The 70,883-nt window shown below is 31.0% G+C and overlaps 7 protein-coding genes across 13 annotated transcripts; 1 reads left to right on the forward strand and 6 right to left on the reverse strand.

Annotated features, from left to right (window-relative positions):
• Nucleotides 1-9,469: 9,469 nt before the first annotated feature.
• On the reverse strand, nucleotides 9,470-12,901 carry LOC133783176 (E3 ubiquitin-protein ligase PRT1). 3 transcript variants are annotated; one of them, XM_062222731.1, is made up of 8 exons: nucleotides 12,712-12,901; nucleotides 12,396-12,424; nucleotides 12,058-12,237; nucleotides 11,368-11,802; nucleotides 11,057-11,263; nucleotides 10,681-10,778; nucleotides 10,046-10,462; nucleotides 9,470-9,935 (listed from the first exon to the last, which is right to left on the reverse strand). In XM_062222731.1, exons 1-7 carry the CDS (start codon nucleotides 12,780-12,782, stop codon nucleotides 10,088-10,090), a joined length of 1,395 nt encoding a protein of 464 aa, XP_062078715.1. In that variant the 5' UTR covers nucleotides 12,783-12,901; the 3' UTR covers nucleotides 9,470-9,935; nucleotides 10,046-10,087. The 3 variants fall into 3 exon arrangements, with proteins under 3 accessions (XP_062078715.1, XP_062078709.1, XP_062078720.1); XM_062222725.1 differs by having other exon boundaries at nucleotides 9,470-10,462; XM_062222736.1 differs by having other exon boundaries at nucleotides 9,470-10,462; nucleotides 12,058-12,158; nucleotides 12,712-12,890.
• A 4,501-nt stretch (nucleotides 12,902-17,402) lies between these two features.
• Nucleotides 17,403-20,024, forward strand: LOC133783207 (uncharacterized). Its single transcript, XM_062222758.1, has 5 exons — nucleotides 17,403-17,567; nucleotides 18,122-18,194; nucleotides 18,301-18,398; nucleotides 18,540-18,856; nucleotides 19,462-20,024. The coding sequence occupies exons 2-5, from the start codon at nucleotides 18,186-18,188 to the stop codon at nucleotides 19,875-19,877; spliced, it is 840 nt and encodes a 279-aa protein (XP_062078742.1). The 5' UTR covers nucleotides 17,403-17,567; nucleotides 18,122-18,185; the 3' UTR covers nucleotides 19,878-20,024.
• A 557-nt stretch (nucleotides 20,025-20,581) lies between these two features.
• Nucleotides 20,582-23,532, reverse strand: LOC133783193 (thiamine-repressible mitochondrial transport protein THI74). 2 transcript variants are annotated; one of them, XM_062222742.1, is made up of 4 exons: nucleotides 23,410-23,532; nucleotides 22,415-23,103; nucleotides 21,885-22,311; nucleotides 20,582-20,981 (listed from the first exon to the last, which is right to left on the reverse strand). In XM_062222742.1, the coding sequence occupies exons 2-4, from the start codon at nucleotides 22,976-22,978 to the stop codon at nucleotides 20,674-20,676; spliced, it is 1,299 nt and encodes a 432-aa protein (XP_062078726.1). In that variant the 5' UTR covers nucleotides 22,979-23,103; nucleotides 23,410-23,532; the 3' UTR covers nucleotides 20,582-20,673. The 2 variants fall into 2 exon arrangements, with proteins under 2 accessions (XP_062078726.1, XP_062078733.1); XM_062222749.1 differs by having other exon boundaries at nucleotides 23,441-23,527.
• Nucleotides 23,533-35,457: 11,925 nt separating this feature from the next.
• On the reverse strand, nucleotides 35,458-40,099 carry LOC133783217 (probable serine/threonine-protein kinase PBL25). The gene is made up of 6 exons (XM_062222766.1): nucleotides 39,701-40,099; nucleotides 39,109-39,341; nucleotides 38,538-38,727; nucleotides 37,524-37,915; nucleotides 35,941-36,208; nucleotides 35,458-35,871 (listed from the first exon to the last, which is right to left on the reverse strand). Exons 1-6 carry the CDS (start codon nucleotides 39,834-39,836, stop codon nucleotides 35,762-35,764), a joined length of 1,329 nt encoding a protein of 442 aa, XP_062078750.1. The 5' UTR covers nucleotides 39,837-40,099; the 3' UTR covers nucleotides 35,458-35,761.
• Nucleotides 40,100-42,033: 1,934 nt separating this feature from the next.
• LOC133783227 (basic blue protein-like) lies at nucleotides 42,034-44,494 on the reverse strand. The gene is made up of 2 exons (XM_062222776.1): nucleotides 44,231-44,494; nucleotides 42,034-42,444 (listed from the first exon to the last, which is right to left on the reverse strand). Exons 1-2 carry the CDS (start codon nucleotides 44,433-44,435, stop codon nucleotides 42,242-42,244), a joined length of 408 nt encoding a protein of 135 aa, XP_062078760.1. The 5' UTR covers nucleotides 44,436-44,494; the 3' UTR covers nucleotides 42,034-42,241.
• A 1,939-nt stretch (nucleotides 44,495-46,433) lies between these two features.
• Nucleotides 46,434-52,645, reverse strand: LOC133783236 (uncharacterized). Of its 4 annotated transcripts, none has more exons than XM_062222793.1 (17): nucleotides 52,450-52,645; nucleotides 52,219-52,339; nucleotides 51,954-52,042; nucleotides 51,493-51,652; nucleotides 51,186-51,324; nucleotides 50,937-51,030; nucleotides 50,600-50,737; nucleotides 49,868-49,953; nucleotides 49,384-49,497; nucleotides 49,048-49,271; nucleotides 48,613-48,671; nucleotides 48,350-48,535; nucleotides 48,102-48,225; nucleotides 47,835-47,893; nucleotides 47,375-47,520; nucleotides 47,096-47,257; nucleotides 46,434-46,993 (listed from the first exon to the last, which is right to left on the reverse strand). In XM_062222793.1, exons 1-17 carry the CDS (start codon nucleotides 52,508-52,510, stop codon nucleotides 46,688-46,690), a joined length of 2,268 nt encoding a protein of 755 aa, XP_062078777.1. In that variant the 5' UTR covers nucleotides 52,511-52,645; the 3' UTR covers nucleotides 46,434-46,687. The 4 variants fall into 4 exon arrangements, with proteins under 4 accessions (XP_062078777.1, XP_062078771.1, XP_062078785.1 ...); XM_062222787.1 differs by having other exon boundaries at nucleotides 49,868-49,968; XM_062222801.1 differs by having other exon boundaries at nucleotides 49,868-49,968; nucleotides 52,260-52,339; nucleotides 52,450-52,586.
• A 7,051-nt stretch (nucleotides 52,646-59,696) lies between these two features.
• LOC133783261 (CLAVATA3/ESR (CLE)-related protein 44) lies at nucleotides 59,697-60,592 on the reverse strand. Its single transcript, XM_062222821.1, has one exon. The coding sequence runs from the start codon at nucleotides 60,433-60,435 to the stop codon at nucleotides 59,995-59,997; it is 441 nt and encodes a 146-aa protein (XP_062078805.1). The 5' UTR covers nucleotides 60,436-60,592; the 3' UTR covers nucleotides 59,697-59,994.
• Between the last annotated feature and the right edge of the window lie 10,291 nt (nucleotides 60,593-70,883).

A 70,883-nucleotide genomic window follows, 5' to 3' on the forward strand; every position in this document is an offset into this window, starting at 1 on the left:
TATTGAATACCCTATAACAATGTTCTTTCATGCATATTAATATTAATTTGGAACATTTAAGTCCAAGAAATTTAATTTATCATTTACAAATACCTTTCTAACTGTGTACACATGTGATAAATATACAATGAAATACTTGAAAAAATAATAATAATTGAACATTTGAGTCAAAAACACTTAATATTTCAATACAATCCAACAATCATACTTATATTTAAAGTTTATATCAAGTACTCTTATTAATACCATACTTTTTATGTTAGGTAACCATTTGGTATTTTGTATTTTTGTAAAGTATTATTCTGATACCTTATGTTTACAATAATACTGATTTGGTATTATGTATTTTGAAATCGTATATATTTGGTACCCTAAAATGAAATTTAATTAATAAAATTTTACCAATTTAATCAAAGTGCTTTCAATTATATGAGTTCTAAATTCAAATTTAATTATTTAATTACACATAATTGATGACAGTTTGGTCATATGTACAAAATTTTATTTATTAAATTTGAGTCTAGGGTACAAAATATGTATGAATTTAAAATATCACCGTATCATAAAAGCACTATTGAAAAAAGAGGGTACAAAAATGATACTTTGTAAAAACAGATAATATTAAACGATTAAATTCTCTACTTTTTATTACTAGTAGTCACATTATCACAAAGATTAAAGTAGATAATTTTATTAAGAGTAACGATATGCGCACTTAAAATATACATTCAAACATTATACACATTGATGTGACAGTTTAGCATAGCTAATTACATTTATAAAAGTAGATAATTTTATTAAGAGTAACGATATGTGCACTTAAAATATACATTCAAACATTATACACATTGATGTGACAGTTTAGCATAGCCAATTACATTTATAAAAACAGGGACCCACTGTTTTAAAAAGCAGTGACATGTTATTGTGTGTAATATTCGAGTGCATATTTCGGGTACATATATTATTACTCTTTTATTAAATAAATAATTATATGAAAAATATGTTGAAAAAAAAAAGAAAGAAATTGTGGCATAATAGGTGTTGTTAGGTGATTGAGGTGTGTGTGAGAGAGAGAAATTATCCAAAGCAGCACTGAATAGAAGAGTAAGAGAGTGGAGCAGAGATCAAAACAAAAGGAATAGACATATCCAAAAACATGTAGCAGAGAACCCACAGAAAGAAAAGAACTATTTCTTAAATAATTGACCATTTTCTCTTTTAATTGATGAGACTCGCAGTATCATAAAATTTGGGTCTTTTTAGCAATTTTATTTTATTTTATAAAAATAATAATAATAATAATAATGACGATGGAGGAAAAAGAAGAGCAGCTCTCAACCAAATCATTACCACTTTTCACTTCTCAGCTGCCTTGAAATGCTCAAACCCTTATTTAGAACATCTCCAACTATAAATTTCACATTAAAATTTAGAAAAAAAAATAATTTAATTAATTTTACATTCTTCACAATATTTATAAATGTGTCGTTTCAACGCTCTAAATTCTAATAAACTAAAAAATGGTATGTTAGGATATTTGTTACTAGAGATGCACATTTTTTTTTATCGGGATAAGACCTCGTGAGGACACGCCTCTAATAGGATGTGGAATCTCCGTTAAAATGGGGAACGAGACAGGGATAGAGAGAATTTTTAATTCCTGAATGTTAAGTAGGGCGGGGACAGAGATAACATTTCCCGCCCCGACGAGATCCCGTTTAATTTTTTATATATTTTATATGTATTTTATATATTTCTTTATGTGTTTTTTGTAATATAGTAATAATTTTTTTAATATTTTAAATTTTATTTAGGATAATATTTAATATTTTAAATAATAAATTTTGTGCAATATTTTAATTTACATATAATTTACGAATTTTATTTTAAAATTTATTTTTTAAATAAATGGGTTCCCCGTAGAGATTCTCCGCTCTAACAGGGGATTCTCCACCTCGTCTCCAGCGGGGAATAAGCGGGGATGGGGCAGGGACGATGATTAAAAATATAAATAGAGACGGGGACGGGGGGAGCACTTCCTGCCAATTCCCCGCCCCGTGTGCATCACTAGTTGTTACATATCCTAATAATTACACTATTATTTAAAATACAAGATGTATTAGATATTAAGTTGTAATTAATCATGACTTACTAATATTATGCTTGGTAAAATGTTTAGTAATTATGTAGTAAAATGATATTATGTAATAAATACTATTTAAAATTGATAGTATTTAAGTAATTACATAGTGTAATTACACTTAATTCTCATGGAGCTGTGAGAATTAGATAGAGTAATTGTGATCCCTCAATTACCTCTAATTACATAATTACATAGTCAGACAAACACGTCAATTCGAGTAATTACTCTGAATTACACTCAATTCCAATTCTAAGGTAACTTTTCAAATACCCGAGATGGGTGAAAATAAGAACTTTTGCTGAAGTAATTTTGGAAAATCACCTATGTCTAAAATTTTGAACAATTGTCTAAAATTTTCAATTAGCAATCTAAAAATTTTGGCCAAGTATTTAAATTTTTTAATCAGTTATCTAAATTTTTCAACTAAAATAATATACCAAAAATTAATTCTTTATATATTTTTTATTGTCCAAATTAGTCAATGTTTTGTACCAAATCTAACATAATTTTTAGTATTTACTAAATTTGGAAGACTTTCTAGAACACATTAGAGTAACATTTTTTTTTAATTATGCTAGAATATAGTACTTTAATTTTATGGCACCACATTAAAAATGCTCTTATTTATTTATTATAAATATTGAGTTTGCAACTCCTTTAATCAAGAAGCCCTCTTAATTTGACAAAACCATAAACCCTTAATTTTTTTTGTAATTTAAAAATATATATTTCCCAATTTTAGGGCTTTTTGGTGATAAAAAACAAAACAAATAAAATAAAATAAAATAGAAAAAGTGAGTGAGTGAGTTTGTTTAATTAAGCACAATAATCAATGCCGTTACATCAAGCTCAATTAATTCCTATGAACAGTACAGTACAATTCTAAGGGAATCTTTTTGTGATTTTTTATTTTTTTGTTGCAAAATTTCCCGCCAAAATTTGGTGGCACACTCACTCCCTTGGTTTGATTGATTAACCTCAGCTACCAACTAACCACACCCCTATGCCCTATTCTATTGGATGAACACACCCTACTTACTATACACCCCACTTCATCCTATTATTTTGCCTTTTGTATACTAAAATAAAATCACTTTCTTTCTCATTCATTGTAAATGATTTATTGGATGTAACCCACCCTTCTTACTGTACACCCCACTTCATCTTATTATTTCCTTTTGTATACTAAAATCACTTTCTCATTCATTGTAAATGATGATTTATTTTTAATAATATTCTAAATAATATTTCCACATGACTCCTTTTTGTTAGGTAAACTATTTAAATATAATATTTTTTCAATAATGTTATGTGCAAAACTAGGGATGTAAACGGGGCGGCGCGGGTTTGGGGCGGCGCGGGTTTGAGGATAGCTCTCCTGTCCCCGCCTTGTTTCGGGGTCGGTGCCCCATCAGGTACCTATTTAATAAAAATATTTAATTGTTTTTATGAGATTGATAAAATAAATTAAAATAATTAATACTTTTTAATATAAAGTAATTAAAAAATAATAAATTATACCATTAATAAATATATATTTTTGTATAAATTATTATATTATATATTTTTAATAATATTTACATAAAAAATATAAACTACAATGTAAACGGGGCTGGTTTGGGACGGGGGTCATGTTCCCCGTCCCCGCCCCATTAGAGGCGGGTCCCCACGAGGATCCTACCCCGCGGGTTAAATTGATATCCTTATGCAAAACATTACTGCAATTCAGTCCCGTATGAACTGGCTCGTCAGTTGGTAATATTTTGGTTTATAATTTTTGTTCACGTATCACTATTCGTATTTTTTTCCTTCCCCAATTTATATATATACTTATGTTGCACATCAATTTATTTAATTTTAATATGATTTTGAATTAATGTGATATATAATTTATAAGAAAAATTATAAAGGGTGCTTCTTTAATCCTCTTATATGGACAAGCTAATTTTTTCTTTTTTTTACAAATTAAACTAAACTTTTTCAAATAAGTTCAAGGTAACAAAGAATCCTCACTAGTAGGGGAAAAAAACAAATCATAATCAACTAATTATTTGTTTAAGCTCTTAAGAAATTTTCTTAACACTCTTGAAAGGTGTTTTAGGTTTAAGAAATCTTCATTTTTTTTTTGTGTTAGATCAGACGAAGCATAAATAGTGCACCCAGAATAAAAGATTTTTTTTCTCCAAAAAAACTCATCGTCTAATCTAATGACATGTTAAGTCAATTCATGAGTTTGTAATATTAAACTTGCAACCAAACATGAGGAAGAAATGTCTCCAAAATTTAGACAATAAAATTTAATATTAGAATAAATAAATAAAAAACTCATATAGTTTAAGCCAAATTCATCATTAAAAGAGCATGTGATTATATTTGAAAGACAAATACGATACTAATACCACAAATTAATAAAGATAAGTAACTTTTTCCAAAGGGATCCCTAAGTAAAAGATAAATAAAATAAATATATTGGATTATTACTAATTCCTCCGGTTATAAAATAAAATTAATATACCATTGTAATTTAATGTATTAAAATGAGATATCATTAAGAAAAGTATCATTTTGCAAAATGACATTTTTTTAAAAGTTATTTTACACTCTAGCTTAGTTTTAATAATTTTTTGCAAAATGACTTCTTATAATTTAGACAACTAGTCGAAAATTTATACAGGTAGTTGAAAAATTCAAATAGCCGGTCAAAAATTTTAAACATCTGGTCGAAATATTTAGATAACTGGTCAAATTTTAGACCGAGTCAATTTTGCAAAAAATTATGAAAAGTAGACCAGAGTGCAATCACTTAAAAAATATCATTTTCACAAATTTATTTTAAGAAAATCAATAAATTTGTAGACTAACCGTTTGTGCAGAACAGATGTATATTTGTGAATAATAAAGTAAATTATCTCAATCATGGCTTTAAAAGTAAATTACGTAAATTAAAAGAGGCCTGAAGAAATAGAGATAATAATAATAAAGAATAATAATCTTTTAAGGTAAAATTGAAAGATAAACAAGAATAAAAAGTCAATTAATATATAGGTCTTAAATTAACATTAAAAACAAAATTATTCTTCTATCAAACTTATTAGGAAAGAATGACAATAATAAATTACCACATGGATAATAATAATTTGTAAAAGAAAATAAATAATAAATTCTTATACTTAAATACCATCGAATGAATAATAATAACCGAAAACTAACATTAAATTAGAATATAAGAACGAGAATCTCAATAAATTATCTTACTTATTACAAGTTAGTTTTTTTTTTAATCTGAAAAAGTAAAATTTTAAAATGAATTATTTTAAATGAACTTCAGATAAAAACAAAAATTTATCTCAAACGAATCATCTAAATTGAGTGGATTTTAAATTCTTTTTTATTATAAACTCGTGAAACACGCACATAATCAAATAAAAATGACAATTTAAGACAAAAATCTTAAGCACAATCACATTACCTTATTTAATTTGTCTTTATTATAAATTTTTTGAACTTCTTTATCAATTTGTCCTTAAATATAATATTTAATAGTTCTAGTAAAATTATTCTAAATTTCGAAGACAAAATTTTATCTTAGTTTGTGTGCTATTTATTTATTTATTTATGCTATTGTTATTTTCAAATATATTATCATAGGATAATTACATAGTATGACACTTTTTGTTTTTTGCAATGCATTTTTTTTTTACCTTTATTAGATTATTTTACCTTTCTATATATCAAACTTAAATTTTCTCTCTCTCAAGTTTATGATAATAATAATAATTATTATTATGGAAAATATATATAGAAAATTATTTTAGAGATTTTTTTAAGTGTACTGGAAAAATGTACACATTATTTAAAAGGTTCCTTGACAAAATGACATATTTTTTAAAGTTATTTTGCTCTTTAATCTAATTTTAATAATTTTTTGTAAAATAATCTCTCATAATTTAGACAAGTTATTAAAAAATTCAAACAGATGACAGAAAATATTAGATAAATAATTAAATTTTAGACAAAAAAGATTTTGTAAAAAATTATTAAAAATAAATCAGATTATAAAATCAATTAAAAAAAAGTTATTTTCATAAATTTTTCTAATTTAAATAATATTACTTTATTATGGTGGTATTATTTATAATTTAGAGGAGTAAAAAGATCCGTACAAGAGCCAAACTCAGACAACCAATCATGACTGGGCTTACTCAGTTTTCTAGAATTTATCAAACCGTATACAATTCTTTTTTCACGTCCTCCCGCGTTTTTTTAATAAAATATTATTTTTTAACTCGATCACTGATTCGCGCGTAGCTTCACGCTTCTTAAGCATTGGAATTTGGTGGAAAGTGTTGCTGAGCCAACGGTCTTCGAGACAAACCTACACGCGCGGCGAGAGTAGTGCGTTTCTCTAGCCGTTTTTTTTTTTAAAAAAAAAATTAAAGAAAATAATACTTTTTTCAATTGCTTTATTTATTTATTTATTTTTTGGAAATGGAAATATTTGTACAGAGACTACATAACGAAACGGATCATATTTTCTTATTGTTTTGAATATTTTTTTTGGTTGATAAAAAAAAAAATGTGTTTTTTTATTTTTATTTTTTGGCTAGAGAATAATGTTTTTTCTCATCCAAAATAGTTAAGTTTTAGTTATTAAAAATGAGAGAATTGATTTTATAATCGATTAGGGTGTCATTGGTATCTAATTTAGAATCGTCAAAATACATGATTGGTAGTCTGTATTTGAAAATTAAATCCAAATAAGAATTCAAATTTTATGAAGTAAAGTAGAAAACAACAAAACCATGTTTTCTACATTTTCACAAATTCAGTTTTTTAAAACTTAAAAACAGCTTACAGACATAGAATTAATTGTATTTTCACAAACATGTTTTTAGTCACTAATTTCATATTTTCATGTCAAAATCTCACTTTTTAAAAATACAATTTTCTAATCACGAACCAATCAGACTCTAAGTAATTCTGTTCCCAATCCCACTTTTGTTTCACTCTTTGGTAGTTCTATTCTATTCACACCAATTAATCCTTATTAGAAATACTACAAAAATGTGATAATCAAGGGCTAAGTACAAATTACACACAATCACAACTCTACTTACCAAATGAATCTTGATAAAATATCAAAACTCAGATTATGTGACAAAATTAGAAGATAGTTAATAATCATTCAAACCATATTGGTCATTCAAAATTAGAAGACATAGTACAAAGATAGTTAATGATCTTCACAAGGCAGGTCCAAAGAAACTAGGAGCTCTAGGAAATTTACACATTATTATTATTAATAGTTTTCTTTTTGTTGAGTTTTTCTTGATGAGAGATTTTTTGGACCTTTAGTTTAGGCTTTGGGCCCTTAGTCTTGGGCCTAATCCACCTATATTGAGGCCTGCCCCTTAAAATCTTTATGTAGAAATTAGATTTAGTAGCCACTTTTAGGTAAATATTTTATTTTTTATCTACAATTATTAAGTTTTAGTATAATACCCACTATTTCAATTAATATACCTATTATACCCCTATAATATGTAGATACTGTTTTTAGAAGAGAACCATGTGGTCAAGGGTATTTTTGGAATTGTCTGTGATAAAAATTGGTAGAACTAAACTAAAAATATTTATGAGGTAATTTTAGTTAAGAACTCATTAAACTGACTAATTTTCAACTTATCCCTATCTTTATGTCCTTAAGCCATCTCTTAATAATACCTAAAAGAAAATATCATATGCAATTAGGTCATTAGAGCTTGCAATTTGTGTAATCGTGTCGTGTTCATATTAACACGATAATAATATGATATGATTAAGTTAAACACGAAGTTGATACAGTCATCAAACATGTCAAAAATACAAACTTAAACACGACACAATAATATAATTATAACATCATTAATGAGTCATGATACAACACGAAATTGACATAATTATAATTATATAAAATATTATGAAACCGATGATAATTATTCAAGTTATCGTGTTGACACAATTATGACACGATATGATTATTAAATGTGTCATCCAAACTTATTTATTTTGTATAATTTTCGAGTCGTATCATCGTGTCGTGTCGAAAATTACCAACCCTAACTGCAACAGAACTAATATATCTTGGTAAATTAAACTAGAAAATATATATTATTACAATCTTAATTTATGAAAAATAATAATAATAACAAAGATCCCTAACAACAAAAATCAATATAAGCCTCTCACATTATATTTTTGCTAGCTTCGATAATAATATCATATAACTTTATTGGTAACGAGTCCTCCATCCCCTTTTATATGAAGAAATGAGGGAACCTGCTTAAAGGGGCATTCAAGCAATTAATTATACTTTTTAACTCTATTTACAATTTTCATATTTTTTGATAAGTCCAACTAAAGTTAAGTCATTATAAATATTTAATATTTGTTATTTTTTTTACTCAATAAAAAATATAAATACATTAATTTAATATTTTTTTAAAATGGAAACTAGTATTTCTTTTATTATTTAAAGTATTTTTTATGTGGAAAATAATTAATATAAGATAATTGATTTCTTAATTTTGTATAATATATAATTTAAATATTTATATTATTTTCCTAAATATATCTCATTTTTAAAAATAAATTAGTATCCCAAATTAAAAGTATATTTTATCATAATATTTATCTAAAAAATTATCTCTTCAAATATCTATATACATATAAAACTTGAATTAAAGGTATTTTTATAACTTACAACTAATTTATTATAACTGCAAACACAATAAATATATCTTGGTTACCACAAATTAAGTAAACAATAAACAATTTATTATAACTTCCATAATGGTCAATTTGATTATAAATTATTCTAACTACAAATCATTCTACAAGTAAAAACATATAAAAATAAGAACTTGTGATAAAATCATCATTATTGCTGAAATAACCATAATAGTGTACTAATTAGTACAAAATACAAAAGTGCATTGTAATATTAGTGTTGATTTTGTTATGAAATTAAATAAGATATTGAAAAAACTAATAACTTAATCTCATTAAAAAAACTAAAACCACCTTCATGGAACTTATTTTGTTGTTGACTCATTTATCTATTATTTTTATGTTTTTTCTCTAAAATATTTTAACTCGCCATCCAAACATTTAGAAGAGTGATCAAGTATTTCAAGCCAAACTTAAACATCATCGTGCTCAAAAACTACTTCTCAATCAATATACAATGCAAAGAAGTATAATCTTAGAAAGTGTTTGATATGAGATTTGAATTTGTGAGAGTAGAGTTAGATGAGTTTAGATTAAGTAAAAGTGAAACTAAAATATTTAAAGAGGTTAAAATTACTCATAAATCAAGCTAAAAAATAGAATCCACGTAGAAACACAAACCCCAAACCGTTAAAAATAAATTTAACAAACATGAGTTAGATTTGACATTCTCATTCTCATTCTCATCAAACCAAACACCCCCGACGATGGTTCAACACCTTGGTAAGTGATGAAGACGATGCACTTATTAATTATTCGCCTAAGGCCCTAAAATGATGGTAATAACTACAAAGGAATGATATAATATAAATATAAAACAAGCAAATATATAATTTTTGAGCACTTTTTTTATACACCAATGGCATGACAAGCACAGCTCTCTACCATATCGAAGTGTGGAGTTATCGAAGCTCTAGGCTGTGTCCATATTATGGAGACCTGGAATCCAAGCCAACTGCATTCTTCTCAATCACAAGGCAGATCGAAGAAGCTGGGGTTTGAACATGAATTCCATAAAAGCCTTTGGAAACAACCCAAACAATTGCAAAAATATGAGAAAATTAATATGTACAGTGTCTTGTGGCCTCATTATATCGGCCATGTACAGCAAGCAACCTTGAGTGCTCTCACCTTGATGAGCAAATGATCATTGGCTCTGTTCAGATTTTGAATTCAAGCAGTGGATCCCGAGTTGGCTCGATCATCCTCCTCACCACTACCAGAGGAAGCAGGGGCATGAGCAGCCGAACTGAATTCTGCATTCTCATGAGCATCACCAGAGAGAGAGTGAGGAGTAGAGTCATCTTCCGAAATTTCTGGAGAATAGTTACCGAAGACTAGATGGGTAGATCCATATATAGCCATAGGTATTCGAAGAGTGTTTGCTGGTTTTGCTGGTATATTCTCAAACTTGTGATCTGGGGTGTGCTGCTGATTGAACCGTCCGGGAAGCTTGGAAGTAGTATTGTAGCAACCACTGCATAGGTCGAATCCTATTTTCTCCAAACAATCTTTGCATCTATACCTCTCCCCAATTATTGGATACATCTGTAAGTACAAACTCATATATTACCATTGGCAGAAAACTCAAACTTGTAGAGTATGAATATTACAACTTATCTAAAAATACAAAAATTGTAAAAATTTGAAGCAAGTAATATAGAACACTAAATCTATCAGTCTTTCATAATGCACGTTTCACAATTAAAAATTTATATAACAGATGAGTGAAATAAATGTCTTGATGAGGGGAGGGAGAAAATTACCCCACAATAATCACAGCCAACACCAAAATGAGCATTATATACACGAGGGTCACGCCACCATTGAACATTTCCTGCTTTTTTACTACCTTCTTTCAAATCTGAAAGCGAGCACCATAAGTTATCACTATGTCTAAAATGTGAAGTGAAATAGGATTTGCATCATAATTCACCAAGTGAGAAGTGCTCAAAAATGTACTTGTGATCATAATTTTCTCAAAAATAAAGCTGACCTCAGCTAAATTAGAAATTGATGGCTATAAAAAAATTTAAGTCTGCATATCCTCAAATTATAATATCTTGATGTTGTATGTATCTAAACATCAATATTAACTAATCATCAAAAGGCAATGAATAGACCATAACATTTCAGACGTACTTGGAATCATGCTTGGATCCTTAAAGTTGATTTTTTTGAGCTGTGCAGCATCTCTCCTAAATGCATATTCTCTGGGAAAGCACTGCTCCAGAAACTGATTAAGCTCCAAACAAACATTCAGAAACCCCTTTGGATGCAAACTTTGACACACTTGACATGTAATCATCTTGTCACAAGATTCTACTACAAGACAACTCTCACAATGTACTGTGCCAATACAAAGTTGGAGGTTAGATAACTGGTTATGAATAAAGTATTCCAAATTTTACGGAAGAAAAAAAAAAGATAGCTCATTTAAATGGAGTCAGTACCATGACCACAGTTAAGAACCATGGGACGAAAAAGCAGCTGTTTGCATGTAGCACATAGCACATCCTCCACTGTAACTTGCTTGAAATTCCCATTATGCTGCTCTTTAGGGATATTCATTTCATTGCCAGTCCCAGTGCCAGCCATCTTACGATTTTCATCAGGGTCTTTCTCAGGTATAATCAAACATTTGTCCGGAACTTGAAACCTGGACACTAACTGCTTTTTATCTCCACAGGACTCGTCCTGAACAGGCCCAGTAAATTGTTTGAAATCCCCATCATGACGAACCTGATATCTGGAATCTAACTGCTTTATATTAGGACAGGATTCCTCGCATGCAGAGTTTTCAATACAATGAAGATCTTGCTCAGTTGAAGTGTTACAAGCATTGCCATCCAGCTGAGGTGAGAAATAACCATTTTTCTTCTCCTCTTCTGCAGTATGGAAAATGAACATTATCAATAACCATAAAAGATCTTGAAAGGACCCGTTTATAAGCAAACGGAACAAACTTGAACATATCAAATGCTGAATTCCACAACCATCTTTAATCAGTTCTTGTTCTTGTTCTTGAGAGAAGTAAGTTTATCTCAGACATAAAAACAATTTTACACAATACATTAAACAATTCAAAAGTTCTGATGTTTTTAAATGTAATTCTCTACCAAGTAAACACTTATTATTCTCACCTAAAGTTTGCAATTCCCTTTTCTTATAGGCAAGGGGATACATCTTCTGAAGCAAACGGTGAAGCAATTGGCAGATGGTTGGAAAATGGGTGTACGGATTTCTACATATTGGACAATGTGATTCTCTATAACCATCCATGGAGTGATGCACGCACCAAAAACATGATATGTGACCACAAGCTGAAACCAAAAAAATAAACCCAAACCCAAACCCAAACCCAAACCCAAAATACTCTCATATGTAAAAACACAAGGAACTCCATTAAAATTAACAACTCTAATAAAATTCACATCCTTATACTTTATAAACAGCTAAAGTAGATAAAAGAGTGACTTACAAAGCACTATAGGCTTGTATAGAAGATCCCTGCACCATCAAACAGTGTAGTATTATAACTTAAATTCAAACAAAATTGTTAAAACCCTTTCAAGAACAAACAAAAAAAATTCTTTTATAAGGAAAGAACTACGATTAATCTTAATCGTAATCAATTGTTGACAGAAATTTCAAATTCGGCTCCAGCTAGGTTCATCATCAAAAATCTCTTTTCAGCAATAGTAAATATAAGGGCCTAATCAAACAACGAAATCGGAATGCATTTACACACGTATAAATATAAATGTATATATTCTGAAAGTGAATGGTCAACTTACAAACAAACGCAGCATACAAAGGAATCAGAGATCTCCTCGGATTCAACAAACCCCAAGGTCTGATCCGCCATTGAAGAAATTACAGATGAACGAAACCCTAAATTGTAAAAAGCAGAAAAATGGTAGATTCTGGATTTTGTAGAGTGGGCAAGCAAGGCGTTTGAGAAGGATGAATTATATTCTATCAGCTCTCTATAGATGGAAATTTTCCGTACGCATGGCCCGGGTGGACCCGCCCAATAAATATTAAGGAATGTCTCGTAAATAAATCACCGACTTGACGCGATAGATTAGTTTAATTAATCACATTTATTAAAATTGAGAATCACTATTTTAAAAAGTACTATTACATGACTGAGTATGTGTAGTGCTTTAGTGCAGATTTTGGGTGTACATATCATTATTCTTACCAATAAAAGTAATGATATGTACACCTAAACATTACACACAGTTACATAACAGACTAGTTTGACCAATCATATTTATTAAAACTGAGACCCACTATTTAAAAAAATAATTTTACTCAACTATGTACAAAAAAAGTACAAGTGAAAAACTTCAATACAGCGCTACCATTAAAGCTACACATTCAGTTATAAGTACAACACAACATTAAAAAATAAAAATAAAATATCCGTACTATAAGAAGCAAAATTAAATGATGTGAAGAGATTTCAATCCCAACGGCTGACTACCGTATATATTGATATACCAAAATTTCGATAATAAATAAGTAGTCTCGAAATATAAGCTCGTAAAGAGTAAATTCAGGATTGCCAAGTGTTAGCATTATTTTTTTACCAATTGTCACTCGGTTACAAAGCTGTCATCAGCGTTCGAACATGAATTGCAGGTCCAAAAGCATTAACCTTCTCCGATGGATGAACTCGACAGAATGATCAAGTGAAGAGGAGGTGACAACTGGAATGGTGAGCTCGAGGCTGTGAGTAATCTGTAAAACGTGTTAAAGCAGTGTTCAAGCTCAATGACGCATTAAACATGAGCACGGAAAACTATTAGAAAATTCTTATTTCTTTTAGATTAGTTAAGACCATGGGTTAAATATGCATTTAAGTTGTATTATTGTTATTATTATTATTATTTAAATATTAATTTGAATTTAAATGTGTTGTAACTTCCTAAATTTGTGGGAAGATATTATTGTAACGAAGTTTATAAATAGTGACACATTTTAACATTCGGTTTATGTTTAGCCATGGACGGAGACAACCAAGAATAAACGAAAGTACAAGCTTTAGATGCTTTGGAAACCTTCGAATTCTTAAGAGTATAATATAGGAAAGATTAATATATACACTGATTAGTAAATATCTGAATTTATAAACCCAACACAATCATAAGTGATCGTGATCTGAACTAAAGCATTAGTGCACATGGTAAATTTGTATTTGTATTCTGTATATTTTCTACTCAATTTAATAATATTTGCAGCCTCCCATGAACGTAAGCAAATTGTCGAATCATATAAGTGTGTGTATTTTGTTTTTACTGATTTGATATATTCTTATTAAGGGTGTGCACGGTGTGGTTTGGGCGGTTTCAATAATTTTTAATACATCACGCTATAAGTGCAGTGTAGTAGCTAGAACACACCGTGCAGTGTGATTTCGTTGTACCAAATCATTTTTTGTGGTGTAGTTTGGATGGTTTACTACGGTATAAGTGTGCTAAAAAATATGTGTGAAATAGAGATGTGATAGGGAGGAGGCACAAATGAGATGAGAGAGGAATGAGTTGTTATCGTGTATGATGTGTTAGAGAATAAGGTTATACCTTAATTTATGTGAGCTCCTAGTTTTAGATTGGGTTACTAAAAAATTGTATATATGTAAAGTTTAATTTTTTTTAACATATTTGTAAGTATACGGTGCGGTGTGGTGCAAACCGAAATTTCACACTACCAAACCGCGCACCGCACCGCACGGTTTAGCTAAGATACAAACCATACTGAACCATTCCACTTTTGTAGTGTGGTGCGGTCGGTCGCCGCGATTTGCCAGTTTAGATGCTCACCCCTAATTCTTATACCAATTTTGAGGTATGAAATCTCTATTTACACGTTAGTTATTGGTCACCTAGTGTCTGTTTAAGTATTTGCACACATTGATATTGCATTTGTTGCGTGTGTTGGATAAATACTTAAGTGATCCTAAATTAATTCATTGAAATGCAGTTAAGAAAGTCATGATGTATTATTTGATACCAAAAATTACATATTGTCGTGGTAAAGCAATCAACGACCCTAAGGTTCCAAGATTCACCTGCAAAACAAACCAATAACAAATATACACAGAAAAATGTACTAAAACACAAACACTTAGAGAACAAAAATAAGAAAATGGAAGAAAAAGAATCACACAAAGAGATTTATACTGGTTCAGCCTTAAAATAAGGCCTACATCCACTCTGAGCACTTCTCTCCACTATAATGAATCAATGTTACAATACAAAAACAACCCTTCTTCCTCTCCAAAGGTTCTTGAACACTCTGTACAACTCAAAATATGAGCACTTAGTTTACACCACAGTAAACTCTTACACACTCAACAATGTACAAAGAAAATTAACCATTGTTCTCTCTTTTCAAAACCTCTCAAAACCTTTTATTTTCTTGTGTCTTCAACTAATAAAACTCCTGGATATATATAGCTGCAACTCCAGTTCTTTCACGTGCTGAAAGAAAAATCAGTTCTGTTTTAACTGACTAAAATTCTGTTGTAACTGACTAGGCTTAAAAGAGTAACAGAAGAGATAAAATATTTAATGATCTCTTAATAACAACACGTCATATGCCAGTTATATTAGGATTACTCCAACACATATTAACTTATCGACAAATAAAGCACTCTTATATAGTTGGATTTAGAAATGTCGATTATTATGCATGCTGAATTAATGGCAAAAGATCTACTCATCGAGAAGAGAACCATTTAAGGTACCATCAAATTCTATCGAATCTATCAAAATCATACCCTAAACCAGATTTCAAACATTGACAAACTGAAAAATTTCATCGATTCTAATTGAAACTAAATGATGTTGTAAAAAATTGAATGAATAAGAAATTGATGCGTAAAATGATAATGATTTAGTAAATCACTTTGATTAAATTTGAGAATATATGAATATTGTGTGATTTATTCTAATTGATTTTGGTAAATCACTTTGGTCAAAATTGAGATATCAGTATATTGTGTGATTAATTCTGATTGATTTTCAGAAATTCACTTTGAGTAACTGCTGATATTACCAGAATAAGTGTGATTAATTCTGATTGATTTTCATAAATTAATATTCCAGATTTGTTAGATATTTGAACATTAATGCACTTGATTCTAACACATTTTCAACTCTTGATCAGTCCCATAAAATGAGGCTTCTCTTCTCATTCTATGACACATAGATACAGAGTATCACACACTTAGTCTCTTTCTCTCTTCAGTTTTTCTAGTGATATACGAAAGATTTGTTTCAAGTTTGCCTAAGCAGACGCAGTGGTGTTTTTGTCATGCTTGATAGCTGTTTGTATCTTGGAAAGTGGTTGCTCATGAATCTTCTAGCACCGTTTAAGAAAAGCGCGTTTTGCGTGCCTCAATTTTGGTTTATTATTTATATTTACATTTTTTAATTATATATATTAATATATATTTCATTCTTTTCTATTGTATAATTTCTAACAAATGGATCATATAGTTATTTAGAATATTTAAAAAATTTAAATAATTTATACAGTTAAACACGTTATTTTTTACGGGCATAAAAAATAATCACGAGTGCAACATACTATTTAAACTTTGTTTTTTGCTAAAAATTTGGAGATACTCTAAATAGCTGAAATATACATGATCATATATATATTTTTTTTCAAAAATCATCCAACACCAACAAAAAATAGGATGTGCATTTTATAATTTCCCAACAAATCTTTACATTAATTTTAACAAGGGTTTATACATTTTTAAACCTTGTGTTTTTACCTCATTATTTGTTTGGATTATGTGTTTTGACAAATTATTTTTTGAACCCTGTGTTTTGTAAAATTGTTCAAATAGGTCCCGAAACTTGATTTTGATGAACAAAAAATTGAATATAACAACACAGTTCTTAGGCATAATAATTGTATTTTTGTTCTTAGTTGTTAGTTTGATAAATTATTTGTGATTTTAGTTCAAAAAAAACTTTGATCAAGAATTTAAATGTCTATTTGAACTATTTTAGAAAATTAATCAAAATACAAAGTCCAAATAAATAATAAAATAAAACACATGGTCTAAAAATATATAAAACCATTTAACTTAGCCAAGCATCCTAACCAAAAAACAAGAGTTAATAAAACTAACAATAATATTATTATGTGCATTAACATATTACAACATCTCATGTGATATTGTTTTTTAAATAATTAATCTTGTTTTAAATAAATTTGATTGGTGATAAAAGAACACGTGACTTCTGTAATATGTTGGTTTATAATTATGACACATGCGGTTATCTTTTACCAAGCGAAAATCCAAGTGACCAAGTCTCCGTTAACGTTAACGGAGTATTACTAAATTAAATTAATGACGAGGTTTTTTTGTTGTTCCAAATATCTAGGACACGTGTCATGAAATGATTGGTTAGTAAGTTCTAGAAGGTCATAGAAGTTGCTTGGAAAATATGAGAATCCAAGCTCCCGCGTCTCTGGGCGGGCGGTCGTAGAGAATCTGAGGCTCATTTTAACCCAACTATAAAACCGGGTCATCTTTCCCTACTTTTTCTTGATCTCCAAACTTTGCATTTTCTTGCGCTCTAATTTTCCGAGAAAATTATAATCTTCGCCGATTAGGTTTAAGGTAAGATCTTTATTGATTCGGTTTTTTAATACATACAGGTGCTCTTGTTTTCTCTCGTTTTGCTTTTGTGTTTATTTATATATTTTTTCTTCTTTGTATAAGTTCTAGATCATTATTTTTTGGTGGATTTATTTGAAATCTGATAGTCTATGCTTTGAATTTGTGTAATTTTTTCTATTTAATTTCACGGTTGTTTGAGTATGTATTCTTTTATATTGGGTTTCGGCTGTTTTAAAACTTTTATGTATTTGTTTGTTTTTGGTTGCGGTTGAGAGATTTCTTCGATTATCAACGAAATTTTTATAATGTGGGTCTTGAATTTGTATTTTGCTTTGTGTATTTGCACTTACATTACGTCTAGGGTTATGCGAACATGAACAAAATTTGTACTTTGACTTCTGAAAGTAGATGATTTTGGCGCTCATTTTGATAATTTTTTTGTCTGATGTAATGTGGGTCTATTTAGTCTGATTAATTCATGTTGGAACCATGTATCGTTTGAGTTCTTTTTTATGAAATCATATGCTAATTGATTTCGTGAACTTTTATGTCAGCTAATTTGGGGGACCTTTTTCGAGTCATTTCTGAACTTCTGAGTTTCTGGACATTGAATTTGAAATGGCTGAGGTATGGAACTTAACTATTAGTACGTATGGTAATTTTCCTTCTAAAACTATATTCTGGGTTGTCTTAAAACGTGCAAACCTTAGACATCTTGACTTATTTGTTGCAGGACGGATACAAAGTTACTCTTAACGTGTATGACCTTAGCCAAGGATTAGCTCGGCAACTTTCCACCTCATTCTTGGGGAAAGCCATCGAGGGCATTTGGTGAGTTCTTCTTGGCAAGTTAGGACATAAAATGCTGTTATTTGCTTAATATAGATGCTTGTCGCTACAGTAGGGAATTATTGGACAAATTTGTTTCTCTGTATACAGAATGCCGGAATTTAAAGTTTATTATTTTGGCAGGCACACTGGAGTTGTGGTTTATGGCAATGAGTATTACTTTGGTGGAGGTATTCAACATTCTCCTGCTGGATCGACCCCATATGGAACACCCTTACGAAGGGTAGATTTGGGTGTCACACATGTGCCCAAAGATGTATTCGAAACTTATTTGCAAGAGATTAGTCCCCGTTACACGGCCGAAACCTACAGTTTACTAACTCACAATTGCAACAACTTTAGCAATGAGGTTGCTCAATTTTTGGTAGGTAATACTATTCCAGAGTATATTCTGCAGCTTCCAAACGAAGTCATGAGCAGCCCAATGGGTGCACTAATATGTAAGTGTAATTGTGGTATTTCTATGTCTATTTCTGTTATTCTATGTTGTTTTTATTTTGGTTTATGATGCGTGAGATAATAATCTAGGATAGCAGCTTTTTTTTTTTAGGACAACAAATGATTCTGTTGTTTCAGTTGATTTTGGAGTAATTCATAGTAGTGCAACCAAACTCTAATGCTGTTAACACATGATAAGCACTTAAGTTCTAAAAAACAAAATTCACTTACTGTAAGATTACTAATATGGTGTTAAAAACAAACTGGTAGTTGAATGATTAACTAGATTTTCATGGTTTTACTTTTTGGTATCCTTTCCTTTTTGACGTTGTCTTTTCCATGTGGAGTTCACTAGTCACATGGTTATTGTAGCTTCCTTCTTAGTGTTGGAAATAATTAGTATCAATACTAGTGCATAAGATTGGGAAAAAAGAGGCTGTTGTACTTATCAGTACTTTCATAAAGGAACTTCCATTGAGTGGAAGATTATATTTCTTTATTCTCCCATGTGGACAAAGTTTTCATTCTAATCGATACTACAGAAGTGGAATCCTATTAGCTCTATAGTTCTTCATTTGATTTGTTGTGTCTTTATCTTTTGTTGCAGTGCCCATGATACAGAATCTGGAAACGACAATGAGAGCTGGTGCCGTCCCTCAAGTTCCACAATTTAGGCCTGCTACCCAACCAGCTGTTAGCACAGCAAGATCATCAAGTGATAAACCTAAACCATCGACAGGAGGAAAAAAGTCGGAAGGGAGTAAAGAGAAGTTAAACTCTGAAGGTAAGTCGAAAACCTCGGAGAAAGTTGAGGTGAAATCAGGATCGCAGCAGGGTCCTGCAAGCAATGGGGTGGTGGACGTTCTTGGAGATGCACGAAGCAAGGTGCAAGAGGAGATCACCGCCGAGTTTGCTGCAATTATGGCAACCGGTACCTTGCGTGCGAGTGAAGCTGCAGCTCTCGCAACCAAAAGAGTGATGCAGAAACATGGCCATTTGAATTCGGCGATATCACAAAACTAAACATTCATGGAAAAACAATTCTTTTGTTGGAGTGGTTTTCATTTATGGGTTAGGTAAACGCTCCAAAATTTATTGAACAACAAATGTTACTATGATTTTTATGCTCAATGGATTTTCCACCTGGGGACATGTTTTCCCAGTGTTAAACCTTGACCACTTTAAGGTTACTGTGTGATACAATTGTGATGCCTATATAACTGAACTGGACACAAACGGCTGCAAAATCTGAGCCCCACTTTCGTCCCTGGACTTTTAGGTCAATCTTATGGTGTGTATTCTGGTTCACTTAAGTTTAATGTATTGTCTTTTTAGAAAATATAAAGCTTTCTGAAGAGAGTATAATATATTAATTTAAATGATTTTAACATCCTAATATTTTTGATCGGAAGGAAAATGGGGATAAATACAAATGAAATGAAGGAAAATGACGAGTTAATATTTTGCTAAACAAGAAATTCCTTTCCCCTATGTAGCCTCTTCCTTTCCACTTCTTCTATCAATTTCTTCTTTTTCCACAAGGTATATATAAGTAAATATTTTGACTATAATTTCAGGATATTTTTTCATCTTAAAATAGATATAGCTCAAAAATGGGAAAACACCCTTCTTTTTTCCATGACAAGACAATTTTCACTTCACTTTTCTCTCTTTATCGCATTGAATGAAAGAGTTGTAGTGGCAGAGCAGAGAGAGCAAAAAAAAGATGAACTAAATAAATACATTGAAACAATATATTTAAGAGATGATTCTCTAAAATGGGCAGGTATGGTAGGTATATTATAACTTGCAAAACATATCAAGAAACAACCACTTGGTCTGGGTTGACATCATGCTCAGTTAAAGTAGATCTTTTACATTCTAGTTCTTCTACATTGGTTTCATTTGATCTGCAAAAGACTTCAGATGGAATATTTATGCCGGCAAAGCCAACTGTGACAGCCAGAGCACCAAGATAATCCATAAGATGAGGGGCATTGCCCGTCAGTGAATCAACAATTGCAGCCATTGGCACCTGAATTGTGAGACCTGCTGTTGCCACTGTGGTGGTAGTCAGAATAACTGCCTTCGCCCATAAATAATCGCTCAGCACATTATCCAACAGACCTAAACATGATCACAGTTCATAATTAGTACAGGTTTATAAGAACAGATTTGAGGGGACCCCCCAATTGTTTTTTTCAATGCATGGTGTAATCTTTACACATTAATACACTGCATTTATTTTCAATTAGTTATGAGTGGAATCTTATCTTTTTTAACATGTTACAACCAGCATTTGATTTACAATAATAACGAGCCAAACTAAAAAATCCCAGTAAAGATCTGATTTCAAATTAGATAAAAAAAAACTACTATCTTAAAAGGGCGTGTAAAAGTGTTCTGCATTGAAAGGAAGATAAGGAAACATTATCTACTAACATAGTAGTTTCCAAGAGGCAATAAAACTTTCTATACCCAACAAGCTATATTAAAAAAAGAACTCGACAATGCATAGAATATCTATAACACTGTTATGATTACATCAAATGGGTGTGCGGTGAGCATAGCTGAAAATAAACTTTAAGTGGGGAAACCATAGTAATTAGAACTAAGCACTTGTTGTAATAATCAATAAAAGCCATTTCAAAGAAAACTTTGGTATGTATAAGATGTCCAACTCAAGTGATTAGGTATGTGTTGTGTATAAGTTGTCTGAGTTCAAATACCAACAAGACTAATTTAACAAATGGTTAGCTACTAACGGTTACTTCTATTAAAATAAAAAAACTTCGGCAATAAAATTTGGTATTATTCGAATGAAGTGACACTCTAAATTTATAAATAAAACCCAAATTATAACCAACGATCATGCTAGCAGAGGAAAATAACGTCTCCAGCATACACCAGCAGACAAAATAAGGATATGGTCGTTAAATAGCTTGAGCTATCTCAATGTTCAAGAATCTGATTTAAAGGGAAAGAAACTGTAAGTAATAACAAATGAATGTGGCAAAGTAAGGGACATACCTTTACCAATGATTAAACCAAACTGCTTCCGAGTTAGCATACTAAAGGGCTCAAGCTTGGTGAAGTTAAGTATAAGTGCGACTGGAAAGAAGATAATGAGGTTGAATAGTCCTAAAAATCCCAGGAACTGTGCCATACTTGGATGACCACTTTTTTCATCATTTTCATCATCAGGTAACTTCTTACGGATGAGGGTGATATACACAGCATACAACCCAGCGGAGGCAAGAGCAAATATGTCCCCAAGGAGAGGGTTTGAAGCAATATCACTTGAACCAGTTTGTGAGTCACCAAGACTAACAATTATCGTTCCTCCCATGCAAAGAAGAACGCTAATAAGCTTCACCCATGTAAACGTTTCACCCAAAAATGCAAGCGAGACTAAAAATGTAAAAAGGCTTGATGCACTGCTTAAAATGGTGTTAGACTGCATAAAGGAATGAGGCACATATTACAAAAATGATTACCAAAAAAAAGGCAGAAGCAGACTATTCATTATTAGAAATGACACAAAGTTCAGAGATGCTTACAGTAACCGTGGTATACTTCAATGAAAAATTAAAGGTGAGTTGGGCAAGAAACCAAAAGGGGCATATCAAAAGACTAACTCTGGCCATTCTAGTGCGTGTCCACCGCCCTTTTGCATCCACTTGCTTAGCAGAAACTTCGTTGATATTATCTTCATTATGCGGAGGACCATCAAGCTCTTCCAATACTTGTCTTCTTACAAAGCCAATATCTTCTACATGCTGACTTGTTTCTCCCACTTCTAAAAGCAAAGACGCTTCAGTCTTTGGACCTTCATCACTCTCACCGAGAAGAATGGTTTTCTCTGACCCTCCCATATCTTTGAAAGTTGTACTTTTATTTCTTATCCAAAACCATAGACCTCCATAATTATCCTCCAAATACCGTCCTATTTCAACTAAGGGAATGTAAATCACAAACAATGAATTGCATATATACGTAATGAGAAAAGGAGATACACCCGCATCTACAACAGACTGTACCACAAAACTAGCAGCAATCCATATAGCTGCAACAGTTACTATGTATATCAAACCCAAAACCCATCTCCACACTTTACTGTTCATATCTCTCCACCTAAATTGTTCTGGTTCAAAGTCTACAAAACCCAAAACTCAGAAGAGCTTCCAGGAAAAACCCTTTACGTATAGTGAAGAATATCACAATACCCATGTCATAATTCAGCCCAAATCTACAACGAAAAAAGGAAAAAAAAATCGTTCAGATCATAGAAAAAAAGCCACACATTGAAATAACAATGGTAACTGATCAAGGTCAATACAAGAATCCAAAATCTTACGAATGGAAAATTGTTACAATATTAATTAAACTGGATTCAATAAAAGCGCGATGAATGCATACGAATACGGACAAATAAAAGATTGAATCACATAAATTCAAAGGTAATTTGAATTGAAAACGAGAAAAATGCATGCCAAAGTTTAGGAATAGAAACAAAATATGTATAATATATAATTTGATTAAGCAAAGTACGTACAAATTGTAGCAGGCTGAGAAATTTTACTCGCAATTGGGGTCCAAAAAGTATAGAGAGAATTTCCTTTGCCGGAATGGTGATTCCCAGTTTTCTTTCTCTGGTTCCGGTTGTTGATTGTGAAACAGAAGCGCCAGGATACTTCTCTGTACTTATTACTAATTGGCCCAATGGGCCTTGTTTATCTTGGCCCAATGGGCCTTGTTTACCTAGGCCCATCATAATTATTTTTCTTCCTGAAAAAGTGAAAGAAATGGATTTTTCATATCTACACAATATTGAGAAAGTCATCCTATGGGACCCTCCACATAGAAATATTGGATTTGTGTGAAAGTTGGACTTTGTGATTGACATTATAATGTTGAACATATTTAGGTCACAATTCAATGATTCATGCTGTCATCCATGTATGGTTTCAATTTAAATTTTCTTTACATTATTACAACTTTTTTTTATTAATATTTTTATGGTTTAATATATATAGTATAGAATATATACAATAGAGGTAGTTTTTTAATTAAAGAACTTTTAAGTATTGTAAAAGATAAGATAAAATAGAAAGTTGCAATTTAAAAAAAAAAACTTTAGAGTTTCTAGGTTGGAAATTTTAAAAAAAGTTTATTTTGCTAGACCATGAGTTTAGTCTAATGATCCAATAATAAACATCATATAAACAATATTATTCATTTATGAATATAACTTTCTTATAGTTTTTTTAATCCTTAAATGTTACATCAATAATATACAACTTTAATAACACAGAATATATTAATGATTATGTAATATCCAACATTTTCATTATACATTTTTTTTATTATAATTCAAAGTTTTAATACATAAAATGTACAAGTTTACAAATTTAAGAAATAGTAATAGAAAAATAGTGTTTAAAATATCATTTTATGTTTTAATGAGATTAAAGAGAGAGAAACTTGAGTAGTCAAGTATTGGACCCAAATGTCATATAATTTTTAATTGGGAATTTTTATAAAATTAAGAAAGTTTTGCTAAAGGGCTTATTTGAAAAGAATTTTAGTATTTTGGGTCCAAGTGTAATTTAAAAAAAAAAAAAAAAAAAAAAAAGAAAAGAAAAGAAAAGGCTTCAGCCTTTCTTTTTACCCGAGCCCCTCTCTCTCTCTCTGCGTGCTACTGTTGCCGACGACGCAGGAGTACTTTCCGGCCACCACTTTTAGCCACGCGCCGGACTGTTGGATTCAGAGGCCTCCAAACTATCGTCCCACGCGGGAATCTAGAGCTCACTCGCCGATTAAACGCCTCAACCACTCGATTTAAGTTCGGCCACCCCGCAACTTCAAAGTTGCGATTCGGCCACCTCGGGCATCCGTTTGCCGATCCGTCACCACCATCGTGCTCCTCGTGTTGTGGGCTTCAAAACCAAATAACTTGTTCCTACATCTACCATAGTTGGGTGGTGGGCCCACCACGAGCCACCGTAGACCGACGGTCGAAACTTAGTGTTCGAGGTTCCGAAGTACGTTTTGAGTTTCAGAAAATCACCGTTTGACTTATTGTGGAACCCGATCATTGTGGTATAATTTCTTTGACCTATATTGTGATTTAATTGTGATTGATTAGAGTAATTGTTATTATGTGTATTTATAGTATATAATTATATATTATTGATATATGGAATATTTTCTGTAATTTACTGGCTGTCTGAGATTATATGTATTTTTTATACAGGTTTTGATTTTGGGATTGTCCACTTTATAGCCGTTGTGCTGTCCAATTTTCTAGAAAATATTAGATATTAAATAAAGTATAAAAATACATATTTAATTGATTTTATATTAATATGGAAATTTTTATGATTAAGTAATTTTAATTATTATTGTTATTATTTTGTTAAGTAAATCAAGAATATAGTTTCATATATATATATATATATATATATGAAAAGTGTGATTTATAGTAAACCTATTATTTAACAATTATTCTTATATATTAATATTTTGTTAATATTTGAATATCAAAATAATATCAGTATTAGTTTCTTACAGTTATTGATATTTGTAAGACCAGTAAATTTTGGATAAAGTATATTTATTATATCACTGGAATTGATATTATGACTAATAATAATAATATAAATATTTATATTTATATTATTATCATTATATCGATTATTACAACTTTATGTTAAAAATATGATTTCTTTTATAAAATGACTATTTGAATATATACATTCATATATGTATTGTTATTAAAGTATTTTTGTTATTAATATTGAAGTAAGTTTATTTATAGACGATAATTATTATTCTTGTTATTATTATCATAAGAGTACATTATCTTATGAGCAAGGTTTAAAGCATGGTTTTATATGAAGAGTTATTTGTATTACGTTGATAATAATTATTATTATCATTCATATAGTTTATGGTATTGTTAATATACACTATCAATAGTGTATATTTACGATTTTGATAGAATTTAATAAATGATGTGCCTTGAATAGGATTTGTATGGATTTGATTGATTGACTCTTGCTGAGCAATTTTAAAATAAGCTAAGGACTTAAGGTAAGTAAATCTCACCTTTTGTGCTTAAGTGTAAGATGCATGACTACATTGATTGTGTACATCTGATGAGTTAAGTATGGTATGATGATGATGCATATGATAAGTATGTGAAGAATGGTTATATGAACACCATAAGGGTGTTGTGTGATATGTAATTGATGAATTCCGTGATATGTGAAAGATGTCTTACTTGGTTAAGAATGATATGAATTATGTGCAAATATGTGTTCTTATGTTGATGGATATGTGGATTACTTCATGTTCATGATTTGTTATATGTTATGATATATGAAGCGTTTAAGTTTTTAGGCTGGAAACCTTAGACCTGAGCCATAGCTCTACGTTAAGGTATAACAATGCCACCAACCCAAAGCTTCATGTATTATGACTAAAGATGTTTTGAGTTATATGAGATGTGATACAATGCCTTGATTGAATACCATCAACATGAATCATGAACATGAACATTGGCATTTCAGCATCAGCATGTATGCATGGCATGTACAGTTATGTGATACATTATTATGTGATATAAGACCATGCATATAAATATGAGAAAAGTTATGAAATGCCTTGAAAAGTCTTATGTAAAATTTAACATTTTAATGACACAAGACTTAAGCAAAGTGATAATAATATGTTTAAAAAGGGTGCCATTGTTTTGATGAAGCAATTAAGTAAGTTCAGCAAAGAAGACGGAGGTCTATAAGACTAATAGTGGCTGCCCACTAGTATGGGCTAGGTCAGATTTGACCATTCAGACATGCTTGCCATGTTCCCGTCTTTCTCCTCCATATGTGTAATAAGTATGGCAGCTATGGCGACGATGAAATGAGTGTTATGATGAGCCTAGCTGAGATGATGGCTAGCCGGAGGAGAACCCATGGGATTCTATATGATATGTGTAACAAGCCCTGCAGGCATTGGCCGAATCAAACAACGTGCACAAGTGATATTGAGCCCATAAAAAAAAAATGTGAAACTAAAAGATAGAGCATAAAAGTAAAGTTTGAAAGTGCATGAGCAATAAATGAAATGCATAAGTATATAAGTCAGCATATTAGTATATGTGCACTACAAACTCACGACATTCATGTGCATGTGTATGTGTATGCATGAGATTTGCTTACTGAGCGTTAGCTCATTATGTTATTTTCCAACATTTTTCCAGGTGTGGCTTTAGCTGTTGAGCAACTTGTGGAGCACAGACTCAGTAGCAATGCAATAATGGTTTAGAGTTTTCATATGACTGCCTTAAATTTAAAGTATTCATACGTGTAATAATTTCTTCTAATAAGTTCATATAAAAGTTTTAAATTTTTCTGTATTTCTTCGTATCATTTTATTTAATTCTTTTGGTCAAGTGCCTTACATACTCGTAAACCCTAGAATTACGAGTATGTGGCAGACGTACCTTACCTTAGGAACGTTATAGATTAATCCCTAATACATTAGATTCCCAACTTGACAACAACCCATCAATATAGTAGCACATCTTCAACATAACCTTAGAGGAAATGAGCGTCGAACCTCTTCACAATGAGGAGGAACAAACATACCACCACCAGTTTTGGGGCACCAGAATTCCACCAACAAGTGTAGAACCCCCAACCTTGGACTATTACCGGTTGGGGGTGCGTGGAAAGATGAAAGGAGATGATGAATTTGGTATCTACTTAAAACTTGTTTGTTAAGTTGGAAGAAAAGAAAATAATATTATAAAAAATAATAAATAATTATTAGTATATTTATAGTATTATTCGTATCACTTTTATTTTTGTTATTTATTTTCAAGGCCAAAAAGAGAAACGCACACCAAATTTATATTTTACCTTCTCAATCCCTTTTACTAAGGAATAATAGTTTTTGGCGGGCCTAAGGGGATTGACGTCCACACCTTCTCCACTCCTTGACCCTTTCCTCCCTACCAAACAAATAAAACTTAAGGATGGATTAACCCAATCCATAGGATAAAAAACAAATTATCACATAAACTTATAAGATAAAAAAAAAACGATATGTATGTCTTTATTATTTTTAAATAAATATGATTTAATTATTTAAATTATCGTAAAATATCTTAAAAATAATATATTTTAATTAATTAATTAATTTATTTTTGTTTAAGTTTATATTTGTCCTAATTTTTGAATTTGGCAATAACAATAACAATAAAAATATTATATATTATATGTTTAATATAATATTAAGTTTAAGTTTAATTAAATTTTATTTAAGTTATTAAATATATGGTTTTATTATTTTTAAATAATTATAATTGTAAAATATCTTATTTTAATTTGTTTAATTAATTATTTATTTTATTTTATTTAAGTTTAAGTTATGTTTATTGTTATACCCAAAAATTGGAGATCAATAGCATGGCAATAAAGATGACAAAATGCATCCTAGGAGAACTCAAGAAAGTGGTCTTAGGAGACCCCAAGGAGAAAGTGGTCCTAGGAGACCCCAAGGAGTATGTGGTCCTAGGAGACCCCAAGGGTGTGTCCGAGGTAAGCCTCCCAAGGTTTCCTAAGTGTTGGCTCGAAAGTGTCCAAGGTAAGTAGCTAAGGAGGAGGAGTCCCATGCAAGTCAAGAATGGAGACTTAGATTTTGACAAGGAGAGTGCCTCAGACTTGTCCAAGGTGAGATGCCAAGGAGGATGCCTCGGACCACCTTGGTCCGAGGAGAAGGCCACAAGGTCCGAAGGGACCTTGAATGGAGGAGGTATGCTCGGACTTGTCCGAGGAGAAAAACAAGAGAGAAGGATGCCTCGGACCACCTTGGTCCGAGGAGAAGGTCATCATGCCCGATCAGACATGTCATGGAGGAGGTTGCCTCAAAGTTGCCCGAGGTGAGGTGCCAAGGGAGTTGGCTCGGACCACCTTGGTCCGAGGAGAGCCAAGCTTGTATCACCTTGGTCCAAGGAAAGCTTGAAGGAGTAATCAACATGCATGTGAGACTACGTCAAAATCCCCAGAACGACTTCAGCAAGAGTTGGTCTAAGCATCCGAGAATCTCTCATTCCTCACTCAAATTGAGGAATCAGTTGTATTTTAAATATTTATTGTAATATAAATATAAGATGAATAATAAAATATCCCTATCTAAAGGGGATATCAGTTGAGTATCCCAGACCTATAAATAGAGGGCTTATGGATGAGAGAGGGGCTTCTTCCACTTCTTCTTTCTAGAGAGAGAAAATTGGATCTGAGTATTCTAGAGAGAGAAAGTGCTGAAATTTGAGAGGACTCTTGTATTTTTGCAATTTGTACTGAAGAAACTCAGTTGGCTCAGTCCATCTGATCTTGAGTACAGATCTATAAATCACAACTCTAAGTGGATTAGGCTATTATCGATAATCGGGGCTGAACCACTATAAAAATCTTGTGTGTTCTTTATTTTCTTTAGTAAAACTGTATGTTGTCGTTTACATTCTCTTGAAGGCTTGTCGTTATTGACGTTCTCACGTCGTTGGCTAAAAACGCAGTCAACATTTACAATCTACAGTTAAATATAAAAATATTCTGTTAAATGTAAGAATATTCTATTAAAATTAACAAAAGAAAAAAAACCGTTAAACCCAATATTTTTTGTTTTTTTTATATAAAAGAGATATATGTCCACAACATGCTCTTCACATTCATTACTTAAAACAAAATAAAAAGTTAATAAGAACCTGGTGTGCTCTTACAAGAATCATGGGGCTCCATCTAAAAACAAATTGGTGATTAGTGAAGTTACACATGTTCTTATTAATGGTTCAATATTCTTACACTTATCCCATGTGGGACACCATAGTCTAATATCCCCCCAAGATGGTAGCAATTTTTCGCTCACCAATCTTGAATCACCTGATCACAAGTGGCCTATTTTTTCAGCTACAATGCGGATCTCGTGCGCCGCTAAGGAATTGACTCTTGATACCATGATAAAAATCATAAGGCTCCATCTAAAAACAAATTGGTGATTAGTGAAGTTACACATGTTCTTATTAATGATTGAATATTCTTACACGTATTCCATGTGGGATACCATAATCTAATATGCTCGAACATGACACTCGGATTGCATATAAAGCCGTACATAGCATTCTTCTTCTTCGTCCAAGAATTACTCTTCATTCCAATTTACACACACACATATATATAATTATACATGATCAGTTTGAAATTCTTTATAAAATTTACTAAAATTGATGATGAACTTTATACATATCATATAAAGTTATTATCTCCACTTTCCTTAGTTTCCTTACTCTCAAGAGTACTCTCCAAGCCCAGAATATAGCAGACAATCAAACAATGAAGAAGCAGAGATATTTATAGAAGAGAACAAGGATGATAATGGGAACAAGATGGAAACATGGTGTTGTTGGGTAATACTTAAAAAAATAGTTTTTTATTTAATTAATTAAAAATTTGACAATTAAACATAAAATGTGTTTGGTAATTCTGTTTTTATTTATTATTTTTTAAAATTTTAATTAAAATTCTTTAAATTTTGAAAATAGAATTTTTTCACTTTTAAATTTTTTTTTAAACCGTTTTCAACTTTTATTTTCTTTTTTTCTTCAAATCAACATTTCATATTATTAAACAAAAAATAAAAATAAAAATTATCAAATGTGTTTATTATTTTTTGTTTTTAAAAACAAAAAACAAAAATATTTACTAAACATATTTTTATTTTTTAAAAATAAAGAAACAAAAATAAAATTATATTTCCATTCTTTTGTTTAAAAAATTCAAAAACAAAATTTTTACCAAAGATAACCGATATTACAACTTTCTTCTTTTCTTTTTCTTTTTTTCTTTACCAATTGAATTGTGTCTTCAGTTTTGGTTCTTTTTCTTTGCTTCTGTTTTGACTTAACATTCAACGAACCTTCAGTTTTTTCTTTTCTTTTCTTTTCACCAGATGCCCGCTGCAATATTTTTATTTATAAAGTGGTAAATATTAACAATAAACCATATTAACATTAATATAAACTTTATTAATGTTAATGTGGTTTATTGTTAATATTATTAATTTATCAAACACATTCACTTCATGCTTTAGGAAGAAAAAAAAGTAGGACATAGCTAAAGGCATAGAATGGGAAAGCTTTGAATCTATTAACTTTTACATATTTGTGATTATATTATGACTAGATTATTATAGCAGGATCAATTATAATTAAAATCTTAGCTATATCGATTAGTTATAATATATATATACAATTAATTGTGTATATTATATAGAGTAAATGGTAACTAAAATACCTAATATTTTTAAAATGTTGAACTTTTATACCAATTTTTTTTTTTGCGGTAAATATACCTAATGTCTTCGAAATGTTATACTTTTATACCCAAACTTTTTTTTTGCGGTAAATATACCTAATATTTTTAAAATGTTGCATTTTTATACTTATTTTTTAAAATTATTTTGAGAAATAATAAAAAAGTGAAGGAAAATATAGGATTTTAATTATTTTTACAATTTTAAATTATTTTTACCTTTAAAAAAAAAAAGATTAGTAAAATTAATCAAAATAATTAAACTTATATTTTTCCTTTACTTTTTTTTAAAAAAAAACTTATATTTTAAATTGATGAAAATATATAAGTTTTAAATCATTTTTATTAATTTTAATAAAATATTTATTAATGTTTAATTTAAATTAGTTATTTTGAGAAAGAATAAAAAAGATAAAATAATTTAAAATTTAAAAAATAATTAAAATCATATATTATTCCTTCATTTTCTTATTATTTATCAAAATAATAAAAAATAAGTATAAAAGTGCAACATTTTAAAAACATTAAGTATATTTACCGTAAAAAAAAATTGGGTATAAAAGTGCAAATTTTAAAAAATATTAAGTATTTTAGCCATTATTTACTTTATTATATAATATAATATTTTGGTTGATTTTAAGATATTCTGAATAAAGATCTCGTATATCAAGTTGTTTCAAAAGATGGTTGTGACTAAAGTGTTGAATTGTATTTGAAATTATTACTCTCTCAATATTGGTTTGGATATTGTTTTTCTGCATCTTTCTTTATAACAAGACAGACCAAGACAGATTAAGATGAGACTTTGGATCATTTAGGTTGCTTATAACAGCTAACGAAATTCGTATATTCTGCTGATTAAGTAACACGAGAAGGGTAAATTCTTACCTCATTCAATTAAAATTCTCTACTTTTCCTCTTTCAAAGAAAAGTATTATTACTTCACAACTATTTTCATCATTATTCCCAATACTTCACAACTATTCTCATCATTATTCCCAACTTATAGTTAGGCATACTAATTAATTCTTTTGTAACAATCCATTTTTATTTTCTACTTTCCTTCTTTCAAAGAAAAGTAAATACTCTTCACAATTATTCTCATCTTTATTCCCACTTAAGGCATGTATATATAATTATATATATAGTAATTAATATATAATATATATATATATTTATCAACTCACATATTTCTAATTCTTTTTTCTTTTTCATATTCTAAAAAATACATTTAAATAATATATATTGTAAATATTTAAATGAAATAAAAAAAAATTAAACAAAAAAATATGTAAAAAAAATCAAAGTAAGAGTTTTTTTCAATTATACATTATTTAGAAAAATCATTGAAATCAACTAAAAAGGAATTTAAAAGATGTAAAAAAAAAAAGTATTGAGACAAAATATTTAGGCTTAATCACATGATAACTGTGAGATTTTTCTTGATGACAGTTCTTGTTGAGAGCAGACTATTTGAGGAATAAATTAAGATTGATTAAAGCCTATAGCTAGTTACCATTATAATGGAATGAACTATTCAAAATGCATTATTATTGGATGGTAAAGTGGTGACTATTAGGAAATCAATATATAAGAATGCGAGAACTAAATTCTTATTTTTAGAATTTCCTTTGGTTCATTCAAGCCTTTTAGGCAACAACTAACAAGGACATCGGAATTCATTGGATTAAATTCGTTTTGGAAAAGCATCAAGACAATGACTATTGTTATTCTCATAATGCACAATTTGAAATATTATCGTTAGTCAATATTATGTGAGAGATTAGTGGGAACAATAACATGTTATATTATTACATGATATAGTACATTGCTCATATTTTATGATACTGATCTAATCTGGAGACAAGTAAAACCGTTATTTGATAGTCTCTGTCGGATGAAGAATTTTAGAGAAGCCTTACATGGTCTAAGTATTTAGATTCTTCATGATGAGATCAAGAGAAAGTTGAATTGTCTCATAGTTTATATTGACTAATTTTTTATGTGAGTAATGTTTCAATTTCATTGAGAACTTTGGAATAGTCTAAAGTATAATGTATTGTGAAAGGCCTAAAGTTCATGTGTATTGATAATGATGAGAGATCAATTTTGAGATTGTTCCATACATGCTTGTTGAAGGCAGCCTCGGGTTTTCTCATGTATACGCATTCCCTATTATGATATTTGTCATGGGCATGCTGGATTGGTACTTGAGTAGTCATCCTTATGGTATCAATGATGTCTTTGCAATCGAAAAATCAACATTATGACGCTCAATAGTTGGTTTTAGTGATATCGATTGAACAAGCTGCATGGATGTCAAAATCATTTATAATGGTAGGAGGAGCTATTTTGTGATTAAGTGTCTAATCAAATAAACACCTACAATTTCCTCTCTCATACATGCAGGTATAATGGTAAGAAGAGTTATTTTGTAAATAGGTGTTAGGTGGACACTTACAGCATCCTCATTCATAGATGTAGAGTGAGTGACGTGTCATGAGGACATGGTTTATACAGTACAACTGTGATATTTCGTTTCAGTGTCAAGAGTAGTTGACTCTATTGTGAATTTACTGAACTTATGTGATAAATGTCGCAGTCATATCTTTCTCTCAAAACTTGCGGAGTCTTGTTACTCCATTAATGATGATGACGTTCCATTTGTAGTGAGAAAGTTGTGGAGTCCTTTATTTGCATCATGACGCGCACTTATAGATAACATGTCAATAACTACACTGACAAGGCTTACCTAACCGTGTGTACCGAGAACATACTTCTTATGTGGATTGTTAGGTGCGAGAGATGTATTTAATCAGTAGGAGTTACCGTTTTCATATATGATAGACATGTTAAGGATTGCTATTTATTGTTGAATACATGCATATTGTGGATCACTCTTTGGCATTATGAGTGCACACTCGTTTGGTAATGATATAATGATGCGTGCCAATGGCTTAGTCTAGATATCATGTTTGAGTGGATCCATATTGGGAGTTATCGTCATGCTTTGTTAATCTCCAATGTCTCGTTATGTATCATATTTGTATCTTATCGATACGATATGATGCATAATTGGTTTTATAGACATTTGCGTTTCTTGAGATTCTTGTGTATAGATACTATTGCTCAATGAGTACTTGTTGGTGTAATTATGTAGTCCAAGTGGGAGAATGTTAGAATATTTTATATGGACTGACATAATTACACGTTGCTCAGGCAGTGTCATGATTATCATGTAAGGATAACTATATGATTGGTATTGCATGCTATTACCATCGGGCCATAATGTGATGGACATAACGTACTAACACGCTCAAGGCCTATGGACACGCTCTCAACGTCTTTAGGCCAGCCCATTGGGCCAAGGCAACTAATCCTCTCATTGGGTATCTAGGCCCAATAATCCCATTATAGTTTATAAAAGGGGTTACACCCTTAAGGGTGTGTGGACAATGGGTGTCTTAAGAGGAAAAAAATGAAACAGTAGTGTTCATCTACACCCCAAGCACCCATTTGATCTTTGATGTGTAAGTGGGTGAAATGTGATGAGCATAATTATGGAGAATGATGGTTCATAGACTTGATCACAAAGGTATGTAAAACTTCTTTTTCCTATTATGTTTGATGCCTTAAATAAGATGATTTTATTATGCAATATTAAACATGAATATGTTTGATCAATTCTTGATTATTGTTTATTGCTCAATTAATTTCAACAATTATTACTCTCTCAATATTGGTTTGGATATTGTTTTTCTGCATCTTTCTTTATAACAAGACAGATTAAGATGAGACTTTGGATCATTTAGGTTGCTTATAACAGCTAGCGAAATTCGTATATTCTGCTGATTAAGTAACACAAGAAGGGTAAATTCTTACCTCATTCAATTAAAATTCTCTACTTTTCCTCTTTCAAAGAAAAGTATTATTACTTCACAACTATTCTCATCATTATTCCCAATACCTCACAACTATTCTCATCATTATTCCCAACTTATAGTTAGGCATACTAATTAATTCTTTTGTAACATTCCATTTTTATTTTCTACTTTCCTTCTTTCAAAGAAAAGTAAATACTCTTCACAATTCTTCTCATCTTTATTCCCACCCAAGGCATATATATATATATATATATAACTATATATATAGCAATTAATATAATATATATATATTTATCAACTCACATATTTCTAATTCTTTTTTCTTTTTCATATTCTAAAAAATACATTTAAATAATATATATTTAAATGTATATGGATAAATCTTTAAAAGTACTTGACCAAAAAAATTGTATTATCGTTCATTGAAAAGAATGAAACTACATTCATCAATTATATATATGTTGGTATAAGAAAAAAAAAAAAAAAGAAAGAATGAAGAACTTTTTCCCAAGAAAATCCTCAACTACACTCAACCACCAATCATATATATATATATAGATATAACATGGTATTTGTATATATATAAATTAGATGAAGAAGAAAAAGAAGCAGTATAGCACTCGATCTATATATATATATAATAATATTACAAGGAAGCAGCACTTCCAAACCGGTTTTTACCATTGTTGTGCCTTGAAGTGGAACCCCATTCAATGGCTTCTTGTACGGCTCGTTGTCGTTCTTGTATTAATCTCTCTTCTTCTTTCTCCTGAGGTTTACTACTTTTACTTTTACTATTACAATGACTAATACTACTAATACTACTGCTGTTCGTATCATCGTGTTGAGCTGTGCCGTTTTGCTCGGCGGCGGTGGTCGGAGAAGTGGGAGCGGTGGCATCAGGAGTGGTCCCGAGAAAGCTGAGAGCTGTGACGACGTCGCTGATGAGGGGCCTCACCGAGGGTTCCTCGTTCAAACACATGGCAGCCACTGCAACCGCTTGGTGTAATCCTCTAACTGGATAATCTCCTGCTTCGAGCAATGGATCTGCTAGTTCTGGGAACTTTTGAGGGTTTTTGAATAAAGGTTGTGCCTGCTCACATACATAGATGTGTTTTAAGATTCTCAACAACTGGTATCAACAATTATTCTCTGTCAATAACGATATCTGCCCTAAAATTATATCAAAACCACTATTTTTTTTTTAAGAATGGTTGAGTCTGAAATAAATGTGATTGATTAAAATAAATTGTTTCGTCAGTTCGTTGGCATATCATTACTCGATGTCTATATATATGAACAAGAAGACCCTTTTTTGTTATTGTTTTTTTAGTAGTAATATTATACATTGACGAGCTAGGATTAAAACATAGAGGGACATATATTGTATAATTTTTTTCTTTAATTATAAAGGACTAATATGTATTTTGGACAATTTTTCTACAGATGTTTCACTTTAAGTTCTACCGGTGGGGCTCTCAGTGTTTTTTGACCCGTGAACAGTTTTTGGCGTGATTTTTTTTATGACCATGTATATTGTAGCAATTTAGAGCATTCTGCAAATTTTCAGAAAATTCTGAATAATTTATAGTCCAAAAAACTAGGTTCAAACATGTTGTTTTCCACATGCATAAAAAAAATTAGTCACGCGTGCAACAACATGTTTGAACTTAGTTTTCGGTACTGTAAACTATTTAGAATTTTCTGAAAATCATGCCAAAAACTGTCCACAGGTCGAGAACACTGAGAATCCCACGGGTAGGGCTTAAAGTGAAGTCCTTACAGGAGAATTCCCCTATATATTTTTACATATATTTATAATTTTTTTAAGAAAAGATGTTCATTGAAGATTGGGCCGGCCCTAGACATTAGGCGGGCCAGGCCTGTGCCTAGGACACCCACTTTAAAAAAGGCTCATATTTTGAAAAATATCATTTTCTATGCAAAAGGCCCAAAAAAAATTACAAAAATACAATTTTATATATAATTATTATAAAATTACTAAAAAATTTAGTGGGCCTCCAATACTCACGGGCCGACCCTAATTGAAGAAGGTAATATGCAGTGATGGGTCTAAGATTTTGTCTAGTGAGGCTTGAAATAAGAAGTATATACAATAACCAACATCAATAGTTATAAAAATTAGTTGCTTACTTCAAACAAAAATTACAATTATTTTTAAAAAAATTATATACAAAATGATATTTTTCAAATTTTTAAGGTCTTTATAGATGTAAAAAAATGGTATTTTTCAAAAACATTAGACATCATTATGTGAGAACCCTAAGCACAGGCCCGGTCCTGACCCGCCTATGCCTAGGGCCGGGCCCGAGCATACCAAGGACTTATAATAAGATGATGCATTGATGATGATGATGATGAATAGTGTTAAAAGTAAAGAAAATTACCCAAGAAACTAGATTTTGCTCAGTGTTTGGTTTTGTGGTATCAATGGCTCTTCTTCCAGTGATGAGCTCCAATAAAACGACACCAAAACTATAAACGTCTGACTTAACTGTGAGCTGCCCTGTTCTCTGATACTCAGGAGCACAATAGCCATAAGTCCCCATTACTCTTGATGAAACATGACTTTTGTCTCCCACAGGCCCAAGCTTGGCAAGCCCAAAATCAGAGAGTTTGGCATTGAAATTCTTGTCTAACAAAATGTTGGATGACTTCAAATCTCTGTAGATCACAGGTGGATTGGCCTTGTCATGCAAATACTCCAACCCTTTGGCTGCTCCTAATGCTATTTTCATTCTCTTGTACCAATCTAATGGCTTTTGCCCTGCTTGTAACTCTGATCATCATCACCACACAACACCACATTCAACCACATTTTTCATTTTGGCCCTTACTGTAATAATGGTAGGGTTTACATCTTTTTAGATTCTGTGTTTTGTCTCATTACCTGTTTGGACCCTGTGTTTTCTAACATAGTTTAAATAGATCCCTAAACTCGATTTTGATCAAAATTTTTTGAATTAAAATCACAAATAATTCATCAAACTAACAATTCAGAACAAAAATAGTCATTTTGCCTAAGAACTGTGTTGTTATATTCAATTTTTTGTTCATCAAAATAAGGTTTAGGGGCATATTTGAATTATTTTACAAAACACAGGGTCTAAAAAATAATGTCAAAATACAGGGTCTAAACAGGTAATGAGGCAAAACACAGAGTTTAAAAATATATAAACTCATAATAATATAACATCGAGAATTGCTAGGGCACTAATGGTGTCCAACACCACAAGGAGCTAGCATACTGTTATTAGTGCAATCTAATATTAGGCCCCACTTATTATGGGGTATCGCTAACCAATCACAAAGTACCACCTCATGTAGTGTTAGACACCTTAAGTTTAAAAAAAACAACATTCTATAACATTGTTTAGCGAATGAAATTGAAAAAAATGTACCTAATAAATGGTCTTCTAGAGACCCCAATGGCATGAATTCATAGACCAAAAGCCTCTGTTCTCCATCAGCACAATACCCAATAAGATTGACTAGATTTTGATGGTGTAAGAGGCTTAACATCAGAACCTCAACAAGAAACTCTCTGTTTCCTTGTAAACCATTCCTGTCAAGTTGTTTCACTGCTACAATCTGAACTAGTTTAACAAATAAAATTCCCATTAACAAGGGTTTTTGGTAAAATGACAAATTTTTAAAGTTATTTTGCATTGTAGCTACGTTTAATAATTCTTTATAAAATGACCTCTCATAATTTAGAAATCTAGTCGAAAATTTAATTAAGTAATCGAAAAATTCAAACAGTCAGTTAAAAATTTTAGACAGCTAATTGAAAAATTTAGACAACTGATCGGATTTTAGACAAAGATCATTTTGCAAAATATTATCAAAAGTAAGCCAAATTACAAAATCACTTAAAAAAATGGTCATTTTCACCAATTTCTCCATTAATTATAATAATAATTCAAAAAAAGTGTTTTGTAAATTAAAAATAGAAAAAGATGAAATGTTCACCTGGCCAGTTTTTTCAAGTCTGCCTTTGTAAACTCTTCCAAATCCACCTTCTCCAAGCAAACACTCTTGCCTGAAATTCTTTGTGGCTGTAGCCAATTCTCTGAATGTAAAAGTATGTGCAGCAATATTTTGGTTCCCATTAGATGCTGCTTCTTTATTGGTATCTTTATTATTATTATTGTTGTTGTTCTTTGTGGTCTCACCTTCTGGTGCAAATTTTGGTTTAGGGTTTTCTGCAAATTACATTATAAGCGTAATAATAAGAGAAATTAGTAAAAATAACATTTTTTTTAAGTAATTTTGCACTTTGGCCTACTTTTGATAGTTTTTTGCAAAATAGTCTTTGTCTAAAATTCGACTAATTGTCTAAATTTTTCGATCAGTTTTCTAAAATTTTTGACCGACTTTTTAAATTTTTTGACCACCTGTCTAAATTTTCAACTAGCTATCTAAATTATGAGAGACTATTTTGCAAAAAATTATTAAAAATAGGCTAGAGTGCAAAATGACTTTAAAAAATATGTCATTTTAACAAATGAGCTATATAGAAGAAAATAATTGCAAAAAAGGTCCTATATTTTGGTTTAATTACCTGAAGACCGAGGTTGTGGTGCAATGTTGGACTCTTTCCTGGGATTTGCTCCAGTGGTTTGGCCAGACCTTCTTATATCAATTGATCTCTTTGTTGTTTTGTTTTTACTTGGTTGAAAACACGAAAAGCAGCTCATTTCTTTTATTGTAAATTTTCTTATATATATTATATATATATATATTATAAACCTGGATTATTTCTCTATCTATTTTCCAGGCTTGAAACGAATAATAATAATAAGAAGAAGAAGAAGATGATGATGAGAATGAAGAAAACAAAACCAGTATAACACCTACCTGAGATGAGAAGAAAATTGATTCAAAAAATGAAGCAGTTTTTTGAGCATGGAAACGAAAATGGGTTAATTTTTTTTAGGTGATTCCGAAGAAGATGGTGATGTTGAAGAAATGGGAGGAAATAACGATAAGAATAATAAGGTTAAAAATGATTTTTGTGGGAGAAAAACATGGGAAGCCAAAACTCAAGTTTAGTTTGTTTTTTTGGGTCCTAATTATGCATGCCGTACGTTTCAATAACATATATTTTTACAGCCCAAAATAAAAATAAAATAAAAAATTATGAAGATATAAATATTGATGCAAAAATAGTTAAGAAATATGATGATTTTGAGAAGTTGATTTGATCATGCTCATCACTAAGGTTGTAATATGTAAGAGCAACGTGTCACTAACTTTGCCCTATTTTTTATTATTGAAGCACGTATGGTCTGCCAATATGGCAATAATGTCAATTTCATGGATTATATCATTTAAGTAACGATATGTGTACCAAAATATGCACTAAAACATTAAATATAGTGACTTCAAAATAGTGGGTCTCAGTTTTAATAAATGTGATTGGCTATGTTAAATTGTCACATCACTGTGTGTAATGTTTGAGTGTATATTTTGGGTGCACGTATCATTACTCTATTTTTTTAGATGAGTGGTGTTTGGTGTTTGGTTAGAGATAATAGATTAGAATGGAATGGAAAAGAATCGATTTTCATTTCATTCCCTTGTTTGGTTGCATTTTAGAGTATTTGAATGGTTTTTCCACATTTTTTGTAGAATGGCTATTACATTTGAAAATTGAAGAAAATATCATTTTTCAATACAAGATTGAAAAAAATTTAATAATTTTTTTATTTATATTAATTTTTATTTCATTACACTACTATTTATTTTCTCATTCTCATTCATATTCCTCAATTTTCATTCCATTCAACGAAACGGCACCTAAAATCTCTAAAATGTAACCAAACAAATAAATTAAATGAAAATTGATTCATTTCCATTCCATTACTCCTTAACCAAACATAACCTAATAGTTTAAGATGAAGTTCTAGAGTTTTTATCAAAATTTTAAACTTGTTGGTACGTACATAATAATTCGCTAAATAAAGACTTTTTGGCTGGAGTAAAAAATATTTATAGCTACATCTCTAATAAATTATAAACTTTTTATAATAAAATTAGTTTGTACTATGACTCTATATAGAAGTATTAATATATATATTTTGTATTGATGACTTGTAAATTATTATTGCAACTATATAACACCATTAACCACATGTTGTTTGGTGTAGTGGTAGGGATGTCTTTGCTGGCATAATTCATTGTTTGGGTCAAGGGTTTGAATACCACCACAGCCCCTTTTGAGAGAGGGATATGTATATCTTGGTCTTTGTGGTCAGATTATGCTGAGGCAGGGCTAGCCTTGGGCTATATCGGACTAGACCCACGCCTAGAGCACCCTAGTCCAACGACCCATTTTCTTTTATAAAGTTTTACAAAAAGGGTCTCTAATCCCTAATTTTTCTTAGGGCCCAAAACTCTTCAGGGTCGGCCCTGTGCTGAGGTGTTTTGGGCTATATCGGACTAGACCCACGCCTAGAGCACCCTAGTCCAACGACCCATTTTCTTTTATAAAGTTTTACAAAAAGGGTCTCTAATCCCTAATTTTTCCTAGGGCCCAAAACTCTTCAGGGTCGGCCCTGTGCTGAGGTGTTTTGGGCTATATCGGACTAGACCCACGCCTAGAGCACCCTAGTCCAACGACCCATTTTCTTTTATAAAGTTTTACAAAAAGGGTCTCTAATCCCTAATTTTTCCTAGGGCCCAAAAATCTTCAGGGTCGGCCCTGTGCTGAGGTGGTTTGTCCTCAATGAGATGAGAATCCTAGAGGCACAACTGTCGATGATCCAATTAAGAGAGGATGAAGTATCAGTCCCCTATAACTGGCATGTGGTCCCCAAATTTACTAATATAGCCAAGGGGGTAGAGAAATAATTTGCACCATAAGATTCCCATATTTTCCTTAGCAAAAAAAACTAAATAACACCATTACATTTTATTTTATTTTATTGTGATAAAATCACAGTTGGACACAAACATGAGATAAGATTATTAGTTACACATACCAATTATACCATACTCTCTTACACAAATATATATATGTATATATGTTACAATCCAAGTCCAACCATATATGTATAATTTATATATATATTAGAAAGACAAGTAGAATATGATGAGTTAATTAGGAAGCATTGATTGAAAGCTTGAGTCCACCATCGCAGTGGCCAGGGATGCTGCAGATGAAGTAGTTTGGTCCCTTAGACAATTTCAACTGATCTTTTCCAGTGGCATATGCCTGAGAATTCGAAGTCGATGATGAGCAACCTTTGTACCCATTCGAGTCCACTACTTCCACGTTGTGCAGGCTTGGGTCGTACTTGAAAACTAATCATTCACACCCCAAACACAAACTCATCAAAACTAATTTCATATTTTCCATCTTAAATTTAACTGAGACTCACATAATTTATTAATTTATGTTATTAAGTATAGTTTAGGGGATGACTACGGTGGTACACGCTTTTTATGCACTATCACGGTGAATTGTAAATTTTTACACATGTATGAGTTATGATCCACGTTTTTTTTTTACATGACAGTGTTCATTATAGTCACGGTGAACTTCCTGCAAAATTTAAAAAAAATCTGAATTGTTTAGGTTGCCGAAACAGGTTCCAAATTTTCAGTATCGTCACACGTGTAAATATTATTTTAGACCTTATTTTCAGCTTCTTAAATTATTTAAATTTTTGGAAAATTTATAAAAGGATGAGTCATGTTAAAAAAAAAAAAAAATATGGCTCTATGTGTAGAAATGTAGTGAAAATTACACTTTACGTGAGTTTTTCAATAAAGTTTTAAAAAATATGGCTTTTTTTTTACAAGTATTATTTTATGGCTCTTTAAAATTTGTATTTTTTTTTGTATGAGATTTTTTCCCCATATTTTTGTAAAAAAAACATTATTATGCCATATTTTTGTAAAAAATCATTATTATGCCATATATTTTTTTCCCATCATCTGATTTTTTTTAATTAAATTTGTCCATACAAACCAATAAAAGTTTAATTATCATATTTTTGCATATTAATAGCTAAAAAGTCATATATTTATGAAAAAACCCTAAAAATGTATCATGATAGTGACAAAAACATACACCATTATAGTCCAGCCCATAGTTATATATAAGGCCTTAAATTTTTTAACTCAAATAATATATATTATTAAATGCCAAAATATAAGTGTACAAATAACATGGATACTTTCATTAAAAAAAATACCTCATTTGACTAATTTTGACATAAAACTTTGTAGATCCATAATACATAAAATAAAAAATAATTTTCCCCATAAAACTACAATTAATTATTATATAAATATACATATCAATTTAGCCATAGGCTTCTCTAAATTTTAGGATGAAAAAAAGAAAGAAAAGATAAAAGCAGTACTATACTAGCATATTATTTAACAATAACAACTAACCCTTTACATAATTCTAGCAAAAAAAAAAAAAAACTAACCCTTTATATAAGTAATTTTTGAGAAATATACTTCATATTCTTGTCTTCAAACGCCATTAACTTATAGTTATTGTCTTTCTTTATATCAACATAGTAGTAACTAAACATAAAACTACAGAACTAAAAGTCCAGATTATTTCTTTAGGAATTATTTCAATTAAACTAAAAGAAAAAAACAACAAGATATGCACACTTTTCTTGTTAAAACAAAGGTTATACAACTATTTATATATGTTTTTAATCATTACCTACCAATACTTTTAATATTTTTTGTACACGAATAAATTGTAATTCTATTTTTCTTTTATATAATGGGGTATAATATAATTTTCTCACAATTTTTCACAAAATTTCGAATAACTTAAGATGTTGAAATCAGTTTTCAAAAAATTTTGTTATGCAACAAGCTATTTGAATACTTATTTCAGTATTAGAATATGTATTACCGTTATCTTTTCGTTTGGTTATAGATGTCTTGTGTACTCTTTTCATTAATACAATATACAATAATATTTCTCTTCTATTTCCTAATAGTATGCAAAATATTTGGAATTTTCTTAAACCATCGTATAAAAAAATACTAAAAATAATCACTACCCAAATTTTTTCCAAAAAAAAGATGATAAGATGTGATATAGTTTGATTACCAAGTACATCGCCGGCTTTGAACTTCTTGCCTTTGGTCCAGCTCTGGACGTTGTAAGTCCAGCCAGAGGTGCCACCAACGACATAGGTAGCAGCTTCAGTAGTCACACTCACACATGAAAAAAAGAGACTCAAAACTACAACAATGGTGCCTACTCCCACTCCCACTACCACTGCACTGCTTCTTCTTCCCTGTTTTCCTCTCATTCTTTCTTCCTCTCTCTCACACACTCACCACACAATAAAAGCTATGTTTGGTTGCTTGGGATGTGTAGACACTTAACTCCTTGTTTATATACAAGTTTTTTTCTTATTCTTTTTATAAAAAAATATTTTGAAATTTGGTTTTGGGTATTAACTTCTTGTCAAGTAGTGTCCATCACCCTTAGGTGGGGTGGTGGGTCATAAGAGCTTTAACCTAAGGTTGGTAGTTCAAAACTCTTAGTGTACTTTTTATGTATACATTTTGTTTTCCATGTTATGAGATGTTCGACAATTTTTTATCTCAATAAGAGGTTTTACAGTCGTTTTAAGTAACTCAATTGGTGGGTTACGTTCGATTTAGGAATTGTTATTGAGATTTTGAGTTTTATCATAACATGTTATATACTGCATCTTAGTATATTTGATTGTAGTGTACATTGCGTACCCTATGTTGAGTTGTTTGATGTCTTGTTTGTAGTGATGTTTCTGGTTTCTCTCATTATAAGATTCAACTCTTCCCCACTGTCGTTGTTCTCCATGTTATGAGATGTTCGACAATTTTTTTACTTCGTTAAGAGGTTTTACAGTCGTTTGAAGTATCTCCATTGGTGGGTTACGTTCGATTTAGGAATTGTTATTGAGATTTTGAGTTTTATCATAACATGTTATATACTGCATCTTAGTATATTTGATTGTAGTGTACATTGCGTACCCTATGTTGAGTTGTTTGATGTCTTGTTTGTAGTGATGTTTCTGGTTTCTCTCATTATAAGATTCAACTCTTCCCCACTGTCGTTGTTCTCCATGTTATGAGATGTTCGACAATTTTTTTACTTCGTTAAGAGGTTTTACAGTCGTTTGAAGTATCTCCATTGGTGGGTTACGTTCGATTTAGGAATTTCTATTGAGATTTCGAGTTTTATCATAACATGTCATATACTGCATCCTAGTATATTTGATTGTAGTGTACATTGCGTACCCTATGTTGAGTTGTTTGATGTCTTGTTTGTAGTGATGTTTCTGGTTTCTCTCGTTATAAGATTCGACTCTTCCCCACTGTCGTTGTTCTCCATGTTATGAGATGTTCGACATTTTTTTTACCTCATTAAGAGGTTTTATAGTCGTTTGAAGTATCTCCATTGGTGGGTTACGCTCGATTTAGAAATTGCTATTGAGATTTCGAGTTTTATCATAACATATCATATTCTGCATCCTAGTATATTTGATTGTAGTATACATTGCGTACCCTATGTTGAATTATTTTTTGTCTTGTTTTGTAGTGATGATTTTGGTTTCTCTCGTTACAAGATTCAACTCCTCCCTACTGTTGTTGTAAGATTCGACTCCTTCCCTCATAGTTGTGCTAATGATATTGAAGAGCACGATCGAACCATATGGAGCATTGAAGTGGCCTAAAGTATTTTCGATCGCGGATTTACTATTGAAAATTTGAGTCATATAATAACATGTATTAATGTAGTTATTGTAAGATGTGATCTAACAAAAAAAAAAAAAATTCTTCTCCATTAGTTCTTTTTTCTCTTTTTGGTAGCTGAAGGTAGGGTTTCGTACAACGGCCAAAAGGAGCAGTTGTTGGAGTTCATTATTGTGCCTGAGTGTCAGTAAAATTGTCATGGTGGGGTGAGGTTAAATTGCATTGAAATTAAAGGTAAAAAAAAATAAAGGCAAGAAAAGTAACAGAGACAATGACTGGATTGTCTAATAATTTGACTCCATCCGTAAATAATATCAGTCCCGTGACTCAAGCACTTGATATCATCCTATTTCATGATGCAATCCCACTAATAAAACTTTCACTTTCAATGGAAAAGCTAATTTATTAGGTAACAAATACCCTTTCAGGAGTACAAAATGTATAATTATAAATAATATCATAAACAATCTGAGAATATTTTATTTTGTTTTGTTTTACTGTATTTAGATGCCAACAAAATACAGACCCAGAAAAGAAATTCAATACAGAATAGAATAAGATATTAAGAAAGGAAAAGATAACCAAAAGCCATCATTTTGGTATTTTTGTAAATTTTTATTTCAAGGGTCATCTTCACAAATAAATATGTTTTTCTGCCTCAATTTATGGACTAAAATTGCCCTCTTTGCAATTTTTAGTCATGTATAGTATTTGAATTGGAATTGGAAAAGATATTTAAAAAAAAAAAACTAATCTAGTGACTCACCACCACCACCAATGAAATATCACAAAAATAAGCAGTTTTGCACAACTGCAACTATCATGAATTAAGAGATACATTGACCTCAATGGATGATTCTGTTAAGATGATATCTCTGGAATTATCAGCTTTTGGGTGATCAAAGCTGTCAAATTTTACTCTCACGTGTAGAGGTTTCATGAAAATGACATCTCTCAAGTCCCTCTGTGATTTTAACAAGAACTGTATGCATCCATCTCTTTCCATCTTTCCATTTCTCCTTGAGTTCGATAAATCCACTATCCTCGCTGCGTATTTCTCTTGATTATCATCCGGTTGGTCGGGGTTTCTTCGTAGTCTCAAGTATAAAACTGCGGTTATAATAACCTGCATCATAACGGCGAATATTAGTAAAAAGAACACTAAGAAAATGTTAGAAACAATAAGCAAGATAAACGCCCCTAGGGGAGGTAAAGTAAAACTGCATACCTCACTTGTTCCAGGACTTGTATTGACAGCAGTAATAATGTGAACTTTGTCATCTTGAAACTTTATGACCGAAGTTGTATCCTCATCATCAACCGATTCTGACTCGGGACTAGTAAAGACAAGAGTGTCCAGCTCATCATACCATTTTTGGGCAGAGCCAACCTGCATGAATCAAAGGCTGCTTAAGCTATCAAAAGAAAAATAGCAGAAAAACTTGAGTGGACAACTACCCCAAATCCAAATGCAGTCACAGTTATAATCCCTCTGTAAGGTAAGAACCTTTTCTGAGGATCCCGCCACATCTTCTACTTCTGATACTATAGTAGCAACTCCTCTTGCCTGACGCCATATACAACCTTCTTGTAAAGGTTCTACAAGTTCGGTATCCGCAGGGATGTTTACGTTTAGCTGTATCTCAACTTTACCTGCCACAGACAAATGTGTTGGTATAGCTTTAGAAAATGTACTATCAATAGAAGTAAAGGGAGAATCAGCTCGTACGGCACAGAAAAGTGAGATCTTTTTTTGAAACTAGAATCCCCTGCTTAACCCTACAATATTTAGGGAGTGGAAAAATATGGCAATTGCTATGTAGGTGCCCAACAGGGACTTAAACCTCAGACTTTGTGGGAGCAAACCTCACCATTTGAGCTACCTCTTGGGTAAAAGTGTGAGATCTGATCTATTGACAACAAAGGAATGCAAAAATCAAATTCATCCAACTTTAATAGGCAAATACCTGGCAGCAAATTGAAACACTGGACATGGTCGATCTCTGTTCCCTGAAATCCACCAGAACTGAAAAAGCATTAAAGTTTTTGGGATAATCAGTTATACAGAGAGGGAAACAAATTCAAGACCAAACTTTAGCCATGGAAAAAAAATTAACATTATATCTATGATTCTTAGAAGCAGTTTACATCTACACAAGATATAGAAATAATGCTATAAATGAAATTTCAATCGAGAGTCTAGAATGGAATGGAAGACCAGCTAACATACTTACATAGCATTTGCTCTCTCTACATGGGGTGACAACCAATATGGCAATCCAAGAATCCCGAAATTTGAAAATTGAAAGTTTGAAACAACTTTAGAATCTTCACTTAGTTTCACAACTCTCTGCCCAACTTCAAAAACACATTTAAATGAGAAAAAATATGATATAAACATGAAATATCCAAATTTATATGATTATACGAATTTGAAAGAAATAAAGGGGCAGAAAGAAATTAATCCACTAAAATTTAGTACCTGTGTCAGATATGATTATCTGATCTTGAAAGGTTGTTAATGAAGATACGAGACCAATATGTGGATGCTCATCTGATGCACAGGGAGCATAAGCTAGCTGTTGCAACCAGCTAGGTGGAATTTGTTTCAAGAGGGATACTTTCTCCAAGATTTGCTCTCTACATATCTCCAAAATATTTGAAAATCCTTTATATGATAATAGTCTAGCATTAGTATCCTTACGCATAATGTAAGGAAAAGAAAGTAGCAAACCATTTTCAAACCTTTGATAACTTCCTCTGTCTCGCCCGTGGCCGAATTTATCATCCATAAAGTTTCAAAGCTGAAAAAGTTACCAAATAAATCAAATTAGCAGTTACATGGAAAACTCATACGGCAATAACTATTTAGGTCGTCCATGTCACTTCACAAGAAACTAAAACATTTGCATAAGGAATTTTTTCAACCAGCTTTGTCACCAGGAAATTGCGTACAAAAGCAATATATTTCAATTTTTTGTTGAGATTTCTAAAACTAACACAGTGCTTCATTTTCTTTTCTAAGAACTTTGAAATAAGTAATCTGTATTTGTTTTCTTTGAAATTGTAAAAGGACTTTACTGGTTTAATAAAAATACTTTTTTTCCTTTCGTAGTTTTAGTGAGATGAAGTTTTCAGTGCTCTTTTTTTTTTTTGAAATGATTTTGTTTTTTTTTTTACCTTCGGTTTATAACTAACAAATTATCGTCATCTGAATACAGCATATGCCAAGGGAACAAAAGTGATTCGGTAGCATGTGCTTCGGGCTCTGGATTAGCAACACTTCCCAAACCCAACTCTTCCCTGATCCAGTTCCAAAATTGATAACTCTTATTAACGTTGCTTGCCGGAGAAAATGTCTCTAGAATCCGCCTGCTCAAATCTGCTCTCCTGATGGCATGATTCTTAGTTGATAGAGATCCCACAAATAAAATTGTAAGTGAGAGAAATGTGTATAGTATGATACTCGGAAATATTCATTGCAAGCTAGAACAGTGATACAAATTAGCAAAATACCTCTGAATCAACAATATACAAGCAATCCTCATCATCATGATAAAATGAAGCTGCTGGGCGCATCAATTTGGCAGATTCAAATTCACCATCCTCAAAGCCTGGAGAAGAACCAATCTGACAAATAAACAATGTAAGTGCACATCTAAGACTAAGACTCCAACGATTTTATAGTAATTAAACAGCAAGAAAAACACAGAAACACTAGGTAACGCCACTTGTTTTTAACCAATCACAAATTCACAAGACAAACAAAGATCCTGTAGATTATTATACATAACTAATCTAGAAAAGTCTAAATTTGAACTGGTTTGGCTGTTTTAGGCAAATGGGAGAACTCTATGGGGAGTTGTAAAGTAACTGTATTTGCCTTTTCTCCACATTAAACATTATTTTTAACTGTCCACATTAAACATTATTAAAAACCAAAACAAGCAGGCAAACCACATTGCACTTTAGCTTGAATGCATAAGCTTTCTATACATACACAGTCCAGAATCTTTCCATTGCCATTAAATATGATAATCCGATGATGATTGCTGTCAGAAATGAACAAACGATTCCCACTTTCATCTGCAGATATGCATCCTGAAACATAATACTGTAAAATTGTTACACAAGTTAATTCTAAATTCAATCATATAGGGAATTCACATAAAAAAGAAAAAGGGAAAAAATCCTATCCAAGTACACAACAACACATTAAAAAACGTAACCAGTATTTAATGGCTTTCTTTTTTAAGGGGAGGGAGGGAGGGAGCATTGTATTTAACTGATGGAATGTAGTCATATTTTTCTCAGTTTTGTTTAATAAAATAAAGTTGAACCACAACCAATGTTTCACATGAGCCTACTATACTTTGGCTGCCTTTGATTTGGAATTTTTACATTTTCAGACCGTCTCAATTCATTGTCAAAGGTCATATTAATTCAGCATTTCATTAGAAATTGTATTTCCAATAGCAGCATGTACAATGCTTGGTGCCATATGACCTTGTTCTTTTTTTTATTGGCATTTAAAGGAAATTACGTAACTGTAAAGTCTATCATCTTTACCACGAGGGAAAAGAAGAAGATAAAGGAAACATACAACAATAGGTTTTAAAATTTTTGCCAAAGCCTCGAAACAAACCAGAATATATCATAAGCTGAGGTAAATCATGCCTAAACCATACAAGTAGTTTGCTTGAAAATTTTGGAATTTTGCACAGCACATTACCTGGGAAGTGAAAAAGTAAGTTTTGCATGGAACGTAAATTTGGTTCCTTGATGACCTCATCTTGCTTTGAACTAAAGTCTCTGAATAGTTTAGGTCCCTCAGATTTTCCATTGTGCTGCTCAAGTAACTCTTCAACAGCTGCATAAGAGCGATGAAGAGAAAAACACCAGATGATCAGACATGTAGTATGTTTGTCGTACTTGTGCAATAGGCAGTATGCCAAATTCAAAATATATTCAGGCCCAAGCCCAACAGTAAGTTATCGACACAAATCAATATAGCTAAGCAGTTGAACAAAGCTAAAACTAACATTGCCACACATGCAAAGTATGTTTACCTTTACTAAGAACTTCAAGGTTAAGGTCCTTCTCATGATAAAAAACTGGATTCCTAAAATGTTTAAATAAAATGCAGCATGCCCCATTTCCCACCTGCAGATATAAGCAGAAATTAAAAAGCAACCAACGGATGGTACCAGCTAGTAAGAGCGTCTGTCAACATTTTCCAAATACAAAATAAGGCCCTCCCTCCCTCCCTATCAAAGATATTTAGTAGTAAACTTTTGAGGTTTGAAGATTGCACTCACCTCAGAAAAGTTCTTATTAGATAATAAAATGGGAAAGGAAATGTTTTCTTTCACTATTAGTTGGACTAAATTACTTCTGCCAGCCGCAGAACAATTTAAACCGCCAGACTGAAAACCAATAATGTGGAGCTGAGGAAATCTGCAACAATATGACCACACTACAAAGGATCAGAGAGAGAGAAGAGAAAGATGGAGATATTAATAGATAAAGAAAAAGATTGAGAGAGAAAGAGAAGGCAATGGATTGACTATTTTAACCATAGGCTCTTTAGGGGAATTTTAAAAATTTCAAATATCATTTCTTTACCTATGCTGAAGTAACTTTACTTTTTCAAAAAACGTAAAAGCTTCAAAGTCATTTGTGAAATAACTTTCAGAAAATTGTCCAGTGAGTACCAAGAAGGCTCCATTTCTTTTAGAGACATTGTTGATCCCTTCCAATTTGTTCAACCAACAATGATTTGGGCCTGCATGTAATATAAACAGAAATGGATTTAAAACAGGGGATAGAATTTGGAGTAACATCCATGGAATTCCCATTCTTTATAATACTTGCTCAAATTATTACATCCAAAAATATACGAGTGATATGTATAAAAATGAGATCATTCTCCTAATTTGATGTACAGTTTAATCATAACTATTGAAAATGTAATAAAAAATAAAGTAAAATGAGATCACTAGCACAAAATGAACTTGATCTCTGACGATGCTAAGTAGTAACCATAAAATATTATAGCAAAATGAAAGTATGAAATTACTTTATACCTTCTAGTTGATCCAAAGAGGATTTAATGAATGACACAATACTAGATTCTGAGGAAAACTTATTAGGCAATTTCGAAGCAGATGAGAACCTGAAAAAGACTGTCTTTTAGAAGTTAGGAAAGATACCAAAGATTTTGACGAACAAGGCCCAACCATCCCACAAATATTAAACTCCTTTAAGCTAAAATTCTACATTAATCCATTTCATTTAGAATCAAATGGAAGAAGCTCAGAAAAATATACCACAAAATTGGATTATAATTACCGTTGAAATTGAAATTGGCTTGGTAAAAAGCTTCTGCTTACTCTGTCCGAAACATGCAATTGAGGAACTCTAGACAAAGCCCGCAGATTTTTAGCTGTTCTACATTTTATGTAATTTTCACCTGACCAAATCCACAAATCATTTCAATATAACAGTAAGTTTCATACTGACGAAACAATTCTTAAGCTAATACATACACAAAGATTAACGGTGAAGTGTGAAGAAAGGAACCTGAGAAACTTCGGGTAAAAAACCTTGAGGTTTCTCTCAAGCGCCGAAATCTTAAGGCCATTCTCGTTAGAAATGATCTTCGAAAATTGAAAGATTTCTTGGAGCGGCGGAGCCTGGCGCCTGAGATTTTCCTCCCCCGGCGTTGAGTCGGACGTCGGGGGTTTAATTGTTGGACTGGGTAAGAAGAATCTTCTTATTTCACGTTAGGGTTTAAGGGTTTAATGATGGTTGGTAGGCTAACCGGCCGAGACCAAGTACGGTAACGATTTTAGCCGCATTTGGGCCTTTCCTTAGATTTGGGCCGAGTTAGTATTTTGAAAATGGGCTTTGTTACTTTGTAAAAAAAAAAAAAATTGTGTCAAAAATACATAATTTGATGATTGTGTTGCACTTATAATATGGGATTTGTTGAAAATTAGTCAGTTATATGATTAGTTGACTAAAATTATCCTCTAATTATATTTTGTTTAATTCTACCCATTTTTTCCCCACACTTCCAAAAATGCCCTTGACCATTACCATTTTCTCTAACCTTGTACCCCACGACAATAACTATTATCTCAACCTTGCCAATCAATCCCAGCCTCCACGACCAGCACTCTGCCACCACAACTCCACCACGAAACCACCACAACTCCACCACAATGCCACCACACGTCCACCGCAGCTTTGGCATTGTCATCAATAGAGTAATTGACACCATAACCTTCTATGACGTTCTACAACCACGGTTCCGCCACCACAGCTCCACCACGCCTCCACCGCACCTCCACTACTAGTATAGTTATAGGTATATGATTTTTTTTCTACTGAGACATTGACATAAGAGCTGTTTGAAGTTTGGTTCATTAATGTCTTGTGTATCTTTGTGTAGAATGTTATAAATATTTCATTAGTTTGTTTTTTCACATGAACTATGCTTAATATATGTTTAGATTTCAATAATATATAAATGATTATTGTAGATTCATAGCCTTTGTTAATGTATGTTTGGTTGCATCTTGATTTAAAATAAATTATTACCGTATATACTGTGATGTATGCCATGTTTTTGTGAAAATGTCTCTGATATATATCTCTCTTGTACATAATGAATACAGTTGTCATCATACCATCATCACCATATATTTATAAAATTCAATACAAATGCAACTCAATTATTTGTCTTTGGCCTTGAGCAAGTTCTTCATGTTAGATAGCTACTCCTTCACAATCTATCATCGTCAGATTAGTTGGTGGCAGGTATCTAGTTGGCTTTTACATTCACAGGAGGAGATACTCTTATGGTAACAGCCTCTACCATTTACTTCATTCTTTCCATTTTTTTATGCATAAGACACTCAATATAAATCAACATGTTTTTATTACTAACAAATGTCCTCTTGGTATAAAATTTAAATGCATAAGAAACTGAATAGAACTTGAAGAAAATACTGACTTGGAACACAAATACAGAGTAGATCACTTTATACAGAACAAAAGCATTGTTCTTGCGATTAACAAATATATAAAATATGTGAGTTAATAGGACTACAGCTCAATGGCTTTGCCTATAACTGTTTCTTAAATGTTTTATGTTGGTTGTTATATTCAACTTTTGAACATTGTAACATTAGTTTTAATTTGTAAGAATTTATTTTAAGTTTTAAAGAGACATGATTCAAATTTGAAGCCTAATAGTTTAAGAGTCATAGACTCAAATTTTAAACATAGAATTTTAAAAATAAAGGGCAGTGGATTAACTTTTTAACTTAAAGGTTTAAATTTTAAGACATTAAATATTTGTGGTTTAAAATTTAAGTCTAGAAGTTTAAATTTTAAGTCCAATGGTTTAAATTATAAAACTAATTGTTTAAATTTTTAGCCATTGAATGTTTGTGGTTTAAATTATGTTGTAAAATAACATTAATATCTTCATGCTAAACATATTTTGCATTACTTTGATTCTACTTATTGGGTCACAAATATTATTGAGACCTAGTTTTGCAAAAATGCTAAACATCTAAGTTCAAGGAATAAGCTCGCTTGGGTGTGTTATTTTTTATTGCAGGAAATGGACAAAATAATATTTTTTTGTAGTTTTTAACGGAAGATGGAATGCAAACAACAAATATGTTGATCATGAAGTCAAAATTTTGATGGCGGAAAAGGATATTAAGTACTTGAAATTGGTAGAAAAGATATACAAAGAGCTCAGTTTGAATGAAAATTTGATTTCAACAAATATGTTTTTTGATGCAAAAATGGATACAAGCAAAGGAATGAAGATAGAAAGTGATGACAATTTACAAGTCTATCTAAACTTGAACAAGACTATGGAAGAGTTGAAAAAATGTCCTCTCATTGCTGAAGTAGAACAGAGAAACCAAACCATTTCTTTGCCAAAAGAAGCTAGCATTCCAATTGCTTTAGCAAGCAATGCAACAAATCACACTTTGACTATCACAGACCCCAATACAATTACTGCAAGCACTAGTAAGATAAAGAGCGCCTCAACACAAGAATCCCACAAAATTACAGAACACGGGCAAGAAGCTCAATCACCTCTGCATGTGTTGCCAAATATGGAGATTGAAGACATAAGAGTCAATTATGTTTTCAAGAATAAGACTGATTTAAAATATAGACTTGCGAAAATCTCCATCAAGAAATACTTTCATTATAAGATTGAAAAATCATGTTCAGAGGCATTTTGGGCAAAATGCATAGATGACAATTGTGGCTGGTATATATGTAAGCACAAAACTACTTTCGAGTTATCAAGTACCATAAACAGCACACATGCTCCTTAAATCACTTAAAATTCGAGAATAGACAAGCAAGTGCAAAAGTCATTAGTAATTACTTCAAAGAGAAGTTTCGTGACCTGAGTTCAACCTACCGACCAAGGAAAATAACACGAGACATGAGAGATAAATATGGGGTAGGTGTAACGTACAATAAATCATGGAGAGCAAAAGAACTTGTAGTTGATGATGTTAGAGGGTCAAATGAGGAAAGTTATGCATTGTTACATTTATACTTGCATATGCTAAAATTGGCCAATCGAGAAATTATCACAAGAGTAGATAAAGATGAAGAAAACATGTATGAATAATATTTATGCTTTGCATTCCTATATTTAGGGCTTTACTGTTCACAATCCATACCTTACATTTCTAGAAATTGTTTGTTTTTTAAAAAATTTATAGGTTTAAATATATGTTTCTTGCTTTTGGTGCTTCATTGGATGACTGAAAACACTGCATAAAAAAATGTTGATTTCCACTCGCATAAAAAAATTTAGTCACGCGTGGAACAACATGTTTGAATTTAGTTTTCAGTACTGTAAACTATTCGGAATTTTTTGAAAATTTACAGGATGTTCTAAATAGCTACAATATACACGGTTATAAAAAAAAATTACGCCGAAAACTGTTTACGGGTCGAGAATACTGAGAACCCTACCGGTAAAGCTTAAAGTGAAACCCTTATAGGAGAATTCCCCGATATATTTATATCTTATGCTAATATACCTATTATCCTTCATCATATCCAATTTTTAGCTACTCCACACACCCCTCATCTCTATGCAACCAACAATTTACTTAGATACTTGAAAAAGTAACTTGGCCCATATCTATTTTTCTCAACCAAAACCTACTTGCCATCTGAACCTTCTCATACTCGAATTGGACATCTTGCCCAAATATAGGTGCTTAGCATAGGCGGACCCAATTATGACTAGGGTGGGTAGAGTAGGCAATTGCCCACCCCAATTTTTTTTTTAATTTAATATATTATTTGCAATTTAGTCCTTTTATATATATCTTAACATTTATGTTCTTTAAATTTTGTAATTTAATCATTTTTCTATATTTTTTTGACATTTACACATTTCTAAATTTTGCAATAATTTAATTTTTTTTTTTGTGTATTTTTATATTTACGCCTCTTTTATTTTTTATTATTAAATTTTCGCCTCTAATGAACAAAATTTCCGAGTTCGTCACAAGTGGTGCTTAGTACTTAGCATCATATTATTGCTTTTTCATCATTGTTGACTCCATATTCTTTTGGTGTTCCAAGAAAACAACACAATCTCATATGGTCAAGGACAAATCTAGATTGACCCAAAGGGTGATTAGAGAACATTATTGTTATACGAAGCTTGGTTTTGAAACACTATTTTTGAGTTATGAAAAGTTATATTAAATATTCGTTTCATCTTTTATAACTATAATTATTATGATTGTATAGATGTTGTTCAAAGTGAAGTTTAATAAACAAATGCTTTTAGTGCAATAATTACCAAGTCCATATGAAACAACCATCATTGCTCTTACATAATTTTACATGTCATATTTGGTACGATTCCTACTTTATTGATTTCTCTTATCTTTTTCGTTAATACTAATTAATATAAAATTTATAAATGGATTTGCTTTATTGATTGGACATGTAGAGATATCATATTATCTGATTGAACGTAAAAGAATGTATTGTCCAACTAGTCCTATACCTATACTACTTACAGAGAAAAACAAACCATTCTTTCTTATCACCCATTTTTAGCCTCCTCTTCCTCTATTTAATTAGCTTTTAAAATATAGAAAAAGAAAGCATTGACGTCTCAAAATGTTATCTTTTTTAAGTATATATAATATAATGGCTCTTACAATTTTTTATTTATTTTATTTCATTTCTAAATTAGGTGACATCATGCTTGTATAAATTTGATCACTTTTTGGCTAATTTTTTCTCATTATAAAAGTATATATATATAAACGTATTTTATGTAAATCATGAGGGTATAATTGTAATGAATTAGTAGAACATATCTTAATGAAGATGAGGTTAGATCTTCTAATATATATCTCACTCTTTCTCACCTGCCTTTATTAATTTTTTTTTTTATTGAGCATAATATGTTACAGCTACATATACATTTTTTTTAACGATTAAAGGAATTATATGGTGCAAAATACTACTAAAGTTGTCATATTATAATTAGTTGGATTTGAAATGGAGTCCTGTTTACAATAATTTAAAATATTAAATAAATAGATATTTACGGCAAAAATACTTAAATTATTGTGTTTGTAGCACTTAAGTATCCAAGTTATTTTTTCGGCGGTAAAGGTACTTTCCATCTATGTTTTGGTGTAATTTAGTACAACTGTTTATTTCGTCGTTAAGTCCGCCTACATGACCTAAAATTTACATATCCATTTAATTTGGTACTTTCGCTTATGTGTCATAATCGAATTTAACGGTGAGAATTAACGGTTGTACCAAAACGTGGATGAAATATACTTTTGCCGCAAAAAAAAATTACTCTGATACTTTAACTACTACAAACGTAATAATTTGGGTACTTTCACCGCAAATATTCCAATAAACAATTTGTATTATTTGGTAGTATGTTCTTACGGTGCTTATTATTTAGGGATAAAGATCATGAAAATCATGTCCAACATATTTAATTTTGAAAATGATTAGTTCCAAATCTTAAGGCAAATCCTACACCTAATATATTCAAATTAGAAACCTAGCTTACTTTATTTACACATATAAAAATGCTACATAATGCGTGCATCATTGTATATTTAATATATAGAAAAAACACCATTAAGATATGAAAAAATATATATTATAAGTATTCAATTAGTGGTGGATTTATAAGCTGTAATAACTAGAAAGAATGTATAATATATAGTGTATAACTATATAGAAGAACTCTATAGTAGGGGCACCATCTTTGTTCTTACTGATAGGAGCGTCTCTGTTTTCGATATATGGAGATATTATAACAAAAACTTTTTTATATGACGATGTATTTTGTAGTTATAGTAGGTATCCCACTAGACTTTGGGAAATTATAAATAATTTATGGTGTAAAAAAAATAGTTCAAAATAGTCAATTGCAGTAAATAAAAAAATAGATACGCATGAAACTGACTGTTTTCAACCATATTTTTAGTACCATTAATTATTCAGAATTTCTCGAAAATTAGCGGGACGTCGCTATAACTATTATATACACATGGTCATATAAAAAAATAGGTTATAATCATTCCACGTGCCGAAAACAGATCGACACCCCTATTGATAAGCACAAAAGTATAGTATCGATCGACTCCACTATAGAATTACCCTAAATATATATACAAGGGTCCCTTCGCAAAATAACTTATTTTTAAAGTCATTTTGCACTCTATAGCCTAGTTTTATTAATTCTTTACAAAATAACCTTTCATAATGTAGACAGCTAGTCGAAATATTCAGACAACCGATCGAATTTTAAACCGAAACCATTTTGCAGAAAAATATCATTCTATGTGCAAATTCACTTAAAAAATAAAAAAAAGGTCATTCTCACCGATGTCTCTATATACAATCTACTTTTAATTTCTTTTTATTGGGAGGGTAAAAAATAAAATAAAGAAAAGGTATGATTAAGCATATGATTGGGTAGGTGCAAACAGGGAAATGATACAGTTATAATTATCAAATCATGGGGTCTGATGAGTACTTTTGTAGTTGTTTGGTTTGGTATATTTCTCAACTTTCTCGGATGATGTGTTTGAGACGACAAAAGCAAAGTCCAAAGGTCTCGACCAAATAATTTTTCCTCTTTCACTTTCAATTTTTCATTCTTGCTGATCACACCACACAAACACCCAAAACCCTAAAAAAGTTAACTCATCTCTGTGAATGACTAGCTCAGATCTGACACCACTGCCTCTTAACTTGCTTCCTCTCTCACCCTCAGATTCCATTTTTTTCTCCCTCTCACCCCTTTTGCCCTAGTTTATAGCTCATTTTTACTTTCCCTCACTTTCATTCAACTTTTAAAAAAAAAAAAATTTTAAAAAACAATCAATTTGCTGTCACTACATAGATCTTATTATATTCTAATACATATATATATATATATATATATATTCCTTTCTCTATTTTGGTTTGAATAGTTAGATTTGATCTTAGCCAAACAGATAGCTGGGAGTTTCTAGAGATGGTTTGGACCTATAGCTATACAAGCAAAACCTAATTAATAATGTGGAATAATGATTGATTTTTGAGTTTTCTATAGAAAGGGTTTTTAGGGTTTTGTTTGACCAGAATTATATATATAAAAGTTATGAAGAGCAACTAGCTATATGGCTTATTTTATATAAATATATATATGTGTAGAAACAAAACATAGATGTATATATTTAATACCATAAACATCATCATCATCATATATATATATATATCGTCTATAAACAAATAGATAATAATGGATACATAAATATGGAAAAATAGTGTCTCTTGCTATACATTTCTAGCTTAAAACGAAAAAAAAAACAAAACATAAAATTCAAAAAAAAAAAAAAAATAGTAATGACGATAACCATTAATTAAGGCAACAAACCTCTGGCAGAAGACAAAGGAGTATTAATGGCGAAGTGTCTCAAAAACAATAGTACCCCACAAAAGATGACAAAACATATTAAATTTTGCCGTTACAAGCAGCTTCCATGTTCATCATCTTGATATATAATAATTGGCTATACCTAGCTAGTTGGATATGGGATTTGGACCACTAGGAACTTCATGAGCTTCTTCTCCAAATTCTCTGCTTCTTTTCGAAGAACTCGAAGAAGGGGTCGATTTTCGAGCCGGTTCAGCTTTCTTTGGATGAAAATTTGTGGTGGATGGCGAATCCAAGAGAAGCCTTCTCCTTGAGGAAATGGAAGCCATGGATGTTGAGTACTGAAAATTCGATGTAGTGGAAGAACTTGTAGTTGTAGTAGTAGTAGTAGTAGCGAGGAGAAGAAGGAAAATGAAGACTAGGGTTAGTAAAAGAAGAAAAGTATGATGAGATTTCGATTGGATTTCGAAGATCGAAGGCGAGGAAGTTGGTGTTGGCGGTGATGATGGTGATGATGTTTTAGGTGCTGCCATGCAAATTTGAAGAAGAAACCACCCCCCAAGAGCCCACAAGGGTTCAATATCCATGAACCGGAACAAGACTGCTTAAGATAAGAAGAGAAGAAAAACAAAGAAAAAGTTGATAAAAGGAGAAAGAGATAAAGAGAGAAGCTTCAGAAAAAGTTAGGGTTGGAAAGGAGGTTTTGAAATTCGATACACATTTGTCTACTCAGGAGAACCAAATAAAAACTAAGCTTACAATGGAAGTTTATATGAAAGGTGATGGGAATTGCTATTGAAATTACTAAAATACCCTCCATTTGGAATTGAAAATGTTGGTTATTTTTGGAAGATAATGAAGAAAAAACCATGTAATATGTACACAATGTGTTACATGATAAAAGAAAAGAAAAAAAAAACCCTAGCTTTGTGTGATGACTTTTTGAATTGTTTTGTTTGACAGCTAACATGACTAGAATGCCCTTGTTGTTTTTCACGTACATAAACATACTATATTTAGTGCATACATATATACATGCGTGTATAAGCGAATAATGATCATATATATATAAATACATATAATAACACAAAATTTTATGCACTTTTTTTTTTTGATCGAGAGATGTTATTGGGAACTACAAATGCAATTATTCTTTTTTCACCCCTTAAAATCTTTTGTTTTGGATATTATAAGAAAGAGACAATATTAGGGTTTGGTGTATAATAATATGATTATATATAGGTGAGGAAGATGACAATTATATCATTAGGGGTTTGATACCATGATCGAGGGCAATATCGTCAAGGTGTGGAATATTAAATATGTAATAATATATAATTAGTAAAATAAAAAAAGGGGCATTATGTAAATGAAATAATAAAGAATCTGTAAAGGTAAAGCCAATGGCAGAAAAAAAAAAAAAAAAGTGGTGGAAGGCGGGGTAATGGCTTTTTGTTCTTTGGACGGTTGCTCAAGAAATCTTTCTTTGACTTGGTGAACCCAATTAAAGAATAATGAAAATATTTATATAAATATATATATTTGTATTTATATTATACATTATAAACCCATATAGGGGCTTGCCTCACCTTTTTTGCTGCACCGCTACAAATATATTTTGTTTAAAAAAAAATTTTACACCTCCATAATTTTTTTATTTTACGGTGTATATTATAGTCATTTAATACTTCTTGTAAAATTTCAAATTTTTTTGAATAATTTATAGTATCGAAAACAATGTTCAAACAATTTGTTACACGCGTGTTTATTTTTTTTATATACGTATGTAAAATTAATTCAACTGTTTGAATTTTGTTTTCGATACTGTAAATATTTTGGAATTTCTTAAAAAATTTGTAGAATGTCTTAAATGACTACGATGTACATCTTCATATAAAAAAAAATTAGAAAAAAAAAATTAATTCAAATGTTTGAAACTTGTTTTCGATATTGTAAATATTTCGAAATTTCTTGAAAAATTTGTAGAATGTCTTAAATGACTACGATGTACATCGTCATATAAAAAAAATTTATCGAAGTGTAGCTTATTTTTTTTATATACACATATAAAATTAATTTAACTGTTTGAAACTTATTTTCGGTAATGTAAATATTTTGAAATTTCTTGAAACATGTATAGAATACTTTAAATGACTACGATGTACATCATCATATAAAATAAAATTAGAAAAAAAATGATCGAAACGAAGAAAATAAAAAATGGCTGCACCGAAATATTAACCTATATTTATATTAATTATGTACTACTTGATTTTGAACTTTGCTTCATTTTTTTCTTTAATACTATACTAGTCTTCAATCCTTACTTTTCTCTTTGCGCGTCACACCCAACCGAATCTTAGTACGGTCTCTTTCACTTTTTTTTTTTTTTTTTTAACTTTGTATATATATATATATATATTTATCTGATTAACTATATAAACATATGAGCTTAAACAATTCATAAAACTAAATCATTATATTATATAGACATATATAGTTATTGTCACAAGTTATTTATAACTGATCTTTATTTTCTTAAATAGGTTATACAATAAGATCATCAACACCAAGACATGTTATTTATTTAAATATATATATATATATAAAAGAAGAAATCATATTATTTCAAATAATGCTTGTGTATCTATATTAAAATAATTGAAGTAGATATATTTCGATTCTTTGTGTCCCATCAAACGAGAAAGAAAAATAATCAAAATCGTTAACAAATAAGTCACCCAAAATTCAAAATTTTCAAACTTTGTCGAAAAAAATAATTAACCTCTCAATAATTTGAATATTGATCAGATATATATAAATGATTTAAGCAGCCGTTTTTAACTTTCTTTTTATTTTTTCTGAAAGATTAATGGCACGGAATTCTAAAGATTAGAAAAATGGCTAGCTATGAGGTTGACATTAATTCGATTTTTTATTTTATTTTAAAAAAAAAATGGTGTTCAACTTCATCGTCTAACTATATAATTTTCCCACGTGAATTATTTTCACATGTAATAAATTACAAAGCCAAAAGAAAGTTTGAAAACTAAACGCTTGAAAAGAGAGTGAGTGTATATACAGTTCATATTATACTATGTATATGATATACATTATATATATATGTATGTATATATAGATATATTAAATGAATAGAGATAAAAGACACACGGAAAGCAAAGCATCGTATTCTCATTATATATATATATAGTCATATATATATATATATAGGGATTTTATTGAATCGGTGTACCTCTTTATCGATTTTTTTATTATGATTATATATATTATAATTATTTACAGTATTGTTTTAAAAAAATTAATAATTTATAATATAAAAAATGATATTCAAACATATTATTTTTTATACACATAAAAAAAATTAATGATATTATTAACATATTATTTAATAATTTTAAAAAAATTTAATAATTTATAATATAAAAAATGATATTCAAACATATTATTATATAATAATATAGGAAATTTTTTTGGTAGGGCATTCAAAAAGGGCCTATCGTAGGGCTCTTTTGTGTTTCTCAACTTTGAACAGTTTTCGGCGCGATTTTTTTTATGACCGTGTATATTGTAGTTATTTAGAGCATCCTGCAAATGTTCAGAAAATTCTGAATAATTTACAGTGCCGAAAACTAAATTCAAACATGCTATTTTCCACGCACATAAAAAAATTAGTCATGGGTGCAATAGTTTGTTTTCGACACTGTAAATTATTCGGAATTTTTTAAAAATTTGCAGGATGATCTAAATAACCACAATATACATGGTCATAAAAAAAATCACGCCGAAAACTATTCACGGGTTGAGAACACAAAAGAGCCCTACAGTAGGGCTCTTTTTTAAGGCCCTACGATAGAATTATCCAATAATATATCTGAACCTTATTTTCTATACTGTTTCTAAAAATTTACAAAATACTTTAAATAACTATAATATAAACAATTATAAAAAAATTTCACATCGAAACCTGTTCACATGTATAAACAAAAAAAAGTGCACCACCACACCTATTTTTGTGAGTTACATCGTAGAAATACCTTCTACATATATACAGAGAGAGAGAGAGAGCTTTATATATATATATGTGTGTGTATATATATATATTTATAGAGAGAGAGAGAGAGGGGTGCATAGGGCAGAGGTGTTCTTGGCAAATTAATTGATGCATTTAGTGAAAGAAATCATGGAAGAAGCCAAAAGACAAGATTGTCTCCCATGATGGGTGATGCATGGGTCCCCTACTGCCTCGGTAATATGGTCAAGGAGAGGGATGGTACGTTAAGGCTATTTTCGTAATTTCACTCTCCCTTATGAGTTGTCTCCTCCTCCTTTCATAGATGGAAAGCTCCTGATCATCAGCCAGATTTCATGCTTAGATATCCTTCATTTCATTTCTTTCTCTTTTCTTTTTCAGAAATAATCTTTTTTTTATATATACATTTTTAAAAAAAATGAAAAAAAAAAGATGTCAATTGCAAAAGATGAGTTGTGTTATGTCCATGGGTGTACTGTAACAGTACTGATTGACCCCACTTCTATGGCTACCAATATATATTGAGTGATGTGTATTAATTATTATATTCATAAGTATAAGATCTTGGCCATTGATGTGGAAGACTTTTGTACTAATTATATTTTGATATGTATAGTTTTGAAACCCTAGCTTGTGGTTTTTTTACTATATAGTTATAGCCGCTGCCATCACACTAATTTTCGATAAATTTAGAATAAGTTGTAATGATTAAAACATAATTCAAAGTATAGTAGATCAGACGCAGCTGATTAAAAAAACATGCACACACATGATATTGACTGTTTGACTTTTGAACCATGTTTTTGATTCTATAAATTATTCATAATTTCTCGTAACCTGATGAAATACTTGCTATAACTATAATGTACATTATCATATAAAAAAATTTGTTATAATTAGTTTATTCATATACTAAAAACAAAGAAGCTCTTATCAGTAGGGTCAAAAGTATCATCCCATATATCATATATATATATATAGTTGCTGTACACGTGACTAATTTTTTTATGCGCGTGGAAAATATGTTTGAACCTAGTTTTCGGTACTGTAAACTATTCGGAATTTTCTGAAAATTTGTAGGATGCTCTAAATAGCTACAATATACACGGTCATAAAAAAAATCACGCTAAAAGCTGTTCACGGATCAAGAAATACTGAGAGTCCTATCGATAAGCCCCTATAAAAAAAATTATCCTATATATATGGTGTATATAATAAGATTGAAAGAAGTCCATGATTCTAAATACATTTTTTTAGTAGTGTATTTATACAATAAAAAGCATAACGATTTGGGGGCAAAAGTCAATGGAGGGGACATTTTTGAAACTTTATATATATATGTATATATAGTTAGAATTATTTAAGCATGAAATGATATATAAATATATAGTTGGATATATCTATATATAGCAAAATAAGCAATAAATCAGGCATCAATAATGTGTAGATTTATGCACCTTAAAGACAAGACACTATTAGCTACTCAATTTTTCTTTATAAGTTTTTTCTTTGGGTTAGGTAAGAAGTAAGATAATATTGCCTATATATTAAAATGTCAACTATTGTTTGATGAGTTAACCTCTCTCAAAGTCTCAACACTCAACCATTTTTTATTCCTTGGATTAGGTCCTCTTTTAAATGTTTTGTGTTATTTGGCCTTGTATCACTAATACAAGTCCAAACTCAATCAAAAGTAATTTATACTATTCCAATTGGTGAAGCAAAATTTAATTTCAACAAAGGTGAAAAGGAGAAAAGAATAAAAGAAAAACAACTACACATTATGGTCTGTGTCTTTTTTTTTTCTTGAAAAATGAAACCTTGTTTTCATATATAAGCTTTTTACAAACTGGTTAGACATGTATGGATAAATTTTTTCTAGGAATGTGGAAACTAATGATAAAAATCAGTTACATCTCTTTTTTAAAGGATATGTGGCAGTTATATTCTTTCTTTTTCTTGGCTAGAAAAAAGAGTCTTTTGTTTTAAATTAAAGAAAAGAGTAGAGACAACCTTGATGTGTGAGAGAGAGAAAATAATGCTATATATAAATATATAGATATATATATATAATGGCGTATAAAACAATAAGGAAAGACAAAAAAGAAGGGAAAATATAATTATGGCCCTTGTATTTTTCTTGAATATACGATCGGTTTTTGCTTTTTGTTAAATGGCAATTTAAATTTTGTATTTTATAAAATGGATCAAAATAATACCCTAAATTTGATTTTGGTCAAAATATTTTCAGTTATAAAATCAATTTTCGGATCGTTAAGTTGCAATGAGTTTAGAGAAGCGGAGAAAGTAGTCGATGAGCTGAGAATTAAATATTATATTTGAATTTTTTTTTACTAAAATTGGGTATAATGTATTATTTTGATTCATTTTGTAAAACACATGATCTGAATTATCATTTAACAAAATGCAGAGACCGATTGGGTATTGAGAAAAAATACATGGCAAAATTGGTATTTTTCCTTTAAAAAAAGAGAGAAGAGATTGATGCAATTTTATTAGGACATATGGATATTATTGGATGTGACCCCAAAGAAATAAATCACTTAGTCTTTGCATGGTTTTCATATACCTTTTAATTTTATATTATTTTGTATTTGTATACATTTCTTTTGGAGTGTTTGATTAATGGAAAAAGCAATAAATTCCAATATTGTCTGGTGGGAAGAGAATGTTCAAAGCAACAAAAGCTTCTTGGTGTCCAAAAACGAATCATTTTCAAAAGCATATAATAATTACGCAATTAATCATTAATCAATTAATTTTTTCATATTCTTTTTCCCACTTAATTATACTATAATAATATATATATGTAAAGATTACTGTATATATATATATATATTTTTTTATATTGGGATCCCCAGGCATTGGATACTTTTTTATTAAATTCACCATACTTTAATTAATTAATAATTTGATTTTGAGAACTTAATATTAATATATCCTTAGTTAAAAGATAACATCATCATGAAAATCTTGTGAAACTAAGTAGTTTTTTTTTTTTTTTTGGTTTTGTCCCATCTACATCTTTCTGAAGGGAAAATTTATATAGTTCATACATACTTAATTATTAGAGTAATTGATGAAATTATACTGAATTTTAATGTACTATTACCTTGCAAAATAAGTTTATGTTGATAATTTTTAATTTGCGAAATTAAGTGTATCGGACAGTTTACACTTTACACATAGTGATAGTGATGGAGCCATAATTAAAAAAAGAGGCTAAGAAAATATTTTTTTTGATAAAGATTATACTAATATTTACAAAATATATAAATGTATATTTCTTTCTCTAATATATATATAATCATTTTTTCAAAATACATTGTGTATAATACAATATAGAAAAATAAAAATTAAGGATAATTATAACCACCTACTATCCCTAATTAGGGTTGGCAATATCACTCATGGTTACGGGTACCTATTTGATCCAAATGGGGTGAGGAAAAACCGTTCAAGTGAGGAAAATGATTGGGGCGGGGAATAACCGCCTCGCATATATACGGGTATGGTACGGGTACGATATTAGCATAATCCGTCCCATACCCACCCCAATATATATATATATAATAGTTTATTTATTTATGTAATTTTATATTTTATAAAATATATAATTTTATTGTAATTATATATTATTAAATATATAATATACTTATAGAAATATTAATAAAAACTAAAAGAATTTTTTTATGTTTTACTATATTTTACTTAAAATTTTGAATATATAATATTCTAAGATTGTTAGATCTTAATCACTAAAAAATGATCATTATATTTTAAGTTTGATACTATTTAGAATGTTATTTTATTTTCGTATCTAAATTATAAAAATATAAAATTAAATTGATGATCATTTTATTTAATCAATAAGTTTTTTTTTTTTTTTTTTTGAACATGAGAAGAACTTTTATTCAAAAACCAAGCAAGATACAAAGCAAAGAAAGAAGCAACAGCTTCTACACAACCAAACCGCAGCCTACAACAGCAGCAACTGCACTCAAAAAACAACTACCAACCCTCTACAACATTGAGCAAATACCTGTCTCTTTTGCTAAGTTTATGAGGACCCAGACCCAAAACTCTACATTTAACAACCTTCCTAATTTCCAAGCTAATACTTCTAGCCGTACTACAAACAGATTCAAAGACACATTTGTTCCAATTTTTCCAAATAAAATACATAGTTGCAGATAATACAACATTTATAATTTGGTTCTTCAGATCACTAACAACTTTCAAACACCATTGCTGAAGCTCCAAGAAGGAATTCGGCCACTGAAAAAAGCCCAGCCAGCTGCTATTTCCCCAAATATTTTCCTGGAGAAAATACATTTCATGAATAGGTGGCTGTGAGTTTCATTTTCAGTGTCACAAACAGGGCATAGAGCAGTTGGGATAGGCATGATACGGCTCAAATGATCTCTGGTGAGCAAATGAGAGTTAAAAACCTGCCAATAGATAAATCTATGCTTGGCCACTAGGAGTTTATTCCACACAGTTTCAGCATACACAACTTTTTGAGCAACAACAAGAGAGGTATAAAATTGTTTAACTCGAAATTTACCTCCCTTTTCAGCTTGCCTCAAAGAAGCTTCATCAGTAACTTGTCTAAGCCTCAGTAGCTTCTTAAAATACCAGCTTATTTCTTGCTTGTTAGGAATACTCCAAATGTTTTGCTCCTTAAGATAGATGGAGTTGATCCATCTTACCCAAAGGCAGTCTTGTTTGCTAGAGATCGCCCATAAAAACTTCGCCATCAAAGCCATGTTCCATTTCTTGCCTTCGCGAAAACCAATACCACCCAGCTTTTTTGGGAGGCAAACCTTCTCCCAAGAAGGGAGATGAAGCTTACTCCTATTCCCTTTAGAACCCCAGAGGAAGTCACGGCAGCTTTTATCTATGGCAGCTGTAATTTTATAAGGAAGAATGAATATACTCATCCAAAAGTTTCTGATACCAAACAAAACCGAGTGAATTAGTTGAGCACGACCAGCAAAAGACAAATTCCTACTCGCCCAACAATTGAGATTCTTGTTCAGCTTGTCCAAGATCACCCCACAATCTGAAGCTTTCCATTTAGTAGGACGAAGATGAACCCCCAAGTATTTCAAAGGAAAAGAGCCTTCTTCCATTTGCATCAAGTCAAGAATCTTAACTTTAATGTCTTCTTTAACTCCTCCAAAGAAGAAATGAGATTTCGTTTTGTTCGCAGAAAGACCTGTAGAATCACAGAACTTCTTGAAAGCTTCTTGAATACCTGTCACTGAACTGATGTTGCATTTACAAAAGATTATCAAGTCATCTGCAAAGCATAGGTTAGTTAACCTAAGTTGTTTACACATAGGATGAAATCCAAACCCTTTTTTACCAGAACATTGGGCCAATAATCTGGTTAGATACTCCATTATCAGCACAAACAGGAGGGGAGACATGGGGTCTCCTTGACAAAGACCTTTTTCCCCTTTGAAAGTACCCTGAATTCTTACATTCATGAGGATATTGTAGCTCGTTCCTTTCAAACAGACCAGAATCCAATCAATAAATCTCGAGGGGAAACAAAGATGCTTAAGCAGCTCCTCCACAAAGTGCCAATCAACTGTATCATAGGCTTTGCTAAGATCGATCTTCATTATGCATCTCGCTGAAATATTCTTCCTAGTATACCCTTTGAGGAGATCCTGGAAGATCATAATATTATGAGCAAGAATTCTATTCTTTATGAAAGCCCCTTGGTTGCTATGACCAAGAAAGGGAAGCACTTCCGAAAGCCTTGTATAGAGCATCTTCGAGATACACTTATAAAGTGTATTACAACAAGCTATAGGCCTGTAATCACTAGCTGTTTTCGGGTCTGCAACCTTAGGAATGAGGGAAATCACCGTTTCATTCAGCAACTTCGGCAAAAACCCATCCTGGAAAAACTCTAACACAGAATGAGAGATTTTATCTCCAATGTTTTCCCATAACCCTTTGAAAAAACCTGATCCGAAGCCATCCAACCCAGGACTTTTAGAAGAGTGAATGCTGAAAAGCGCCTTCTTCACATCACTCTTACTAAAAGGCCTTAATAAACTGACTTGCTGCTCCAAAGTCAGTCTATTACCCTGTTTCAAACAATCTAAGTCAATCTCCTTGGTAGTCGAACTTCTCCTCCCCATAAAGTTCTCAAAATGGGTGAGAAAGTGCTCAACTACTTTCGAATAATCATCTTCTATTTTGTCACCAATAGTGAAAGTTGTGATTCTGTTTTCCATTCTTCTTTTCCTCATAACAGCATGGAAGTACCTCGAGTTTTCATCACTGAAATTTACCCAATTAACTTTACTCTGCTACTTGAGAAAGCTAGAGTACCGGTTCAGCATATCAGAAAACTTCTGCTGAAGTTGAATAACAGTTTGATGCAGAGTAGAGTCAGAGGGATTAGAAGCCAAGGCCTCATGAGCTTTGTTGAATTCCTCCTTTGCCAACTTGTAATCCAAGACTACATCACCAACCTCTTCCCTGTTAAATCTTTTCAGAACATGTTTAACTCTAAAGAGTTTCTGCACAATCTTATTTAGGCCTCCTCCCAAACCTGAATTAGAGTTCCAGCTATTCAAAACAGTCTCTTTGTAACCTCGATAATGCAACCAGTGATTACAATATCTAAAGGGTTTGAATCCTACCTTGTTCAACTCCTGGCTTTTAATCACACAGAAGTTATGGTCTGAAACACAGTCCCATTTGAAGCAAGCTTCAGTTTTTGGGAAAGTGTCCAGCCAATTGTCATTAGTAAATACTCGATCTAGCTTGGAAAAAATCTGGTTTCCTACATCATGCTTGTTGGACCAAGTAAAGTGCGCTCCAGAGCACTTGAATTCTTCCACTTGGCCTAAAGCCAGCCAGTTTTTGGGAAATTTTTTTATTTTATTTTACTATTATAGGTACCAGTAAACATGGTTATTCTTAATTATTTATTGG

Source organism: Humulus lupulus, chromosome 1, assembly GCF_963169125.1.
Source record: "Humulus lupulus chromosome 1, drHumLupu1.1, whole genome shotgun sequence".
NCBI lineage: Eukaryota > Viridiplantae > Streptophyta > Magnoliopsida > Rosales > Cannabaceae > Humulus > Humulus lupulus.

Bases quoted from the DNA above. Each gene is read 5' to 3' on its own strand.
- LOC133783176 (XM_062222731.1), bottom strand. From the start codon at position 12,782: ATGGCGGATCAGACCTTGGGGTTTGTTGAATCCGAGGAGATCTCTGAT. The intron at 11,803-12,057 runs GTGAGAATAATA...TCCATACTGCAG, and splicing joins AAGGGAATTGCAAACTTTAG to AAGAGGAGAAGAAAAATGGT. The intron at 10,779-11,056 runs GTACGTCTGAAA...GCTCGCTTTCAG, and splicing joins GGATCCAAGCATGATTCCAA to ATTTGAAAGAAGGTAGTAAA.
- LOC133783207 (XM_062222758.1), top strand. The intron at 18,399-18,539 runs GTGAGTTCTTCT...TTATTTTGGCAG, and splicing joins AAAGCCATCGAGGGCATTTG to GCACACTGGAGTTGTGGTTT. The intron at 18,857-19,461 runs GTAAGTGTAATT...CTTTTGTTGCAG, and splicing joins CCCAATGGGTGCACTAATAT to TGCCCATGATACAGAATCTG.
- LOC133783193 (XM_062222742.1), bottom strand. From the start codon at position 22,978: ATGAACAGTAAAGTGTGGAGATGGGTTTTGGGTTTGATATACATAGTA. The intron at 22,312-22,414 runs GTAAGCATCTCT...TCCTTTATGCAG, and splicing joins TGAAGTATACCACGGTTACT to TCTAACACCATTTTAAGCAG. The intron at 20,982-21,884 runs GTATGTCCCTTA...GATCATGTTTAG, and splicing joins TGGTTTAATCATTGGTAAAG to GTCTGTTGGATAATGTGCTG.
- LOC133783217 (XM_062222766.1), bottom strand. From the start codon at position 39,836: ATGAGCTGCTTTTCGTGTTTTCAACCAAGTAAAAACAAAACAACAAAG. The intron at 39,342-39,700 runs GTAATTAAACCA...TGTAATTTGCAG, and splicing joins ACCACAACCTCGGTCTTCAG to AAAACCCTAAACCAAAATTT. The intron at 36,209-37,523 runs GTAATTTTCTTT...GTATGTGAGCAG, and splicing joins AGCAAAATCTAGTTTCTTGG to GCACAACCTTTATTCAAAAA.
- LOC133783227 (XM_062222776.1), bottom strand. From the start codon at position 44,435: ATGAGAGGAAAACAGGGAAGAAGAAGCAGTGCAGTGGTAGTGGGAGTG. The intron at 42,445-44,230 runs GTAATCAAACTA...GTGAATGATTAG, and splicing joins CAAAGCCGGCGATGTACTTG to TTTTCAAGTACGACCCAAGC.
- LOC133783236 (XM_062222787.1), bottom strand. From the start codon at position 52,510: ATGGCCTTAAGATTTCGGCGCTTGAGAGAAACCTCAAGGTTTTTTACC. The intron at 47,521-47,834 runs GTATTTGCCTAT...TGTCTGTGGCAG, and splicing joins GTGTTTCAATTTGCTGCCAG to GTAAAGTTGAGATACAGCTA. The intron at 47,258-47,374 runs GTTCTTACCTTA...TGATTCATGCAG, and splicing joins TGGCGGGATCCTCAGAAAAG to GTTGGCTCTGCCCAAAAATG.
- LOC133783261 (XM_062222821.1), bottom strand. From the start codon at position 60,435: ATGGATATTGAACCCTTGTGGGCTCTTGGGGGGTGGTTTCTTCTTCAA.